This window comes from Lytechinus pictus, chromosome 7 (assembly GCF_037042905.1).
Source record: "Lytechinus pictus isolate F3 Inbred chromosome 7, Lp3.0, whole genome shotgun sequence".
In the NCBI taxonomy this organism is placed as follows: domain Eukaryota; kingdom Metazoa; phylum Echinodermata; class Echinoidea; order Temnopleuroida; family Toxopneustidae; genus Lytechinus; species Lytechinus pictus.
Window position 1 is genome coordinate 7086410 of NC_087251.1, and position 72089 is coordinate 7158498.

Below are 72089 nucleotides of genomic sequence, written 5' to 3' on the forward strand. Positions count from 1 at the left end.
AAATAGTGTGGATAACCACGGCAAAAGGCGTCAATTTGGCACACTGTGACAAAAGCGTGCATCAGCATTGGACATTTTTTAATATACGTTGTAAATTAAGTATAATTTATACAGGAAATCTGCATAATCCATGGACTCAACCGTGGGTTTTCAAAACCACCTTTGTGAATTCGGGCCATTTAGACTGGTCCCAGAACCAAACTATGGCAAATCAACCAACACAAGAAGACTGCATCAATCAGCTAATGTTTTTACAATGACCAGCTTTTAATCATACAATGTATACAATTTACAGGTGTATCAATAGCATTTCTCTTTCTAGCATTCATGTTACTATCACTATGTGATCAATGTAACATGTTCCAGAATATTACACACTAAAATGAAATAACAAATATCAAGACAATAATGAAATGAAAACTAGACACAAATAAATCAAATTATATATGCAAATCTCTTTTGGGTGTGACAAAAAAGATTGGACAGAACGAATAACAGGAACGAATGAATGCAATGAAATTAAAATTGACTGGATATTCAAGTACCCTTACTTTCACATTTACGATTTCAATAATGGTTGTTGTGAGAGACATATTAATAATAGAGTAGCAAGATATATCTTTAGGACAATTACTTTACAAGTTTTCATGGTCAATATATGCTCATGCTTTCATTAAACTAAAATAGTTTTCCATTATATCAATCATTAGGTCAATTACCATAGAAATGAAAACTAAGATCACCTTCATTGAAGATGACTACGATCTGATGTGGAAAATAATTCTGAAAATATTTTGGGGATTATTTTAGATTTTTGCTCCTTCAGTGTTTATTGTGAATTTTTGATGTGAGAAAACGGGAGAAAAGGATTGATGGTATTTTTTTTGTATAGCTCAGATGGACAGAAGTGACTCAATAAAGATAATTTAATGTAGGCCTACATAGCAAAGAATGTTCTTATCATCAAAGCAGAAACCATAGCAAGATTGAAGTAATAAATAAGACAGGTATAAAACAAACTAATAGTTGAATATAATTTTGATTGAATATGCACACATCGCATTAACATTATGCTACATGCACAAATCTACAATAATGATTCTTGATTTTACACTGCTTATGTACGATCATTGTGAATGGAATTCAAGCATATAAAGCAAATGTACACCAATGTACACAGAGAAACTAAATAGTCACTTTCTTGAAGGTTTTTAACAAAATGTAATAAGATTTTTTATTATCATTTCCAAATGATTCACACACTCGACCAGCTTGAACTGATATAATCACAAAACATCAAGTTTCCTTTAATGAAAACAACAAAATTCAGAGCAAAATACAGAGTATAAATCAAAGGCGCAATTCCACTATTAATCTTTAGAAACATCTTAAACATTTTCTCTCCAATTTAAATCATATTAGCAATGTGAAGAGTTTCATTTGATTTTTGTATGTTTTCAGAAACAAAATTTGCTTCTATCATTTCATTTCACATATCTTTGAAAGGAGGAGGGAAATGCAAAACTTGATTCCTTAAAAATATCATTTGCAATACTAATAACTCAGTGCTAACCCTTAATTATAATTTCATTGATTGCAAGTTATTACTATCCTAGTTATTTCATAAAAAATCACACTGAAGTTGCTAAAGAAACCAATATCCACTGTGCAGAATATAACTAAACCAAATTATAGAAACAGCACAAGAAAAGGAAATGATTTGTTAACATGTTTTAATGGCCTTGTATACACTAAACCATTGTTCTTGGAATTTAAAAGCAAAATCAAAAGGCTGTTTGTTTGAGGTTCTTGCCTGGTTGAGCAAGCTAAATTCTGAAATAGTTAAAAAGACATTTTCAGCTTTAGAACTATTCAAGAATGATACGAGCTTAAAAGTTCTGCACCAATACTTGCTATAAAAAAGGAAGAATGATCAAGCATGTGTCAGTCCATTTTCAATGGCATTTTAAAATGACGTTTTGTCAACAATTCTGTGTTATTTTCATAACTGAATGTAAGGGAAAAAAAACTCAATAACGAAAACAATTAATTTGAAGTTTTTACCTGCTCAGTTTTGGCAATCAAAATTTGTCTCTGCTCTGAAAAACAAGTCAGAAAACTCCTTTCAGTTACTCTGGCAATCAGGTCAGTACATGAGTTAAAACATATATATAGATATACATGTATGAACCAAGAACACCATTTAATCATTAACAACAAAATAAATGCTGTTCTTATTCATTGATTTAACTGTTATGGTAGAGCCTGTAGTACAAGCACAAATATAAATGTCTACACAGCAGAGGATCAATTAGATATGTACTGTAGGTAAAAAGTATCATTAAGTGATATGCTTACCATGATAGCATACAGGTCTAAGATGGTATTACACATCCTAGTGAAAGCTTCTAACCATCATTGTGGGTGAGCACCAATATAATGTTCAATTTAAACCTTCACCAGGAAGAATAATACTTATTTACTTGTCAAATGCAGTTGAGCCATTCAACTTTCCATGCCAACACATAGGAATGATGCCATGCATTATATGGAACACATGCTATGGAGCAACATTTTTACACCCATTTCTGACATGAAAAAAGGGGAATATAACCGACATTGACAACTTACAAAATATGAACTTGAATCAACTCGATTGAAAAACACAAACTGATTGTTAAGCATGTAATTTTGGCTAAAAAAAAGTAAAAATTATGATGCTTTCCATACCAAATCAGCTTGGCATATTAATTTTACACTTCCTCCAAAATTCACACAAACTGATAACTATTTCAGTATCGTTAGATTTAAAGAAAACTATCATCTTGATGAAAACATTATTAATTTCCTTACCCTAGATTTCTAACATTCTCGGCAACTTTGGTAACAAGACAGTATTAAAAGATTTAAAGAAAAATTATATTAATTTCCGGCTACTCTCAACTCTTTATTGTGTTATTCAATTCATAGGTCCATTGTGAATAGTGGCAATGGTATACAAGCCTCTTCAGTAAACGTCCTTGTTAAAGATCTATTTTAATTTTGAATGAATTTATTACAAACCAATGTTAAAATGTTTCTTTGTATTTTTTCATATCAACAGTTGTTTTAATTGGTTACATTGCTTATATCCTTTTACCTAACACTACTTAATCATACATAACTTCAACATCAACAACAATCAAAATATAAATATAGATCTATATAATTTCACTATATCATCTCTCCTCCCCTTCCATTTGCCCTGCCTTGAAAGCATGCCTCTCTTCTGTTTCCAAACATACATGTAGCTGCAGTAGCTAGAAAGGGAATACAAACTCTGTAAATCTCTTTAAATTTGCACTAGGAAGGTCACACTGATCAGAATTCCTCTCAAAATCTGCAGGTCGTTATCATATGAGATCTCTTTTAAAGGTAGAGCATCATTCATTTTATAACAAAATAACCTTAGTCTGGATAAGGTGTTTGTAGCACATGTTGTAATTGTAAGTGAGAGACAGAGAAGTGGGGTGGGTTGTAATTTTTGTTTTCTTTAAAAATGAAAGTGTAAAAATATCATCATCTTGTCTGCAAATCAGAAATCTTATTTCAAAGTCATACTGAAACAATTAAGCTTTCAATATACTATTAATATTGACTTTAGAAATTACTTGTAACAAATAAGCTTTCAAAAATAAGTCCACTGGCTGTGATGTTTTCAATGAATGATACTACCTTTAAAATCCACTACACAAATATTTCCGTCACCTGATCTCGAATACTGCTTCTGATAACAGCAACATATGGCAGATATATGGGACAATGCACCTGGTTTCAATATGGATGAGGCCTATATGCAATGCATTCAAAACAGGACAATGTGTACTAGAGTGGCATGGGGTTATTATCTCATACACATAACCAGCATATTACACGTTTGTTAGGCGTGGGTATATCAGTTTACACACACTTGGTCTAAAACCACTTGGTCTAATTACCAGAAAGGTTAACTTCATTCAGGCTACACCCTTTTGGTCTATATTTCATTTTGTCTAATGAGCACTTGGTCTAATTACCAGAAGGCATGAAGACCACTTGAGTTAATAATCACTTGGTCTAAACCATTTTGTCTTAATAGCCCAAAAGAAAAATAATTTAGCACATTGAGACTACATTAAATTAGGCAAACTGGATAGTAGACAAACTATTTCTGAGGCCAAGAGGAAATTAGACAGAATGTTAAATAGATGAACTAGGGTAATTCAATGGAGTTGTCAGCACTGACTAATTTGTCAGAGCTTGACAATTTCAGTGAAATCCTTGATTATGATTGGCTGACAAGCACAGTTTCACTCAGATAATAACAACTTGTAAATGTTCACAAACCTACAGTGCCCTGGTTGTAGAGAAATGAAGATAGACCATATAGAGTCTTACAAACTGGTGTGTTAGACCAAGAGGATAGAGACCAGTGTTGATAGTGTATCTAGGTTTCTACTGCATCAGGGGGCGTCCTACCGGGCTGGGTATCTCTGGTGTAATACACTCGATAGTAGAGTACTTTAGATCTGAAGAGTGAGTAGGAGTTGTCAAACTTAAGCAGATATATACCCCTTCCAGGGTACTTATGACTGCCAGCATACACCTCTTGGTGGCAGTCTCGTCTGTAGATTGGAATGATCTCATCCATAGGGGGCCCCCTATCCTTCGTTCCACGCTCGATATCACTCTTACCTGCAGAATACAGTAAAGATGATCAGGGATATATGGGTCAATCAGACCTCATTTAATTTTACGATTTAAATTCAAGGTTTGTTGAGGTATGTAGTAACTAGTATGGGATCTGTTTTGGCCATGAAAACACTTTTGGTTATAATACAGTGTATTTAGAGATGATATACCCAGAAAAAATATAATGTAATGCAATTTCATTTACAAAGCAAAGATACATAACTTCAAATTACCGGTAAAATCTACAAATGATATTTTGGATAGATGTACGTTTTCAATTGTTTCTTTCATCTATCAAAAGAAATTTTGGATATAATTATAATTGGAAGTTTATTCCATTATAATCCTGCAAAAATCCTCTAAATATTCAAGCTCCTACTGCAGCTTACTGGATAACAGAATTAAAAGATATCCTTACTTACAGGATTCTAAACATTCTGGACTGCAGGGTGATATGGCTTAACAATGAAAATGAAAATTTGCTAGCTCCATGTGGTATATTGCAAGGAAGCAAAGTGGGTTTGATTATAAAAAGAATGTGTCTAGAAGTAAAGCACAAGTAAACACATGATTAAAATCCATTTTCTCTATTTTTTTATATCCCCCATCTTTTCAGAAATAGGAAGGATTTATCTTACCTCCTCCTCCTTCTTCATCTTCAAACTCTTCTTCATCCTCGCTAGAATCACTAACATGGACACTGATTGCGTTACTCTCAGCCTCCGTCCATTCAAAGTAGAGACCAAAGCCGATATCATAGCTATCTGTTGCAAACTCCCAAAAGATATACTTTCCTTCTTGATGTGTAGGTACTCTGACGGTGACAGTCTCACCGTGTCCAACCTTTATTACAGACTCTTTCTCTGATACAAGCTCTTTCTTGAATTCTTTGATGTTTTTACGTGTCCAGCATGATGCCTTGCAGATTACTGGATATTGGTCCTCTGTAAATCAGTAAATATCATAAAAACAACAATTTTAAATGATACTTATACTACATACATGGATTATACTACATATTCGTCTTGATGTAATACTGATGAGAACTTGGTACAATTTCATGAAAATCAACTTTCACTGACAGTTTTAGTGAAATCACTGGGTTTGATCGACTGAGAAGCAGTTGATCCTACCAATAAATGACAGCCGGTCAGTCATTGCACTAAAAAGAGTTTTAAACACACATTCCTTTTTACCAATAAGAGAGTGATTACCTTGTATTTTTTTCAAATTTGTTTTTATACGAGAGACTTTCTATAATGAATTATCGTAATATTTGGCAAGTAAACATTGGCAAAATAGGCTACTCATCTTCAAAACTACTTAATATACTATTACTAGGGCAAAGATTCACAAAACCTTCATCAGCACAAATATACCTACAACACACTGCAATGCATGTAATAAAGTAATGTGGGCTCCAATAAAAACATATAGGTCAATGCTTACAGATATTAATTTCACTTGCTGTTCACACTTAAATAAGTTTCTTAAATTCCAAGTCTAAAAGTTGCCCCTTCAATATGAATTACTTGATATTATATTCAATGTCATGAATGACAAACATATCAGCTTGCAATTTAACTCTCACTGTCATACTAGACTATCCCACCAAACACACTAAATCAAGATTAGTTGATTTATATATCATGAGAAATAAATACTTTAAATGGCTTCCTCACTCATTCAAGCAAATTATCAAATCTCTGGGTTTAACTTTATTTTTATAATTTTTTTGGTTAAATAATTGTGAATTTCAATCTATTGATATTTCAAGTAAGATTGCATGAATGTAGTAATTAGTTCTTACCATCACTGTTGAGGGGAATATTATTAATATCTCCATTGGGAGGGGCAGCATCACCTTGATCACCCAGCTGTAAGTGGCTAAGATCTTGTGCTAGTGTGTTAGGAGATGTCCCATCTTGTGGAGGTGCTCCCTCTGCAAAAACAAAGAAAGAATGAAAAATCTTTCAGTTGTTGTTCTTAACATAAAAATGAATTCGGTGAAAAAAAAGTATGTTGTACTTCAATTCATAGCCTGTTTAATAATACTTTAAGTGATAAGGTACATTTTTCTTATAATAAATTATACAAATAGTAATTTGATATCCCTCAGCATGATTACCATTTCCCTTAAGCTCGTCGCACACTATACAATCCAATACAATTTTTTTTTCAATAAATCGCATTTTGCTTTAAAGTGATCATTTCACTTTGTTCTGATTTAAAAAATTCTCCTTTTGATTCCTGAAAATGGGCTAAACATTAGGCTTATAGTGTAAAAATACCATCCCAAAAGTTTCAAAGTATTATATTTACAGGATCAATTTTAAAACCTTGGAGATGTAAACCAAAGTTTGAAATAATTGGGAGTTGGTTTCAATGACTATGTGTATACAGGGAATCTGTGCACCACAACACATTAATTCTAGATGAACACAGCATGACCTACATACAGTGTGTACAAGGTATACACTGAATGTACAGTGCAGCTAATGGTGTGTGTATAGGAGATACACAACAGAAGGCAGTCAAAATAGCCAACGGACTTTTTGAATTGGAGAAAACTGGTCATAAGCTGAACCCGTCTACTAGACGGTTCTCAAAATCAGGCTAATAAATTGCTACTTGTATCTAAATTAGAGTTTTTCATCCTATATTGTGGTCTGTTTCAGGGTTTTTTAGGACAAATACAGGCACTCATACGCACGTTTCAACTCAGTTTGAGAATTTTTTTAATCAGCTGCTCACAAAGTTAGACGATCCCTTTAAATGTGAAAGTTCCAAGAAGTAAAATTATTTATTTGAAGTTCGGCATAATGTTAGCAATAATAAAATCATTATATTGCTTTGCGGCAAGCCCTGTGGTCGGAGAAAAACCAAAAGTCGCAGCCAATGATGACGCCATTACAAATTGGAATTGAATTTTCTATCATTCCTACAGGGAGGCTCCAACTAGAATGAATTTCGATTTCAGTCGTCCTGCGACTATTCAGAACTTTCTATTCTGATCACTAAGATTTTATTGGTTGGAATGCTCATATCAATTGTTATTTATAATTTCTTTTAAATTCAGATTGCAACGAGTTGTATAGAGTGAGCTGGGCTATGGAAGTAAACCCTGGTTTATACCTGTTTGGTTTTCCATCGTTAATGATGGGGCAGTATGATTGTGTAATTGTTGTTGCTGCTGTTGCTGGTATTGTGCTTGTTGGATCTGTTGCATGTACTGCTGATAATAGTGCTCTTGAAGTTGTTGCAGGAAAACTTGTTGCTGAAACAAACAACAAATGAAACGAAAGTTTATCAAACATAATATCAACTGTTGGTTCATAGCTTAATTTGATATTTTTATGCCATTTGATAAGAGAGTGAATTCATGGAATAAATTCACGAAGGGTTTATTTCAACCATCTTCCCTTTCTTTATACTTCTCTTTGTTTCAGCACAGACATTCAGTACAGAAATCAATTATGATAAAAAATTATATTATCATACCATTATACAAGCACAGACAATTTAAGCCCATTAATAGTGCACTTTAAAAACCTGAGAGGTTTAAACAACATGTATGGTTTATGAAAATTCACTTTTGAGAATTTAGGCCAACATTTCAAATATTGAGTGGACTAAGGACTATAACCGCACTTATACCCTAAACTTGATTCAACTGTTATTTATCTTTTCCAAGATTAAGTTCTGATTAAAATGCTAATAAAGGGAAACAAAAGACAAACAAGAATTTTAATAAGAAACCATTTACCACACAGAATAGATATATATACAGAGGAACAAAAACAATAATACAAGAAGAATGAAATGATAAAAACTCAATTCACTGAAGCCATTGAAGAACATATATTTTATCTGAATTTAATGAAGCATTGATTGATCTATTCAGAGCATGTTTCTGATAAATGTACAGTTGACTAAATTCTACAGCTTAAATGACTTTGTGGACATCTTTTATTGCAACCATAAGCGACCAGTACACTGTTATGGCACATTTCTTCATGTATACAGTGGTTTTAACCATGCCATTGTCCCAGCTTAGTCTAATGCTACCTCTAGTTTGAGGAATTGTCACAATAAATTGAGAAAAACAGACAGCTCCATTCAGTTTACACCTGTACCTAGCATTTTCTTGCAATAACTTGACTTTGCAGACTACTTTGCATCGATATACAGTAGGCACATGAGGTGTTGATTTTTTTACTCTATTTTGCAGCAGATTTCATGAGTTCACAATCACAAAAAATGGCACTTCCTGTATACATAGCCATTGCTATAAATGAAATTAATTAACCCCAAAACTTGAATATACTGGATCAGTGAAATGAAACAAAAATCATGATATGAAATAATGCAACATACACCCCCCCCCCCATAATAGAATGTAAGTTGTCACATCTCAACAGGAGCCAAGGGTGATGGAGGAGGTAGAGTGGCTGAACAACCGCTGGAATTTGGACGAGATTGCATAGCATCACGATTTCAAGTCAGTGACCCCATTTCCAGCCCCACTTTGCCATTCCCCCACCCCCACTTTCATGAAAGAACAAGTGGAATGCCTCTGGCCGTCTCACCTGCATCACGCGATTCAATATAGCAGCAGTGCTGATTTTGAAAACTACTATAACTCGCACAAGATGTTCAGTGATACTTGGTTACTCTTATTTCCACGTTTTATGAACTAGACCAATACACTTATAGAGATATGATGGCAATTCAACAAATACCCCCAACGTGGCCAAAGTTCTTTGACCTTACATGACCTTTGACCTTGATCATGTGACCTGAAACTCGCACAGGATGTTCAGTGATACTTGATTACTATTATGTCCAAGTTTTATGAACTAGACCAACACACTTTCAAATTTATGGCTGTAATTCAACAAATACCCCAATTTGGCCAAAGTTCATTGACCCTAAATGACCTTTGACCTTGATCATGTGACCTGAAACTTGCACAGGATGTTCAGTAATACTTGATTACTATTATGTCCAAGTTTCATGAATCAGATCCATAAACTTTCAAAGTTATGATGGTAATTCAACAGATACCCCCAATTCGGCCAAAGTTCATTGACCCTAAATGACCTTTGACCTTGGTCATGTGATGTGAAACTCATGCAGGATGTTCAGTGATACTTGATTAACCTTATGTATAAGTTTCATGAACTAGGTCCATATATTTTCTAAGTTATGATGACATTTCAAAAACTTAACCTTAGGTTAAGATTTTGATGTTGATTCCCCCAACATGGTCTAAGTTCATTGACCCTAAATGACCTTTGACCTTGGTCATGTGACATGAAACTCAGGCAGGATGTTCAGTAATACTTGATTAACCTTATGGCCAAGTTTCATGAACTAGGTCCATATACTTTCTAAGTTATGCTGTCATTTCAAAAACTTAACCTCAGGTTAAGATTTGGTGTTGACGCCGCCGCCGCCGTCGCCGTCGGAAAAGCGGCGCCTATAGTCTCACTCTGCTATGCAGGTGAGACAAAAAGCTCGAATTTTGATTTACTTTTACTTTTGCTTAAAAAAAACATCATTCCTCATGAAGTGTGAATCTTATGAGTAATATCAATTGTTTCTCAAGAATGGAGGTTTCGATTATTAACTCAGCACTGTTAATATTAGCAAAAAGAAAAAATCCCACTGACAGGGCAGAATGTTTCAAACATCTATATTGAAACAGAATGGCCCCTATGCATATTGACTGAACATGAGACATTTTCATACGTCCACAAAGAACTTTTGTGTACAGTAATAATTAATGATGACATCTATAAAATGCATTTAAGCCAGCAGTCTGCAATAAGCATCAAACAAACCCTGATTTAACATAATCACTCCTCATTTAGCATCAGCCCCCATCCTTTTGGTAATGCAAACAGAGCTTACATAAAGAACCTTTGCATGAATAGTCTATCTCCATGGTAACATGACATTTATTCATAAGGCTTACATACTGTCTGTTTGAACAAATATCTTCTCCAACCATCAACCATTCACCATAGCACACAGCTCACTCCTCCATACTTCAATAAAGATTTCCCCCTGTTATAACTTTAAGAAAAATCTAACAATAGCCAGACATGGTTTCCCAAATATGTTCAGAGTCGTTAACGAATGCATAACAAAGGGTGATATTACTGTAAAGCTTCCTTGAAATAATTATCTTCCATGCCAAGAAACATATTCTTTGTCCATTTTTGCATTTTCCACAAGCATATTCACTAAATACATGATCAACCACAACAGTGAAAATCAGAAAGCCTTGAATGAGAACGTTGTTTATTATTAACACAAACATAGATCTACAGTAACTCTCTGATAAGACTTGAAATAATGGCTGATCAGACAATGTTTATTCCACTTGAGTATCAAAATGAAAATGGTTGGTTGCTGCAACTATATTTTCATCTTTCATTAATTCAAAATAAATCATTTATGATGAAAATATAAATGAACACATGTACTGTAGTAGAAGAGCAAAGGAAATACTGTATATAAATCTATTCTAATACATATTCTGCTGTTTTTCTATTAAAAAAATCCTTTCGTGCCTGAAATAGGATTACATACAAATTTCCTATTTCTACCATCAAATGAAGATTCAATTAATTTCTGCAAGAGTTCATTTTGTTACGTGGAGAAATCATTCCATTAAACCCATATTTTCCACATGACTTCACCTGGTTGTGTAATGGAGCCAAAAGTAATCTCATTCATATATCATAATGTAGAAAATATGATGTCTGCAAATAAATTTTATTTTATTTTTCATGTAAAGCCTAAAAAGTTCTTAAGAATATGACCCAACTTTTATATGAACCAACTAACAGCCAGGGCAGATTTCCCCTTTAAAGCCAAATTAAGACCAATATATATTCTATTGATGATGATCATACCATTTGTCAGAAACACCCAAACATACATACCCAACACGAAACACCCAAACATCATTGTTTTAAATAATGTGAATTATATTTTTCTTCACACTTGTTATTTGTAATGTATTAATGTATCGTGGTGACCCCTTTTTATAAGCATCACTTCTCCGGGGTCTCCGAACCATCTAATTGTTTTGTTTTTCTGATACTTTGTTAATATTTTATCTTGTACTGTTTTTATCCTGTTGATGGTTGAATAAATGAATTGAATTGAAATACAAATCTTTTGCAGTGTACATAAGATGATTCAAAAGATGAAAACAGATTCAGATATATGAGAAGATGAAAGACTAAAACTTACCTGTTGTGGATTATGTGGATGTTGCTCGACAGCTAGTGGGCGAAGCTGGGGTTCCAACTGCTGATATACAGACTCTTTAAATTGTAACCTAAGATATCAAACAAGAGGAGTAAGTTTGGTCATCTGATATCAGATCATAGTGAGGTTAATGTACATACATTAGGTTGATTAGGATGGACATTAAAAAAAAAGATATTTTAGATATACATTTAAAAAAGCAAGAAATGTAATCCTCACCAATAGTGTATAAATTTTGAAATGAGTATGTGCTTGCTCCTAGGTTTCTTCTCTTTTCCAAAGTGTATTTTTTCACTTTTCTAGGGAGTCTGACATGTTGTCAGATCTGACATTCCTTGATTCTGATTGGCTGAGAGGCACTGTTACTATGGTAACTGTCGGGTAAAACTGGGGAGCGTTTCAAGAAAGGACTTGATCTGACAAGTCCTGTTTTATCAGACAGTTACCATAGTAACAGCGCTTCTAAGCCAATCAGAATCAAGGAAAGTTGTCAGCAAGTTTTTAAGAATGTACTAATATGATTCTGAAAAAAAAGGAAAGTTCACTAAATGATACATATTTTAAAGTATGGAAGTAAGAGTTAATTATGAGAATTTATTTGGTAAGGAAAACTCATTCAATGTGTTGCTATGGCAACTTTACAAATTTTGTATTTTTAAAAGAATGTGCAAAAAAGATGTACGTTTGAAGGCTTGCAATTGTACTAATGTGATTGCCCACATTTTCATCTATGCATAGACAGGCACCAAAATAACAGAATACAATTGATCCTAAATGGAGTTATGATGATAAATATGAATATCTGCAAGCAAAAAAGGCACCCAAATTTGGGGAAATCAATTGTGGGGGCAGGTGCAGCCAGAGGGTTTTATTATTATACCTTTATACCACACATCCTGTACGTCTGTACATAAGTAATACCATCAATTACTTTTATCATTAGAATTATTGTTTTTATTATATTAATAATGGTTACCATGGTAACACTCAACATGTACAATAGAGCATTTGTACTGTACATGTCAATGTGTATACACTTTGTGTATTATTAAGCTATAAAAAGAAAAATTGATATTTTTCATCAACATTAAATACATATAAAATTCATCAAATTACCGACCAAAATAACAGAAATTTTCTTCACTTTCTACTGATACCAATTTCTGAGAGTTTAGGAGTTTTTGAAGATTTTTATAATGTATCACTAATTCACTATCACATAATGAAATGCTTCCATTTCCCAGAAGCATGCTTCCAGGCACGCTTGACGGCTAACGCTTTAGCTTGTGCTTTACATGTAGGCCTAACTTCATTTAATCTTTCATTCATATCTCTCTGAAAGGGAATATTCATTTTATAAGTGGGGAGGGGAAGGAACTCATTTGTCTATCTTGTTCAATAAATAAGATCTGATTGATGGTTTTGAGGTTTGGACTAGCTGTTAATGTGGTTGCCTGAGATTGCCTTAAAAAAAACTCTTCTAATACTCCAGTAGAATACTTTGAAAAAAAATATGGCAGAAGAGCTACCCATAACATGCGTGTCTTTTGGTAATATATACAATGACCAGAGGGATAAAAAAAGACAACATGTACATTTACACATGACTGACTAGACTGGAATATGATTTAAAAAAACTTCAATAGTCCAGGATTTTCATGATATTTCAATAAAGTATCCCTGTATTGTTGTTCAATATTGCTATTTAGTCTCAACAGAAATCTGTATAAATAAACAAGTGGAGCGCCTCTGACAGTCTCACCTGCATCACGCGATTCAATATAGCAGCAGTGCTGACTTTGAAAATGAATGTAACATAATTAGTCACAAAAAACACAATTCATATAATGATACAATACTATGTTCATTGACAATAAATGACATTTGACCTTGATCATGCGACCTAAGACTTGTCAGTGATATTTGATTACCCCTATATCCAAATTTTATAAACTACATCTATAAACTTTGAAAGTCATGACAGCAATCTAATAATTACCTCCAAAATGGCCAAAGTTCATTGACCTTAAATGACCTTTGACTTTGGTCACGTGACCTGAAACTCGCATGAGATGTTCAGTGATACATGATTACTCTTATGTCCAAGTTTTATGAGCTAGATCCATACATTTTCAGAGTTATGATGGTAATTCGACAATTCCCCCCAACATAGCCAAAGTAAATTGACCTTTGACTTTGGTCATGTGACCTGAAACTTGACTGCACAGGATGTTCAGTGATACTTGATTACTCATATGTCCAAGATTTATGAACTAGACCAATACACTTACAGAGTTATGATGGCAATTCAACAAATTCCCCAAACATGGCCAAAGTTCATGGACCTTAAATGACCTTTGACCTTGGTCATGTGACCTGAAACTCGCACAGGACGTTCAGTGATACTTGATTACTCTTATGACCAAGTTTTATGAATTAGATCCATAAACTTTCGAAGTTATGATGGTAATTCAACAAAATACCCCCAACTTGGCTAAAGTTCATTGACCTTAAATGACCTTTGACCTTGGTCATGTGACCTGAAATTCAGGCAGGATGTTCAGTAATACTTGATTAACCTTATGTACAAGTTTCATGAACTAGGTCTATATGGTTTCTAAGTTATGCTGTCATTTCAAAAACTTAACCTTTGGTTAAGATTTGATGTTGACGCCGCTGTCTATGCTATGCAGGTGAGACACAAACCTGATTAACTTTTCAATTTCACTTTAAGATGAAGCAGAAATATTGGTGATGATTTTGAATACATGGGTATATCTGATCATCACATTCATGAAATTATTGTTTAGTCCAGTATTGTAATGAGTCAAAAACCTTCTTTTTTTTTTGGGGGGGGGCAGACATGACATGGGCGAAATTTCTAAAATGCTGCACATGAGCGATCGAGCAAAAGTTTTGTCCTTTTTAATACAAAAATCTATTTTTTCATAGGTTTTGACATATATTATTCCAAAAATAATATACACGAATTTCACGAATTTTCCTTTTTTTGGGGGTGGGGGGGCCATGGCCACCAAAGCCCCCATCTGTATGCCAGTGGGCTAGCCTTCTTATTGAAGATTAAAATCAAATTGGCTGATTAATGCTATATAAAACCCTTGTATGGCTGAAGAAAATTCACATTTTGGTGTTGATTTCATGCAAACTGAAACATCAGAATATGAATTATCTAATGGGTATAACACAAAAGTTGCACCAAAACCACAGTTTGGAGAGAGGATACACATGGTTTTCAATAAGTTTACAGACTTAATGTCTACCCATCCTGTTTAAATCATGATCAAAATATACTTAGCACTCAGAGTTCATTGTACTTAAACTTGTCTTTAGTAACTGAGTTAATATTTCCAAAATGTTCATAAATTCATACACAACTTTACAAATTGCTTTGTGAAACATACCACAGGAATAATTGTCATGATAGTATCACACTTACCTTTGTTGCTCTTCCTTAAGCTTTTCTGCTTGCCTTATCTCCTCTTCTCTCCTCTGTCTTTCTTCTTCTAACCTTTGTTGTTCTCTCTCCTCTTCTTCACGCTTTCTCCTCTCTTCCTCCTCTTTCCTATTTGAATTAAATGCAAGCAATTCACAAATAGCATAAATAAGCACTCAGTGGGAATGAGAATTTGATTAAAAGTGGTATAGTAATATATATCATCACATCACACCATAGATTTTAGACAGCCTTCTACATCATAGGAAGTGTATATTCAATGTCTAAATACTTATTTTACGACTTAATTGTTAGTTTTTCTTATTACTCTAATGAATATCTTTTCTTATGTGTACAACCCAAAATTCATCAAGTTCACGAGACCATTTCTAAAAAATTCTGTTGGTTTGATTCGATATCATGTTCCTCCATTTGCATACACATTTAACCTAATTAAAAATCGAATTCACCAAACTAATCATGTATTCCGCAAATCTTATGCATATCCTTGCACAAACACGTTCAATTACTGAAATTAGTGAAATTCAATCCCTCACCAAACAAAGTGGAGTTGTATTTTCTTAGCATGTCCTAGATGTCATCTGAGTGTTATCACACACTCAAGACTCCTGGAAGGGCCCCTATGGCTGAGATTTATGACTGGCGGAATGAAGATTAAATCCAAACCAGGAGATCCAACCACAACAACAACTATTCCAAAAAGAACACACATTATTTACCCCCCACACACACACACGTAAAAAGAACTGCATGATAAAGAAACTGATACCTGTATTTCTCTGTATATTTATTTTTATCGGAATTTAAAATAAATGAATTGAATAACTGATGTTCTGAAATAAATTTGAACAAAATGGACAGATTTATGCACCAACATAGATGAATATTAGAATTGGAAAGAAGAGAATTGTTTCGTTACATCTTGTGGTTTGCATGTGACTGGACAAAGAAACTTGTTTAAAAGATGAATGTACAGTAAAATCTCTCTGTAAAGACATCACAAAGAGAGATAAGACAGACATTCTTTATGAGCAGGTGGTTATTGTGGACTTGTTTCATATAATTGGGAAACTATTATAGGGGAAACCAAATCTTTAGAGATAGGAGGCCCTTCTAAATAGGTGGTCACTAACGTAGATTCAACTGTAACTGAAAAAAATAAGAATCTAAAAAATAAAAGGGATGTTTTCCAATGCAAACACAAGAAGCCAGATAATGATGTGAGAAGACTTCTAATGTGTCCCTGACACTAAGGCTTAACCATAGACCTCTCTCTAAGATTGATTTTTCTGAAATCTGAATAGTTTTCTTTACCTGGCTGGCCTCCTACATAGTTGCAGTACACATAGGGATGAATTTACAACCTGAACTGCTGGACATGATTCAATATTTCAACTGATCATTTAAACTTATCAATAACTTTTAAATACATCGAGTTGGTTTTAATACAAGAAAAATTGGGAGAAATTTGCAATTGCAATTATTAATGGTTCATCATGATGAAATATGTTTTTTTTATAGCATGAAATAATATGCCTGATTATGAGAAATCAGAGGCAAAACGCAATTTATGGACTTCATATATCTAAAGTACTTGCATGTGATGTAAAAAAAAAAGATTAAATCTGTAGATATTTGAGGACTTTTCACCCCAATTTTATGTATGTTTCACACTTTCACTTATCTCATGCTTTCCTTAAAACCAACTTGAGATGAAGGTAAACTTTCCCTTTAAAGAACAATACATCATACAAGACTCAATCAAGACAAACAAGACAATTCAATCTTGGATGAGCACATTTTTCAACTGTTAGAAGGGCAAAGAATTGGGAAAGTACAATGCACATAAAGACAAGTAGCCAGTTCCAATGAGATTTTCATTTTGTAGGACATCATAAAAGGAGTGAGATTGACTGAGCTATGAATGTAAGAATCTACAGATTTCATGTTTTCTTCAACACACACATCCAAGTTCTATCTCTGATGGAATGATGCAAGAAACTTGCAATCAATTGCAAGTTTATTTTTGGTCCCTAAATCAATATGTCTTGCAATTAACTACAAATCCATGATTTTGATTGCTAATCTGCTCCTTGAAACATGGAGTGTAATCTCATTTGCTACAGTCAAAATTGATCTATCAATTGTAGAATTGCAAGTAAATATTTGCAATTGATTGCAAATATTACTTGCAACACCCCCTTAGACTCTCCAACCAAGGATATCTGGGGATAAACTGCAATCCTCAATCCACTCAAGGGGTAAGACACCGTTCTCATTATACTTTCTAAAACTGGTTTACTGGAAACCGGTTCAGGAAACCAGTTTGGAAGATCGCTTTGCTAGTGTTCCCATTTGATCACCCAAAAGTGGTTTTCAAAACCACTTCACGTAAAGCGGTCTTGTTGCTATGGAACACTCTCAGTGGGGTGACATGTTTCACGCAAAATTTGAAACAGCAGCGTAGGCTTTCCACACACAGTGTGTGGAGTAGCGTGCTTGAAAATGTGCATAGATTGCTTCCCGAAGAACGGTTGTGTCCTCACTTACACTAAAACCAGTGTAACGAGGCAAAGCGATCTTCAAAACTACATCGCTAGGTGGTTTTTTGAAACTGGTTTGGAAGATCGCTTCCAAGACCGCTTCAACCGTTCTCATTACACGTTAAACTAGTTTCTAGTAAACTAGTTTTAGGATGGTGGTGAGAATGGTGTCTTATTTTCTTCCAATGGTGAATACAAACATATATCTTTCCTGCCAGCTTGTCACCATCTGTCAATTGCATCAATATTTTATTTTTCAAATATTTACCTTTTTCTCTCTTGCTCTTCTTTCTCTCTCCGATGAGCTTCTATATAAGGCTGTAGCTGTGGGCAACGAGTCTCAAGCAACTCACAGAACTGAAGCATACAATCTTCTTTACTCAAATCTCCTAATGCTTGCCATTCTTTTCTGCAGAGTAAGGGACACAAGGAAATAATATCAATTTAGATTCTTAAAGTCTATTTACCGGTACTTAGAAAGTCAGTTTATTGGGAATTTTTTACAAAATTGGTTTGTACAAACTTGAGTAAAATCTGAAGAAAAAAAAAACATTATACTTTTTAATTCAAGATTACATATTGGCTACTATTCTGTGCAAGTGCATTTTTCAGGTAATTCTCCAAATTAGCTACACCATTGTACATGTAGAACATTTTATCACACAAAGCACTTTCAATAATGCGTTTGTTCATATTTGTGCAAAAAAAAATTGTACAGAATGTTTTATGATACTTCAATCTGGAAGTCTATAACATGAGTTGTGTTGAGAAATTCACTTTTTTTATTTGTTCTCTATCATAGTTTTTTGTGGATTTTTGGGGTGAAAATGTGTTTTTCACCAAATTTACTACAATCCATTCACTTCAAGAATTACTATGTTTTAAACTTTCATTTTTAAAATTTCTTTATCTAATGAAATGAAAGAATTAATCAATTAATCAATTTTTTTTGCACTGATGTTGTGTAGACATGTGAAGTAATTTTTAAGGAGCCATTTTCCATGTCCTTATCTGTAAAAAGAAAATGCTACAAAACTGGTAAAACAGTTTTTGTAATGCTTGCAACTTAAATTTATCACTTATCTGCCTTATCAGCGCTTCAACCATGACATTTCAACATAAAGCCAAAATGAAAATGACTGAAAATAGATCTAGGAATTGAATACCATGCAGGTATGACCTTTTGAAGTAACTCTTTGAAATGCTAAACTCGAGAATCCAAGCTCAATTTTATAGAAGTAGCACAATCCTTATCAAATCCTATTGCCACACATTCACAGCACACTTACTCTATCATGGCTTTTAATGAAGTCTGAATTGATCATAAATCAAATATGGACAGGTATTCAATTCTTTAATGGTCAACAGGGTAATCTAGATATTTATTTCTTATCACAGACAATTTAAAGATCAGTCTTGATGCCTTTCACACATTAAATAAAATCTAAATTAATCAATTGCCATTCTTAATAATCAATTTCTTGACCAGAATGATACCAACTCAATAATGCAATGACTATCATTTTTTTGCCCCGCCCCCTTCCTCTGCATTCCTGCTTTTTAATGTGCAATATTTTGTGTATTAGAGAATATATACTTGATTCATGTCATGGGAGCGGCATGTGTGGGGGCACATGCCTCTGGGCAAGTGCTGAATTTCACTTTTGCGCCCCTTGACCCACTTGCCACTCCCATATTTCTTTACATGTTTGTAAAATTGTAATTGCTTTCTGATGTATTGTATTTGCTCTTTTTATATTGGTCAAATAATAATAATTAAAAAATAAAACAATAAAAATTATGAGATCAGAATACATTATTTTGGGTTCACAATGGAGGTTGCAAATTTTGGGGTTTACTTTCTTCTTAGTACCAAATTAATTTTCACCAACTGATAGCATATTGAATATTTTACCCTTAGATTATGAAAACAAAGTCTGCACTGATATCAGGATGCTTTGAATAGAAAGAGTACAATCCAACAACCAAAACAGAGAAAATAAATCACAGGCAAATGAAAAATATGGTTGATACATTTTTGAGTAGATATTTTTGTTGAGAGCTTGAAAAAAGACTTGAACTGAGCCCCTACAGACCAACATTGAGTTGGATTCAGAAAGATGATAGCAATTGTATCATCAATTGACATTGAGAGAAGATGTAATGACCCTGGCCACAGTTTGAACTTTACAAGGAAATTCTTGACAATGAAAATTAAATTTTATAGAAATTCCACATCAATCTCATGCAAAATCTACTAGTATTCTAAATCAATCAAGAAATAAAAAAGGCCAACATCATCAAATCTTTAAAACGCATATAAATTGCACTTGTGTTAACTGTAAAAAAGTTGATTTCACTGTGATATTTTTATTCCATTCATGTGCTTCAGAATGCCAATATTAACATCAACATTGAATTTTAAATCACAATCTCCCAAAACATTCTTGCACACTGTCAGTGTCAACTGTGCAGATAACAGTCAGTAAATCATTATCACTCTTTTCAACACAAGCACCCAGAATAAATATTTTCAGAGGTCAATATCACCAACAGCCGGTTTTCAAATACAGTGTTAGAGCTGGTGTCAAAACACCAATACCATCATTCCATGGAGCTATTAGTGCCCCATGATCATTCAACCCACATCATCCATTATTCTCATGGACATCTGCTGAAGCCAGGAAGATAATTGGTTTGGTAGGTGGATTATTTTGTTCATTAGGTGCAAAAATACCCTTTGAATCCACCTGATAGATATTTTCTGATTGTCAATTCTACCCAGATCAGGAAATACTAATTATTTTGTCAGTGTGAAACAAACAAGCAGATCATATTTTATATCCCTCAAAGAAAAAAAAAAAATGTTGGATGTAGGTACTTTTAAAACTATCATGTCCATAAATATATATATAAATTTTTACAGGGATTATTCCATCTTGTGAAAGCAAATCATAAGAAACCGAGATGAACAGCAAGATAATTTGAATCTTTAGTATAGGAATTTGAGAGTCCTGTTGCAGGTTCAAAACTACACAAAAGTCGTCATCTAAATACACAAAGTATTCTGAGGCATGATCATATTCTTGTAATTTACAGGTATTTTTGTGATGAGGGGTTTACATGTAGGCTACATCGATTTGGTTTGAACCTGGATCACTACATAATACAAGAACATAATTATCTGAGTTTCCACAATATTCTAGAAATGCGCCTTGATGGTAAAATGAAACACCCAAATCCACCTCACCTTTAACTGAAGAAAATTATTTAAAAATTCACGGACATGTTCAATATTTCACTACAAATTGATAGACAGTATGTAAATTGTAATAATATCAATGATAAAAAAACGTGTCATTTGTAGATATTTCATGCTAAGAAAGATTATATCTGATTTGCTTCATCCTCCATCTAGTTAAAAGCCCACATCTTCTTATTCCTTTTACTCTAGCTCTTAATATTGATTACTAGTTTTATATTACTGGAACATGCCACAGGCATGTAACATTTTCATTAAACTCTAAATTGGATGTATGTATTAATATCCATGCTGACTGATAATCTTATTCTTAAATGGTCTCTTCTTCAGGACCAACTTTGGTCAAAGATTCATCATGAACATACTGTACATGTACTGTATGGTTGAAAATAATAAAATCTAAGTTAAAGTCTTTACTGTTTTATTTTGAATATCCTCTCAACAGATTTGATTCTAAAGTTTAAAAATCACATCACTATAGGCCTATGTACTAAACAAGTGGAGCGCCTCTGGCAGTCTCACCTGCATCGTGCGATTCAAAATAGCAGCAGTGCTTACTTTGAAAACTATTATAAAATAATTATTCACAAAAAACACCATTCATATAATGATACAATACTGCGTTCATTGACAATAATTGACATTTGACCTTGATCATGCGACCTAAGACTTGTCAGTGCTACTCGATTACCCCCCTACATGTATATCCACATTTTATAAACTATATCTATAAACTTTGAAAGTTATGACAGCAATCTAATAATTACCTCCAAAATGGCCAAAGTCAATGACCTTTGACTTTGGTCATGTCACCTGAAACTCAAATGAGATGTTCAGTGATACTTGATTACTCTTATGTCCAAGTTTCATGAATCAGATCCATAACTTTTCAGTTATGATGATAATTCAACAGATACCTGCAACATGGCCAAAGTTCATTGACCTTGGTCATGTGACCTGAAATTCGCACAGGATTTTCAGTGATACTTGATCTCTCTTATGTTTAAGTTTCACGAATCAGATCCATAAACTTTCAAAGTTATGATGGTAATTCAACAGATACCCCAACATAGCCAAAGTTCATTGACCTTGGTCTTGTGACCTGAAACTCGCACAGGATGTTCAGTGATACTTGATTACTTTTCTGTATGTCCGAGTTTCATGAATCAGATCCATAAAATTTTAAAGTTATGATGGTAATTCAACAAATAGCCCCAACTTGGCCAAAGTTCATTGACCCTAAATGACCTTTGACCTTGATCATGTGACCTGAAACTTGTCAGTGCTACTCGATTACCCCTATATCCACATTTTATAAACTATGTTTATAAACTTTGAAAGTTATGACAGCAATCTAATAATTACCTCCAAAATGGCCAAATTCAATGACCTTTGACTTTGGTCATGTCACCTGAAACTCGAATGAGATGTTCAGTGATACGTGATTACTCTTATGTCCAAGTTTCATGAATCAGATCCATAAATTTTCAGTTATGATGATAATTCAACAGATAACTTACAACATGGCCAAAGTTCATTGACCTGAAATTCGCACAGGATTTTCAGTGATACTTGATCTCTCTTATGTCCAAGTTTCATGAATCAGATCCATAAACTTTCAAAGTTATGATGGTAATTCAACAGATACCCGCAACATGGCCAAAGTTCATTGACCTTTCATGAACTAGGTCCATATATTTTCTAAGTTATAATGACATTTTAAAAACTTAACCTTAGGTTAAGATTTTGATGTTGATTCCCCCAGCATAGTCTAAGTTCATTGACCCTAAATGACCTTTGACCTTGATCATGTAACCTAAAACTAAGGTAGGATGTTCAGTAATACGTGATTAACCTTATGGCCAAGTTTCATGAACTAGGTCTATATACTTTCTAAGTTAAATATGTAGTCATTTATTTTATAAAACTTAATCTTCGGTTAAGATTTGGTATTGACGCTGCCATGGTCGGAAAAGCGGCGCCTATAGTCTCACTCTGCTTCGCAGGTGAGACAAAAAATGGGTAGTATGCATACATGAGGGAAGAAATCACATCACACACTTTTTATTTCTTTAGTACTTTATCATAGAGAATACTGTATGACATGATTTTTCACCCTTCCTATAATCATGTAAGACATGGGTTGGCCCCCGGGGGGGGGGGGGGGGGGGGGGCACTCAGTATATAATGCATAGTGGGTATGTGCCGCGGAGGGGACCCCCATTTTTACACTCAAATTTCCGTTCCAAGGCATAGCATTTTTGTCTTATTGAGAAAAAGAACAAAGAAAGCCGCTTCAAAGCATAGCATTTTCTTCTTATCGAGAAAAAAGAAGAAATAAATCCGCTCCAAAGCTTCGCATATTTTTCGTTACGCCGTTCCGATCGCATTGATCTGCTACAATGAGCTGCAATTTTGGTGAAAAGCGGCCGCAGAGCACTGGCCGACCATCGCCTCTGCGCGAGCGCACCCGGCGGAGGCCGCGCTATAGCTGCATCATGCACGCATGCCCGTTCCATAGGGATGCATACGCACTCACACGCTGGCGATCCGTTCAAAGGACTCCCGTTTTCACAAACATTTGTAGTTCCGAAGGGCCGTTCTGAGGACTCTCCTTTTTGCAATAAGCCCGCTCCAAGGCCCCCGTTTTTTGTCTCGCCCGCGGCACACCCCTACCACTTTTTTGGTCGAGTGCCCCCCCCCCCCCCCCCCGGGGGTTGGCCTATAATTGTTCATTCAAAATTACATTAATGAACTTACAATTACATGTATAATTTTCCATCAAGAGTTTCTTCGTTATCTCATCTACAGAATAAAATATATGATGATGAGAATACAAAGTAGGTGTATGACATTGTTTGCTCTCTCTTTTGCATATTACCTATGTGTAAGTGTTGCAGAACTGAACAAGATTTTAAAGAATCTTCAAGTGCTTACTTTTTGCTTTTTATTTTATTGAGGTAAGAGACTGGATTTTGATTGCAAAGCTGCACTAAGTTTGACTCTCATTAATGAGGCTACAAATACATTGATGATGGCTTGTTTTTTCACATATGGTGAAAGTATTTGTCATCATTAAATTTGGCTTTTGTAATAACGAGATATAATGCATCAATACAAGTAGTACATGCTATTTACACACAACACATTACCTCCTATCATTTCCAACAACATCTAGATATCCAGGGGGAGGTAACTTTGAGGCATCTAATTTACCAACAGTGATTTGCTTGGTATATGCAACTAGCTTCAGCTTATCTTTGTATGTGAGATGGATTGCCTTCCCTTCAAATTCTGTGGAAGAAAAAAAGATGAAAAATTGTTAACAATTCAAAGAAAACCAAGAAACACATTTTTCAAAGAATAAAGTCTTTAAATATAAACAAGTGGAACGCCTCTGGTTGTCTCGCCTGCATTACGCGATTCAATATAGCAGCAGTGCTGACTTTGAAAACAGCTTATGAATAATTATTCACAAAAGAAAACGCTCATATGATAATAAAATACTATGTCCATTGACCCAACATAACCTTTGACTATGATCATGTGACCTCAGACGTGTGCAAAACAATCATTCATACTTGATTACCCTTATATCTATGTTTCATGAACTACATGTGTAGATCCATAAACTTTTTAAGTTCTGATGCCAATTCAACAATTACCCCCAACACGGCCAAAGTTCATTGACCTTAAATGACCTTTGATCTTGGTCATGTGACCTGAAACACGCACAGGATATTCAAGGATACATGGTTACTCTTATGTCCAAGTTTCATGAACTAGATCTATAAACTTTTTAGTTTTTAAGTTATGACAATTCCACAAATACCCCAACTTTATCAAAGTTCATTGACCCTAAATGACCTTTGACCTTGGTCATGTGACCTAAAACTCAGGCAGGATCTTCAGTGATACACTATCACCCTTATGTCCAAGTTTCATTAACTAGGTCCAAATACTTTTTAAGTTATGACAACATTTCAAAAACTTAACCTTGGTTAAGATTTTGATATTGACTCCCCCAACATGGTCTAAGTTCATTGACCCTACCGTATCTTTGATCTTGGTCATGTGACCTGATGTTCAGTAATACTTGATTATCCTTATGTCCAAGTTTCATGAACTAGGTCCATATACTTTCCAAGTTAAGAGGACATTTCAAGAACTTAACCTTGGTTAAGATTCCAATTTTGACGCCGCCGCCGTCGCCACTGTCAGAAAAGCGGCGCACATAGTCTCGCTCTGCTATGCAGGCGAGACAAAAATTAAAGTTGAAGTTGTGAGAAGAGCTGAAGTTGTTGAAAAAAATGCTTTGTCAGATTATTTTAAGTAGAACCTTGCTTTGAAGAAGGAGAGTTTGGGAAAAGAGGAGACTTAACATGGATTGAGTGAATTATTCATAAAACTAAATCAAGTAAGAGGCCAGAGAATGTTTATACATGTAGAAAAAAGAAAGAATATGACCATAGGGCTAAAAATTATTGGAAAGCCATACCTACCACTCAAAGACCAATAAACAATCTCTGTGAATTGTCTTAAAAATGTTAACATTTATGTTATTCTCATCAATGATACACAGTAAAAATGCTCTGTACAACCTGGGTTACTATATGAAGAGATCTAGTATCACAATAAACTTTATCATTTAAATTTTGAACAAAAAAATAAATTTCTAATATTTATTCAAACAGAGTTGTTTAGATTTTCAAACATTTATTCTAACCCCTTTTAAACTATTCAAGAATAACTTTAAGTTCATAGAGTAAACTAGATTAAATCTTATACATGTTCAATTTCATTTCTACTCTGTATAATTGCTCAGGCATAAAGATAAAGAGAGAGAGAGAGAGATAGGGATGGAGAGAAGGAAAAAGAAAAAGAGAAAGGTCTTTTCATGGACATTGTCCTAACAATCCTTTCAACAGCTGATGCATGGTATTCAAATTTTGGTTCATTGTGATTTAATGTACACTGAACAATAAGCACTAATCTCAAAATAATTATTAACAGATCATGTATCATTTTATACAATGTATAATGACACTTCACAAAGCGAATATAACAAATGGTTATATTACAAAATCAATAAGTACTAAATGCAGCAAACAGCCTTGAAGACCTTTTACACACATACTATAGTGATAATCAGACATAGTGGTTCAGTGGTTAGAGTGCCTGCCTCATGAATGGGAGGACGTGGGTTCGATCCCCAACCGAGTCATTCCTAAGACTTTTAAAATGGGAACTTTTGCCTTCTTGTATGAGAATGGAGAAGGGTAATAATAACGTATTATGTTTTGCAGGGCCCGATGGAAGAACAGCTTACAACTAAGAGTGGCTACCCTTGGTAGATAAGAGGTATTATTATCATACATGATTAATATTATATGTCTACACAACTACAATTGTGATTGTGGCTTTTTCTATATCATTCTTTTCAAACAAAATTTTACATTATAGGTCAAAGGTATGTGTATGGCTAATGTGTTGTAGAATACTAACATTTTTATCATCAGTCTCTCTCTTTAAAACATCTTTAGATCCTTGTCTACATGTGTTTTTTTTTATTATTTGTTTTTCATTGAAATAAACATTCAGGACATATGACTGGTGTATTGTATTTCCTCATTTGAAACATGCACTATAAACACCTATCTTGTCTTCATGTACATAGAGTAATTTACAGTGTTCATGTAATCAAGAACTGTACTCAAGTACATGTAGGCTTTCTAATGAGGGGTAAAATATACATTTATGTGTCTAGTCCCCATAATCCAACATGGACTTTATGACACACTAAAGACAGTCTAAAAGGTCTACAAAACTACAGAGAGTGACATAACTGTTATAAGGAACTGAACAAAAATCATCTCAGGAATAAAATATAGACCCTAATTGTACATTTTTGTACAATATCAATGCACTGTGACACTCAATGCAATTGTGTTGTCATATTGTCTTCTAGTCTTCTACACCCATATCTATAGTTAAAAGATAATATTTAATGCAACCCTTTAAACAAAATGAATCAAACTTGTGTACCAGCAAATATATCTTGTTTTCTGTATTGTTTTTTTATCTTCTTCTGTTTGGTACTGAAGCCATCAAACTACAAAGACATGACATGCCCTAGAAATAGCATTGCACTGTATAACTAGTAAAATGCAAAAACCATCATCATTCCATTTTTTAGGCAGAAGATCCAGAATGATATCCAATGTTTACTTGTAGCTTCATATGTATGTTTTGCTAACTAGATATTCTACCATAAGTCATGCCATGAAGCTAACTTTGTACCTGGATCTGCTCTTCCTTCTTCAATGTCAACAGTTTAAATTTTGCAGGCTTACCTGCACAGTATATCAAGGCTTTCAAAGATTGAATAATATCATAAATTTATACAAATTGAATGAACTATGCAAATGTTTATGTTCATAATAAATCGTATGAAATATGTACCGGTATACAATGCATTGTTTAATCTAAAGTTTTCTTGCAATAAAGAAAACACACAAATTAGATACAGAAATGGACAGTTGTCAACAATAATACAATTTTACCCAAGGACAGATACACCATTCACTTTGAACTTGAACAAAGCAAACAGCTGTAATCATACACAATTTAGAACATATATACAGTAGCTGATACAATTGGAAAGAACAGATGATGAACCTGCTGAAAATTATATAATAAACAATGCTTCCTCTTTTAATTTCAAATCATCTCCTGATGGTTCCAGCCTCCTAATTACATGCACACTGTAAACAAAGCTCCTCAGAATGAAAAACATACATGGAAATTTGGAATAGAATTCTAGTCCACTTCTAAAGCATCACTGAAATTCTTTAGTCACAGCTACATGTACAGTATAGGTGCATAAGAGACTCACAATTGGTGTCCATCCACATCAAATGTTAATGTCTTCCCCGTGGTAAGCAAATATCACAAAAGCACAGCAGCAAGATGCAGCCATAGAATATCTCTGGACTTGAAAAGCCGGATGATGGAGAGAGCTTAGGGGTCATGTGTAGCAGTAGACAGACGGAAATGTTAATGAAGTGATAGAGAGAACAGGCAATTTCTGTGTGGCTGGATATGCACTCTCGTTTATAGCAGCAAACATAAGGGGATATTCCATTTCATCAAGAGGTAACACTTTGATGAGCTATTCATGAGGGACTTCACCCTGCAGGAAAATTTGCTTGGCATTTGTGAAAATTTAAATGAGCCTTTAGCTTCGTAAATTTCCCTTAGTCAGGGTTGGGTTCAATTACTTTCTTCAATTACAATTACAATTACAAAATGATTTGTTAGATACCCATCCTGTTCAGGATTACCAATAGTGCTTTAATAGAATGTCCAAATTTTTGGTCAGAATATCAAAAGGTTTGGGCATTTTTAGATATCATGGGCTTACTACATTGAGTTTAAAGATCTATTACTCAGTCAAAATCCATGTAAATTTCATCAAATTTCACAGCATAATTTAGGAGTGTATTCATATTGCTATTTGCCTCCCCTTTTTAAGGCTATCAGCTCCTTCAATTCTTCAAAATGGTGCAAAAAGATCACAAAAATCTATCTTAAAAAATTGACAATTCTGTAACAAATTTGCGAAGTACAAAAAATGCTGCACTTTTTTTTAAACCAATGTCATTTTCACTAGGCCTTACCCAACAATCGTCCAATACCCAATATTTTGCCGCATCGTCAAAACATCGGTATCTGCAATCTTTTTTATGAATGGCCAATGCGTAACCGATGCAAAGTGTATCGTGCTGTGGCTGGTTGTGAACAAGTTTTTCCTAGTTTTCTCCCTATTTTCTTCACTAAATATAAAAATTTGTGGACCTTATTTGATGAATAATGATAGCATGGCTATAGTTTTGGTACTTGTTCAATATCCTGTAAACCTCTAGTAACATTACGCAGAAGTTGCGATTGTCTCCAAACTTTTCTGAAGATGCACGTTAAAACTTGAAATCGACTGACTGTAGTACGCCGACCATTACTTGTGTGTCAATTTACAGATGAATGAGATGATTGCAAATTTTTTTCCAGTTGATGAAAGATACAGATAAAAATAATATTTATTTACTGACCCGAAGATATTTTAATATATTCTTATCATTCTTATCTAAGCAATTTACATGTAGATCCCCCCCCTACAATTATTGTCATTTGTACGATTTCCAAATTGGCACTAATGTACATGCCATTTTGGGGCCTCAAGCTTTCACACACTGTCCCAAACATGTCATGGCAACCTTCCATGTACCACCTTACCGGTACGGTACCTCAAACTTGCCGTTCGCATTTTTCCCGTCTTAATAACCAGCCTCACGAAGTAAAAATGATAACAAACAAGTTGAAACAACTGACTAAGAGAAAACAATGTAACAATTTGGCTTTTGTACTTTTTTTAACGTTTAAAAACTTTTACCACGAATTTGGGCTGTTTGGCCTGAGTGGGAAGTTGTCTACAATACATGATATGCATTGATAGTGTAGCTGATAAATGTTTGCATTACCGTATCTGTAATATTAGTTCTGTATATGGGACCGTATCGGTATTTGCAGATACAGGGAGGAAAAATATTGGCACATCGGATCAGCGATGAAATTCCATATATTGGTTAAGGCCTAATTTTCACCAAAATTTGCAAAGCTGTAGAGGATGGTATAGGCCTACTTAAGAGATGTAAACATTAAAAAGTAGGGGTTCATATGCTTGCTTTTTTACTATCAGCACTTTCTTGGAGAACATGAGATTAATACACCAAAATTGCGTCAAATGCTTTGTATCTATGTGAGGAAATATCTCAAACTACTCCTACTGTTTATTCAAACTCGAGGTCATAATCTGTCATACTTTGCAGTAATGCAGAGTAAAGTATTCTGCAAATGGTAGACGTACTCTAAAAAATGGTTCCATGGATTATTTTCAGCTAATCAGCTTCATAAAATAAAACATCTGTTATGCCGTGAGAATGCAGATCAAAGGAAAATCAACTGACAACCTGGCTAATTAATCACCTATTCGTCCATTGTGACGTCAAAGTGCAGAGTAAAATATGCGCAGATTACATGTATGATGCGCACAATCTTAACGGTGGAACGTCCTTAAATGAGACTCTGAGTAATACTTACATGTATTTCACAAAACACCCCCCTGGAAAATTTGTTGCAGGAAAGAAGTTTATTATTCAAGTAGATCCAGTAATAAAGACAATAAAAGTAGGCAAAATTGTTATTGTGCCATGCTGCTATTAAATCTGCAAGACCAACTGTATAATGATGAGCTGGGTAATAAATACATTGTACATATTATTTGCATTTTAATACAGATTTATTATTACCCTGGACATTGGATTCAATCAGTCATTCCCGCACTCTACATATATGCACATTCTTTGCTCCCTAGGGAGTATTCTAGCCAGCCAATGAAGCACACACAATGCTGGACAAGCTACAACTATTTTCACGTCCTACTGGGTAGCGGGTATCCGTTCAACACCTGGGTGGAGAGTGGCAAAGTGTGAACTTATGAGAGCAATTTTAGACTGAAATCGTTGGTTGCTAGCAATGGAGCGCTGTGTGCTCCAGCCATTTAATATTGTGGAATATGTTAGTTGCACAATACAGCTGTTGAATACCGATTTACCCCAAAATCAGAAATTTTAGTTAAAATATCAGAAAGCGGAATTGAAGTTAAAAATTTAGATTTTTTCAGACGATTTTTCAGACGAGCCAAAGTCATTTGCAAATACAAATGTGTACAGATGATCATCAGTTGCGACTCTGTTTAGAACTAGCCCGCGATGACACCATAGCAACTGACATCACACTTCGGTAGGCCTACTCTATATCCATATCAGATAATGGCAGACATGGGCTGCCATGCTTTAATTTAAAAAAAAGTTTTTATAACAATAATATGATTTCAGTTAGACCTAGAACATCTAGCCTTGAAGATGCTGTTGCAAAAACATAGACTTCGAGTTTTATTAGGTTATCTTGTTTTATCTGCCCATCAATGCCCACAATCACAATATTGATTACTATGGCAATTGAACTTCTGGGAACCAGCACAGCAGGTGCAATACACTGGGTGACCACACTACTCTTTAGGTGGCGCTGCACCAGCCCAAGTTTGCTCAATCTCAAGATTTGAGCCCAATCTGCCCTCTTCGCGATTAATCTTGAGATTCAAGAAACTCATCTCCACCAGCGCAAGGAGAGCAATTCTTGCTCGAGCGAGGCATCAATGCATTATGGTGTGACACCATGAATAAGTAATCCCGAGTGCGTCTGCACTTGCAAATTAGCGAGATAATTTGAAAATAGCGTGCTATTTTGCAAATAATCCTAAGTTGACTTGGGATTGCAATCTCGAGATTAATCCAGTGAACTATCACGAGGATTGCGTCTCCATTACAAATAATCTCAAGATTGTTCAGATCGGGATAATTTGCCGGATCAGAAATAGTGCACAAATTTGAAAACTTAAGCTGGTGCAGACAGCCTTTTTGACAAATAGTTTATGCACCTATCAATTGTATGACCCACCCCTCGACCCCCAGGAATGGTGGGTCACTTGTCAAACGTGAGTCAGAATTTATGGTACCATGACGCACATGTGTGTCTTAACAATGACGCACCTTTACTTACAATGACCCTGCCAAGAAAGAAAAAAGTGACGCACCAATTCAAGATTTTGACCAACCATGACTGTCTCCCTGACGCACCTTCGTCAGAGTAAAACGTCAGATTCGGAATAGCTCTGAAGCATGTGAAGTGTGATGTCTTGTGTGTGCAAGTGCTGCGTGGCGCATAATCGAGCTATAATATGAATGCAATACGTGTATTTCGCTATTATCTGACGATGTTTCGTGGTGATAGCGGAGGCCGCCGTGAACTTTTATAAAAGGTAACCCTGTAACTGATCATCGGATCGGCAGCCGATTCATTTTTTTTTTCCATTCCGATGATGTCGGGAAAATGCGTCATTTATATTTCTTCTCAGAAAACAAGGATTCATACGGAAAAGTACATAAAATATATTTTAACTCCTTAGCACCTCAGCAAAAAACATGTCCCAATCATTTAATCTTAGATGTTTGTGACTTCTATTTTCCTTTCCGAGATGTTGAAATACTGCATCAATTATATTTCTTTTGGGAGAACAGGAGTTCATAATGAAAGGTATATAATATATACATTCGCTCGTTAGTGCCTCAAAATTTTTTAAAATATGTCTTGAAAGGTTGCACGCTAATATGAGATGTTATCAACTTCTATTATGTTTTATTTACGCTTCCAACGTTGTCGAGAAAATGCATCTTTAATATTACTCCTGGGAGAATGAGAGTTCATAACGAAAGGTATATGAAATATATTTGAACTCGTTAGCCACTCAAAACAATTTTAAAACATGTTCCGAACGATCGCGCATGTTGGCGAATTCCATTGCATTTTATTCTTTGCGACTTTGTGTTGTCAGGAAGATTCGCGCGACAGACAACAACATTTTGATATATTGCTTTGTTTTTAAATATCGCCGATTCAATTTCGATTTTAGAACTAGAAGCTTAACTGCCGATCCAATTTGATCTTGATCAGATTTTATACAACATTTTAATACCCGTTTGTATCACTGAGGGATCATGACGCACCCAGGTAAAATGCTGACATTGACGCACCCCAATCCTCAAACTGTGACGGACCAAATGTTTCCATGACGGTACCCTGCGTCACTAATTTGTTGGTGAATGACCCTACCATGACACACCATTCCCGGGGGTCAAGGGGTGCATCTTACAATTGATAGGTGCATTATTGGTTTATAGGTTGTGACTCTCCTATACACGGGACCAACATTACAGAAAGTTTAGAAGAAGTCGCGATGGGAGAATTAGAAAGAAATACAATAATTATTTGAGAGATGTTGTTGGGACTAGCCCGAGAACTGAAATCCCCAAACCCTTTTGCAAATTCATCAAGGCCAAAGCACTAGAAGTAGCTTGTATTCCACCACTCAAAGTTCAGGGAAGGATAGTCTCAGAGGCTAGAGAAAGCAACAGAATTCAGGAAATATTTTTGTTCAGTCTTCATCGGTGGAGACCCCTCCATTCTGGATTAAGTAATGTCCCAGACAAAAATGACATCAAAATAACTGTTGAAGGAGTTCAGAAACTATACCCAAGTAAGGCTGCCGGACCACACGAAATACAGGATTCCTCTACGTACAAATTCTGGTCAAATTAGATAAAATTCATCCTTCCGTATTAAAGTTTTTAAATTTGATAGACAAAATTGTAAGTGAGAACGTCTAGTTAAGTTAATACATGAGATACAATTTAAACAATAAACATTAAATTAACAACATTAAATTGAATAATCATCTAACAATTAATAACAATTAAGAAAAATAAATGGCAATTAAATAAACAATCTTTAAAAATTAAATGAATTTGTAAACAAGCAGGACAAACTGCAATGCAAAACCAGGCACTGAATAATGAAAAAAAAAAAGAATGGCTCTCAAATTTTTTTTTGAAATGGCTTCCTAAAAATAAAAAGTAATTTCAACACTGGACCGATGGAAGTCAACTAACTGAAAGTTTTAGAGTTCTCTCTATGAATGCTTCGAACACATAACTCACTTTTCATTTTGAAGGTACTGCCCTGAGCGGGAATTGACAATGCGTGCATTGTACATGTAGTAGGCAGTGCAATTTTTCACCGACATTGATTTACATAAATTTACATAGTCATGCGAATGGAAATAATAGCATTTGCTGAGCAGTAGCATTACATGTATGAGACATACAATCTGTTGCATTGTAAATTCTAAATAAATAACAATTGGATTTACTAACTTTACCTTGGCCTCCCACATTCCATTACAATGATAGCCTCTTGTCGAGGCTGAATTATATATTCATGAGGAACGTCTTCCTAATGAATAGCCTATACAAGAGCTAATGAATATTTAATGGTCCCCTAGTAAATTGACCAATGAAATGTCAAGGCCTATATATTACAGAATGGACTGATTAAAATCAAATTCTACCTTCATGCCGTCCTTCACTGTAAAAAAATGTTTTAGGCTTATACGATGATGGAGGCACAGTGCCCGTGAAATGTTTTCATAACTCTGTGCATGCACACTTGTGCTGCGCTATATACGCTGCAGCTAGCTGTAGATACTGTAGATGTTTTATATGAAGAAAAAAAAATTCCCCTAGTTTTGTAATTTTGTCAGAATAAATGAGATCGAATTATTGAAATTCAATCTAACAGAACAAATTAAAGTTCACTTTCGTCGGTGCTGCTGCTCATGAGTTGATTCGGATTCAGAAATTATTTGGTTTGGACATATTCTTTTTTCTTATATTTTACTTGCTTCAAAGTATGGTCTAAGGATTATTTTCGGTCTCATTTCGAAGTCAAATTTTTGAGCGAGTGAAGAGACTCTGCCTGGACGTGGTCGAGGACTTGATTTTCATTGATTTGGTGGTGTGGCGCAATACATTTGCATGTTAGTTGGTAGCGGCTCGGCAAGTTCGTCTGACTCACCATCCCCGGCGTATTCCCGTAATTCACCTTTATCCACATCGCATTGTTGTTCACTAGAGCTAGAATCTTCATCATAAATCTCTTCTCCTTCAAAAATCATCTATTTCGAAATCCAAATCTAGATAAACTCTTGAGTTTTCTTCCATTTTGTGATCAGGATCAGCCAGGTTCTTCTAAGATCACTCAATCGCCGTCGGCTACTCCTGAGCGTGCGGACGCGCCAGCAAATTAGCTGGCAGTTTCTTACGCTCAGCTACAGCTGCACTGACGGCAACTGAAGAAGAACCTGGCTGTTCCTGATCTTTTTGTCATAAAAAGTTGCTATTTTCCAGCAGATTTTTCGGAAAGGTGGTTAGTTGATGTATTTGATATAAATTTATCTTTATTATTATAATATTACCCTATCTGCACCATATTTCATAAGCATGTGGCAAATTAGTTCAGATTCAGGAAGTTGGGTCCCCGAAAATACACTAAAAAAATGAAGAAATCTGTGATTTTTCCAAGTTTGCAAACTTTATTTTCTCGCTTATTTATGACCGTATCTTCAAAATTACCAATAAAAAACCAAAACAGAATTTTGTTCTGCTACAGCGATATCGGACTTTGCAATTGTTTTAGGAAGTTGTGCACATGAGAGCAAATCGCTAGCCAATCGTGTGTGTTTTTTGCTTTTCAGCAGCCATAAAAATAGTAAATATCAAGAAAATTGATGCGGCAATCAAAAAAGGGAAGCAGGCACGGACGAGAAACATCACTTTTTGATATCCTTTTTAGCCAATTTTTTAAAACAGTAAAAAATGTCATGCGGCGGCCAAAATAGATGCGCGCGAGGACTGCTTTCTTTTATACTAAGCCTTACACGTCCCACATGCACACACTGTTTCTTCAAGGAGAAATATATTGATTATGAATATGGCCTTATTATATATCAGTGGAAAGGTAATGATGTGGGGATAATCATTTGGTCATTCAAAAATAACGAAAATAATACATAAGGTGGAAATCGCCAATTAAAAATCGCTAAAATGTCTCTCCGAAATATGCCTCGCATCGGTCTCTGAATTGACTCAAAATCGATGACGTGCATGAGTGTACGAGAGACATGATTGGCTCTCCCACGTCTGAAGGCAAATCAACTCAACGAATAGCAGCAGACGATATGCACCAACGATGAACTTCACGTGGCTGCGATTGTAAACAAACCATCACAAACACAGGGCTTGCTTGCTCGCCTTGCTGATTGTTTACAATTGCAACGGGTTTTGCATGCAAGTGGAGCTTGATGTGGGAGAGCCAATCACGTCTCTCGTACACTCATGCACGTCATCAAAAATCCCCAATTTCGCGGACGTAATTCAGCGTGTTTGAAGCAATCAGAGAGAGAACTTTAAACTATCAATTAACTGAGTTTCATCGGTCTCCATGATAAATGATTTACACCATCGTGTTCTTCTATTTTCTCCTTTAATTTGATATATAATTCTCAATTTTTAGGATTTGCAATATATTTCTACTTTAATATCAGAAAACTTTTGTTCTTGATGCCATCAGACTGTGGAATACTCTCCCTGCTGGCCTGCCAACAAGGTTAACTGCACTTCACTGTCTTCAGTAGACGTAGCCAAATTCAAGGCTGAGGTCACTCACACTAATACGAGGTTAGTATATATACTAACCTCGTACAAGGGACCGTGTTTGACCCTGGATTTGAAGTAGTCGGCAAACATCGTTTCATTGCTGAAGTAATATTTGCCGAAACTCATTCTCGCTACGCACCGGGGCTCTTTCCGGTAAGTAGCAATACATAAAAAAATTATACATATGATTTTGAAATGATTTCATGATAAAAAGAGCAAATTTCGCTTACCTCGGCCTAGCAAGTGACTTCGTTTGTCTCTTCTACGGAAATACAAGGAAGCCCGTTGGTGGCGCTAATAAATTTCACTACCTTGATTCAGCTCCTCGGTAATTTTATATCTGTGTCTAAATTCTTTGAATGTGCAATTCTTATGATTAATTTACTAATTATGGGCACCAATAAATGAAATACCTTAAAAAATATAATTCAAGATTACTATTGGCGATGATAACACTTTTTTGCCATTAATTTAAAACGATGACTAATAAAATAAAATTGAAAAAAATACACATGCCTGGAATGAAACCAGCAGTACAAGCTTTAACGAACGTCAATAATACGGTATACCAAAGTCTATACATTGAAAAGATTGGACACTTCACAGACTTCGCGTAATGCCTTGCGTGGATTTGCGTGTAAAATAGTGTAGGTGCCTAGTCTTTCCCTTGTCGTGTCTTTGATATGAATATAAATCGCGCGCCCTCTTTAGGAGAAAATTGATATCCACGCCAACCAATTTTTATCTCCGTGAAATCTTCACTAAAGATCAAGAAAATATACATATTTTTTAAAAGAAACTTCAAGAAGTCACGGAAGGATCTAAATGATTCTGTCATAGCAGAATGTGAAATACCAGATTATGCGTGATATTTTATGTGGGCAAAAGCCCAATCTATTTTCAATGTGTCATGACAATATGACTGATATTTCTTCGCACGCGAGACGATATGAACCCATGGGTGGGCTGAGGTGCAGAAATCCAACTACGCTGATTCTTTTTAACCACACATAGAATAGATCTTCCACAGCACTGTACATACTGATACTCCTGCACAATTGTACAAGTAGACGATGAATGATTTTTTTTAATCTGATATTGTCTGATAACCGATATAATTAAAACTGTAGGCCTGCCCACTCCTAGTACCAATGAGGTCCAAACATTAACATGTATGGACCTCATAGGCGACAATGCGTTAAAAACAGGTTAGAAGTCCTGCACCCAAGTATTTTTATGATATTAGTGATTATTACTCGAAAAATGCAAGCTTTGTCCTCATTTGTTTAGCATTTATTTAAAAATTACCCATTAACTATAATCCTACTCATATTCTAAATGTTATAAAATAAAGGGAAACTTACATTTGAGTCCTTTTTCGATCTTTTCTTGGCAGTCAGTCCGGTCCCGTCGAGTGCGATCAAAGCGGTACGAAGCTGATTTTCAGATCACGTGATACGAGTAGTCATCACCTGATCGATCGACTATCCTTTTTTAAAGACCGCAACAATTATAAATTTTATTATAAAATATATATAGAATAAATAATTGCATGATATTATATATATTTCTACAATTAAAAATATTTTGTGATATGAATTTAATATTTGACGTAAAAATCGCTATTTAACAAAATATTTATTAAAAAATAAAAATCAAACAAAATAAAAACGCCTTGGACACAGTGCAAAAAACCTAACAATTTGGCCGCGTTCTTAACAACTATCGTAAGGGGCGCTCTATTTATAAATAAAGTTGCATATGTAGCTGTCTACCGCGACAGGAACAGCCGCAGAATTGAAGCCAGAAGCGTGGGAAATTGCCAGAAAATTCAAGAAAAGAACCGGTGAGTACCGATTTAACAGTACTAATTTATTAAGTAACATTTATTGAATCATTACAAGATTTATTTTTTAGTAAAACAAAGCTTAGTTCTAAGCTAGGGCGGCCCAAATGCGCGTGAGTGGAGTCCCAGTTTATTAGCACGGGTAAGTATTGGGGTGTCGCCTAGAGAGTGGGCCTGCCCTAAGTGAAACTTTAAAAAGTTTAACGTTATATTAATAACATACACAACAAACTGACAAGTGACATGCCAAATTCAAAATAAAAAAATATTCTAATACCCACACTGCAGACAGTGCACCTGACCACTCATTCAATGAACAAGGTTATGATATATATATGCACCCGAGTCCTGACCTGTGTCTGTGAAGGAGTGATTGCTGGTAGTGGTAGTAGTACCGGTACACAAATTAATACAGATGGGACTGAAGACAACCTCTAAATTCAACAAAAAGACGTTAAATGTCAAATTACACCAGTTTACCTTTATAGAAGGTGAGACATAATTTGTACAAATCGTCGAGTGCAAATCCACTCTTCCTCACGATATCAGGAATATTTTCATGATTTAAAGACTGCGAATCGTTGTCAATTAGCGGCGTTTGGCCATCGGGAGAAGTGCGAGTGTCAGACATGTTGGTCACCGCCACGTAGTACGTCAACCCTATTCCCCCCCCCCCCCGGTCCCCGGCCCCTGCCCACCCGTTGATCTCTGCCCCTGTCCGGACCCTACCGCACTTATCTATAAAAAAAAGTATTGAATTTTAAAGTTTACAGTTAGGCATATATAGATCTATGTGCACATCATCATCTAGACCAAAAGCTCCGGTCTCTGTTATGTTGGTTGTTCAGCTGAACTCCGTTGGCTTGTGTACGAGGAGAAATTAAAAAAATTAAAAAATAAAAAAACTCCTCGAAACAGACGGCTGCCAGCTGTCTAATCATCATCATGAATATTCATAAAATGGGTTGATGATGCACAGTGACGGATCCAGGGGGGGGGGGGGGAACTGGCCCGTGCCCCCCCCCCCTTGAAAGGCACAATTTGTGATGTAAAAATGCCGTTAAAGCAGAAATGTGCCCCCCCCCCCTTTAAAACTGAAGACCCTTTTTTTTTCTTTTTGCTTGTTAATTTTTTTCGTGGACGAGATCCCCTTATAATTTTTGGTTAAAACAATTTTTCTTTTCGATTTTTTTTTGCATGTCAAATTTTTCCTCGGGAAAATGTGCCCCCCCCCCCCATTCGAAAAATCCTGGATCCGCCCTTGATGATGCAGGTCCCCACTTTCCTTTTTTCTAATTAAGTCATGTATTCATAATTATTCATTTCCCGGGATTATTTCATATTTTCATACATGCGTGTATTATTAATATGTCTAACTTATGAGTTGCAGCAATCAATATCTGATGCATTAAATCAGTTGTCAATCCAATATTTTTAATGCTTGGAGGAAAAAAATGAATAAACCATGGAACCTACATGAATATTATATATAATTTAATCTTAAAACAACAAGTGGGGATAATAACATCATCAATATGCTCATTGAATATTTATGAAGGTTTAGGAAATTGGCAAAGCCGATCTCCTAATATTTATATAAAAGTTAGGTCCTACCTTAATTCTTGCTCGCCAGAAGATAGAATGGGATCCAGCCGCTCAGAATCTCAGATAAATTGCACAAATCCGTGAATAGAAATATATACACTTCACAATTTCAAATAGATTAGAAAAAAGGGATAGATGTCACAAAATGTCTCGCGAAGTAATGAGCTCATTAAATATGCAGAGAATATAGACTTCGAAGGAGTGGAAGTGACGGTAAGGAATAAGATTGGAAAATGTAGAGAAATAATTAAGTATAAGTTGATCCTCCACAAGATTTGATTCAATCCTCACTAGCAGCTGGATGAGATGGTCAGCATGAGTGGACAGGACGAAGGCAGAGAGTAGAGTGATGATGTGGTAGAGAAGACAAGTTGTTTTTACCAACATCAGAAAAGGTGAGACAAAGAAATAAGCGCCAAAAAGGGTGGCAAAACGCAGTTGAAAAGAACAAAGAAGAGAGAGGTAGACTGTGAGAAAAGCAAACATGGAAGCATCTCTGTAGTGATGTTATATACCTGCAAGTTCATTGCAATAAACAAGGGACAATGAAAGGATGTTTGCTCCAAGTCTAAGAACAAAAGAAAGGTTGTTTCTCAATATAAGAATGTGTTTGCCAAGTAGATTTGGACAGAAAATGAGTTGGCTTGCTCTGTGAATGTACAGTATTGTAGTACATACACATGGCGTGAACAAGTGAGAATATATGAAATTGGAAATAAAAGAAAGAATTTATATACATATACAGAATGTTGAAATATAAATGAAAATATATACAAGGAAAGAATATATAGATGTAGATATATAAAAAGATATAGTCAAGTCACTACAGTAGCTCCCCCCTAGATTTGTACCGAATAGAAATGTAGTAACAAATCGACAAGGGAAAGTAAAAGGGAACTTGGCTATATAAAACAAGAGAATAAAAGGAGTGGAAACACTAGTGAATTTTGAGACATGTTTCAACCGTCTCCGAAAAATTGAATGAACTTGGCAGGAAACCTGACATGGCGACCAGAACGGGTCTTACGAATTTCGGGAGGCATATGCTTGTCATCAGGATCCCCTGCCAAGTCCGTGGAGTTGGATTGTTGATGAACTTGGTCAGGTGGATCTTGATAATGAAATGGAGTGATAGCCTCCTGCTCGATGAAAGCCGGTTTCAGTCTGTCGACACTGACATTTTCATGTTTACCATTATAATCAATGGTAAAATACTTGTCAGTGCGACGGATGACTCGGAAGGGTCCTCTGTATGGAGGCTGCAGTGGCTTTTTAACAGCATCATCTCTTAGAAAGATGTGAGATGAAGAATGCAGTTCAGGATGTACCTGCGTTCGAGTGTGCTGTTCTCGAGTAGGAGTGGGATGTAATTCCCGCATCATTCTCTTTAGTCTGTGGGCATAGTTAGATGGGTCATCGGCAGAATCAATTTGTGAAGGAGCTACAAATTGTGCAGGTAGAGTGACTGTTGTCCCAAACACAAGTTCTGCTGCAGAGCATCCAATGTCCGCCTTGATTGCTGTGCGTATACCCAGCAAGACTAAAGGGAGTGACTCGGTCCAACGGACCTTGTTATGAGCTTTGAGAGAAGCTTTAAGTTGGCGGTGAAAACGCTCCACTAAACCATTTGCGGCAGGATGGTATGCTGTTGTGCGGATGCGTTTAGTGCCAAGGAGGTTGGTGAGTGAAAGGAAAAGTGCTGACTCAAATTGCCTACCTCTGTCTGTTGTGATGGTAGTAGGTGCGCCAAACACTGCTACCCATCTGGCCACAAATGCTCGCGCTACCGTCTTCGCAGTGATGTCTGGGATAGGGATAGCTTCTGGCCATCTGGTGTAGCGATCAACACAAGTAAGAAGGTAATTGTTACCCTCTGATGAAGGAAGCGGGCCTACGAGGTCAATGTGCACATGAGAGAAGCGTGCATCAGGTGAAGTGAAAGTACCAAGTGGTGCTTTGGTGTGCCGATGTACTTTACACTTTTGACATTCGAGGCATGTTTTGGCCCATTTTCTGACATCAGCGTTGATGCTAGGCCAAACAAAGCGCTCTGTAATGAGCTTTTGAGTAGCTCTGATTCCTGGATGAGAAAGTCCATGAAGGGAATCAAAAATAGCTCTTCTATGTTTGACTGGTACCAAAGGCCTGGCAGTACCAGTTGATATATCGCACAAAATGGTAGTGGTAGAACCTGGGAGAGCAATTGACTTGAGTTGAAGTGAGGAGTCTTTCACCTCAGTTTCATCTTCCTGATCTTTTGCGATGGCCGCAAAGTCTATGATTGAGGAAGAATCAACTCTGTCAATATACAGACGAGAGAGGGCGTCTGCTGCTGTGTTCTCCTTACCTGAAATGTGCTGTATATCAGAAGTGAACTGAGAAATGAAATCGAGTTGTCGGATTTCACGTGGCGAATGCCTATCCGGTTTCGATTTGAGTGCATGGGTAAGAGGTTTGTGGTCAGTGTAGATAGTAAATGACCTACCTTCAAGAAGATGGCGAAAGTGCTTGATACCCAGATATGCTGCAAGCAACTCCCTACCAAAAGTGCTGTATTTGGTTTCAGCGGGTTGTAACCTCTTAGAGAAGAAAGCCAGAGGCTGCCAAACTCCATCTACTCGTTGTTGGATAGCTCCCCCAACTCCTACGTCAGAAGCGTCGACTAGTAGGCACAAGGGAACATCAGTGCGAGGGTGCACAAGAACAGTAGAGTTAGCCAATTGATCTTTAGCATGATTGAAAGCAAGAAGCTCTTTCTCTCCAAGATCAATTGGCATGTTCTTTTTTGTTCTGTTTTTCAACAGATCAGTCAGTGGTTGCAGCACCTCTGCACAACGAGGAATGAATCGCCTGTAGAAGTTTATCAATCCCAGGAATTCTCGAAGTTTGGTGAGCGACGTAGGGGCAGGAAAATCACGGATGATTTTCACTTTGTCGCTAAGAGGGCGGATTCCGGTGTTGTCCACCGTATGTCCGAGGAAAGATAGCGATGAAGCACCAAACTGACATTTCGAGGGATTGACAATGATGCCATACTCCTGCAGGCGATCGAATAGCAGACAGAGGTGTGTCTCATGTTCATTCTTAGAGGAACTGGCTACCAGTATAACATCCAGATAAACATAGACAAATGGGAGGCCGCGAATGACGGTGTCCATCAATCGCTGGAATGTTTGTGCTGCATTCCTAAGGCCGAATGGCATTCGAACGAATTCGAATAAGCCGAATGGAGTGGTAACGGCAGTCTTGTGAATGTCGCTAGGCTCGACTGGGATCTGATGATATGCCCTAACGAGATCAATTTTGGAAAAAATTGTCTTACCTGCAAGAGTTGAAGAGAAATCTTGCAAGTGTGGGATAGGGTATCGATCCGGGACCGTGCGAGCGTTGAGCAAGCGATAATCACCACAAGGCCGCCAGTCCCCTGGCGTCTTCTTGGGAACCATGTGCAATGGACTTGACCAGTTGCTCTCAGATTGTCGGATAATGCCAAGTTCAAGCATGTGCTCAAACTCTGCCTGGGCAATTCTCTGACGATCTGGAGCAAGTCGACGAGGGCGCGCTGCCGCGGGCGGGCCTCGAGTTGGGATGTGATGCGTGGTAGTATGTTTCACTTCTGAGTGCTTGTAAACCGGTCGTGTGATATCCGGATACTGACGGAGAATGGAGTGAAATTGCTCCGATGTGTCATGTTGAACATACATCGGGCTAATAGTACCAGTATATGAACCACATCCCTGGACTGTAAGAGTGGTTTTGGTGTCTATCAATCGGCGGTGTTTGATATCCACCAACAGTCCAAATTGGTCAAGAAAATCGGCACCCAAAATCGGCGTAGGTATGTCTGTCACAACAAATATCCAGCGGAAAACACGCCGTAAACCGAGATCAAGTGTGAAAGACTTTTGTCCGAAAGTCTTGATTGGCGATCGATTTACAGCCTGTAGTTGAATATTTGTTGCGTCAACCCTAGCCGGTTTCCCCAATTTTGAATGAGGGAAAATGCTCACCTCAGCACCTGTGTCGACGAGAAAGCGTGTACCAGTGTACTTGTCGTTGACAAAGAAAAGGCGACTGGGTTGGGTGCTGCCAAGGGGGTTAGTCGCCGCTATTCCTTGGCGGGGTCGTTTCCCTGGGCTTGTCTTGCTGAGAAAGAGCAAGGACTAATGCACTTTTGAGCACTGCTCCCATATTTCCAGTGATACCAGCACTGGGCACCTGCATGCTGTTCACTGCGATGCGGGCTGCGCGAAACTGATTGTGGGCGCTTAATCGAGTCCTTCGACTTGCGCTGTCGACTGCGACCTCTCTCGCGGTTATCCAGCATGGAGCAGGTTAATGCTCGAACTTGCATTGTGAGCTGGTCCACCTGTGCAGAGAGCTGGTCGACTTTAGTTTCGTGCGTGGGGAGTGGAGGGGGTTGTGATGGCGCCAACTTAGATTGAATGTTGGATATAGTTGGGCCGGCAACTTCAACAATTTTGTCCGCAAGCGCCGCTAAGTCCACCAAACTCACCCCGTCGCTTGATGCGGCTAGGATGACCTGCACGTTGGTGGGCAAGCGTTGCAAAAATAATTGCCGAAAAATTGAATCCTCCATTGTGCTCGTCCCCATCAATTGCTGCATCCGCCGGAGGAGTTGCGACGGCGACTTGTCTCCGAGCTCCTCTCCCGACAGCAGCCGATTGAGGCGCGTCTGCTCGGAGACGGTCGTTCGCTTGACAAGTGCAGCTTTTAATTTTTGATAGGGGTTGTCACCCGGGATAGCAGTAATGATATCCCTCACCTCCATAGCTACCTCTTGTTGTAGTGAGGCAACTACATAATTGAATTTAGTGATTTCGGCGGTAATACCCTTTGTGTGAAATTGGGCCTCCACCTGAACGAACCAAATTTCTGGGTCATTTGCCCAGAATGGTGGGAGCTTAATGCTCACCGGAGCAATAGAGGGTGAGAGTAAGATTAGATTCAGGAGTAGAGGGAACATTAGGAGTAGTCATGTTGTAGAGTAAAGAAAAAAAAATTGAGAAGTAGAAAGGAAACAAAAATAGTGAAGTGAGAAGCAAGAATAGCGAAGTGAGAGAAATGAATAAAGGGCGATAAAAGAAAATTAAGGATTCAGGATCACGTCGGGGTCACCAGTTTAGGAAATTGGCAAAGCCGATCTCCTAATATTTATATAAAAGTTAGGTCCTACCTTAATTCTTGCTCGCCAGAAGATAGAATGGGATCCAGCCGCTCAGAATCTCAGATAAATTGCACAAATCCGTGAATAGAAATATATACACTTCACAATTTCAAATAGATTAGAAAAAAGGGATAGATGTCACAAAATGTCTCGCGAAGTAATGAGCTCATTAAATATGCAGAGAATATAGACTTCGAAGGAGTGGAAGTGACGGTAAGGAATAAGATTGGAAAATGTAGAGAAATAATTAAGTATAAGTTGATCCTCCACAAGATTTGATTCAATCCTCACTAGCAGCTGGATGAGATGGTCAGCATGAGTGGACAGGACGAAGGCAGAGAGTAGAGTGATGATGTGGTAGAGAAGACAAGTTGTTTTTACCAACATCAGAAAAGGTGAGACAAAGAAATAAGCGCCAAAAAGGGTGGCAAAACGCAGTTGAAAAGAACAAAGAAGAGAGAGGTAGACTGTGAGAAAAGCAAACATGGAAGCATCTCTGTAGTGATGTTATATACCTGCAAGTTCATTGCAATAAACAAGGGACAATGAAAGGATGTTTGCTCCAAGTCTAAGAACAAAAGAAAGGTTGTTTCTCAATATAAGAATGTGTTTGCCAAGTAGATTTGGACAGAAAATGAGTTGGCTTGCTCTGTGAATGTACAGTATTGTAGTACATACACATGGCGTGAACAAGTGAGAATATATGAAATTGGAAATAAAAGAAAGAATTTATATACATATACAGAATGTTGAAATATAAATGAAAATATATACAAGGAAAGAATATATAGATGTAGATATATAAAAAGATATAGTCAAGTCACTACAAAGGCATTCATTAACAGAGAAATGTTTCACCTAAATAAGGCAAATCTTTAAAATGTCATATTCCTTGTCCCATTTTGATAAAATTTGCAGTGTTTTGTTTGTCTGACTTTTCTCTGTCTGTTCTAACCATATTATTTTCAGCTATGGCGAAGTACCCCTTTAATTCATCTTGATTCGTTAATATTTTTCCCTTACCAAATTTGATTTTGTTTGGATGAATTAAAATGGGAGGAACTAAAAATCACTGAATAAAAAAAGTCGATTAATCAAATTAATTTTTGCAATTTATATGGTTACATACATGGAAGGTCGTGATTTATTTCTGTTAAATTCACATTTATTGGAAAGAAGATGTGTTTGCATATCGATCGGAAGGAGACTCACCCGAGGGAGACAGAGGGGCAATAATTGATCTGAATAAACATACACCCAGCGGAACTGCCCCCCCCCCCACTCAGTGTTATTTAGGGTACGCCTATGCTTGTTTCCTCTCTTTGAAAGCACCTCCCTATCTCATGTCTGCCAAAATTTCTGAACCCCCCCCCCTTTCGCAGGCTTTTCCAGCCTTGGAGACCCCCTATATAAATCCGGAACACTGCTCAATGCACACCCCTATCTCAGGTGAACTCTCATTTCAACCCCCTATCACAGCCTCAGGACAGACAACCTCCCCCCCCCCCCTTCATCTCAGGTAAGCTGTCGTCACAATAGAGGTTCCCTGATGTCATGATGGAGGACAAAACAATAGCAAAACCATGAAAACAATTAATTTTCATAGTATGATGCACAGTGGGGGGGGGGGGGGGCTGACCATGCAAATAAATCACAATCATATGGTCATTTTTACGTTTTTGTACACGGTTTTGTAAAAAAGTGGGGGGCGTCAGCCCCCCCCCCCCCCGCTTCCACGGCCCCTGAATATGGCTGCTTGTGGGAACCCTCTATACATTAGGAAAGATTTTAAATTTCTCAGGAGTCCAAAGTGAGAGAGAGAGAGAAAAAAAAAACTTTTTAAAGATCAAGTCCACCCCAGAAAAATGTTGATTTGAATAAATGGAAAAAAATCAAACTAGCATAATACTGAAAATGTCATAAAAATCGGATGTAAAATAAGAAAGTAATGACATTTTAAAGTTTCACTTATTTTTCACAAAACAGTGATATTCACAACTCGGTGACATGCAAATATGACAGTCGATGATGTCCTTCACTCACTATTTCGGTTTGTTTTTATTGTTTGAATTAAACAATATTTCATTTATTACAGATTTGATAATAAACACCAACTTGACTGATCGAAACATATAATATTTAACAATGTTAATGCCACATTTTCAGGGAGGAATTAATCATTGTTTTACTTAACACTGAGGAGAAAATTCGAATATTTCATATTTCATATAATAAAATACAAAAGAAATAGTGAGTGGATGACGTCATCAGTCTCCTTATTTGCATACCGACCAAAATGTGCATATTACTATTTTGTGAAATTAGGTGAAATTTAAAAATGTCACGACTTTTTCTTATTTTACATCCGATTTTGATGAAATTTTCAGTAATATGTTTGTTGGATTTTTTCTCTTTTTATTCAAATCAACTTTTTGTTGGGGTATAGACTTGTCCTTTAAAGAAATCTCCGGGTGAAAAGTCAAATACACCCCCTTTTTTTACAATTCGCGGGCCGGACTTGTCCCGCGAAAAAGTACCCCTTTACCAAACATTTTGGGAACATGTATGCGGTCCCTCCGACCCCGTAGTGGGGGGGGGGGGGGGCGGGGGAACCGGCTCCTGAATCATAAACTAATTTGATAGCGAGAACTTTGTAGGTGCAGATGTAACAGATCTGTGCAACGGATCCGCCAAACGCTGAATCCCCGACTCCATCAACTGCAGTATTTGTTTTATTTCCAATTTCACATATAGTCATGTGTTTATAAAGATGATTGTCAAACAGTCATAGTGATGTAGGCAAATGGGCCCATTAATTATTGGAGGTACTACAATTAAGTGACTAGAGAAAAGAAAGCACGGACGAAAGTACCCCATTTAACGTTCGTGACGTTTCTTTAAAGTCTTTTTTTTTTTAGAGAGAGAGAGGGGGGGGGGGCGGCTGATGGACAAATATCTCATGTCGCGTTTTATTATTTTGTCCTTCACTATTATAATTATCTGTTAACATCTATGTAATAATCTCTTATCCGTAAACATCACATCCCCGGCACTTTCACTCCCCTCCCAATATTTATTTGTTCCTTCTTCTTTTTTTGCCACGTGGGGGTGTTCGAACCCCTTCGAACGGGGGTGAAAAGTTACTTAATTCTCAGAAACGGACTAGAAAAACTATCGATTAAAAAAGAAAGAATGAAAAAAATGAAAAAATGAAATAAAATAACTTTCACAAGAATTCTGCTAATTTATTTGGAATGGCATGCAGACCCGGGGGGGGGGGCACTTACATTGACGAGTGGATACCATGCGCGACCAAGAAAACACGTAAAAATGATGTCCTTTTCAAGATATGGCACGTTACGTACGTAACGTGATAAGGGTGTCAAAAACACAAAAATAATGTCTTTTTCAAGATATGGCACGTTACGTACGTAACGTGATAAGGGTGTCAAAAACACAAAAATAATGAAAAAAGGGTATCTATTTCGCTAGGAAAGCTACGTGTTCAGGGTCACATTTGCGGGGATGATAAAACAAAATTAAAATGTTGTATAAAGGATGTCCTTTTTGCCCTAACACTACGTGTTTAGAGTCCCGATTTGCGCGAGGTGAGGAAGATGGGACCTTACTAAACCAAATGGTGTGTAAATTAGGTAAAACCATAGGTCCATGGTAAAACCGACGACCGACGGACCCGTGACACAACAATAAAATATACTTGTTTAGGGGTTCATTTCAGGGAATACTTGCCAAGAGTGTAGTTTTGTTTCCAATACTTGTTAAGGGTAGGGTTTCAGACGCCAATACTTGTTAAGGGGTGCATTTTCAGAACATGGAAAATGCGTGTTTAGCTAGGTGCTTTTCGAGACCCCGTGGTCGCGCATGGTATCCACTCGGGTATCCACTCGCAGATGATGCAGTAACGTGTACTTGACTGCCGTGGAATGGTGGTACTGGGAATGATTGCTCACACAATATTTCCTCATTAAAACTAATACAAGCTTTGCACGACGGCACTGGGAAGGGCAGGGGTGCCTATTCACCTTTGTTTCTGTTTTCCCAAGAAGTGAAAACAAAGAAATCAGGAAAAATAGGAAGGTGGAGAGAAAGAAGGGAAAAAAGTATTAAAAAGAGATAAATTGATTGTATAACTTTATTACGTCTCGCCCCCATTTTTCAGATGATCCCGGTTGCATCCTGAATTGCCTTCGTTCAAGTTTGTGCCCTTGCATTAAAATAATGTGTTTAGAAAATCTAGTATAATTTTACAAGCTGGATTTAATTTTCAAAGATGGAAAGGGAATACGAATAGCAGTAGAAACAACATTCGTTATTAAGAGGGCGACAGAATGTGATGATCGGCTGTATCTTGTTGTCTGATGATTAGTGTGAATTTATTATTACATTATATGATGACTGAATAAATTGATCCTCGACTGCCAGATTCTGGCAAACGTTTGTCAGGGAAAGACTTGGACGGAAGGGGGAGCTTTGGGCATCTTGTGTTTTCCTACGTCTATCTAGAATTCTTCTCCAGAGCACTTCTGATTTTCCCAAAATGTACATTTGTGACATTTGTACAAACAGACTTGCTTTTGGTTTGAAATAAATTCATTGTATTTTTTTTTCAGACTAATAGCTTAATTTTATCCACCGAGAAAGCATCATTGTTTTATATACACAAGAATGATCATAATAATATGCAAGCATGGAGGTGTGGTTCTTCTTGACAGGATATTATTAAAACCTATGTATTGTTTTGAAAATTTTCACTTACTGTACATAGATAACTTCAGTTAATATTTAATTAAAAAAAATGTTCTTAAAAGTGATTAAAATATGCTCAGTACTTGCCCAGTGGAAAAAAAATCTTGAAACAGCCAGAAACTGGACATTAAGACTCACAATACATTAAACACTAAACAAGCTGTTCTTTTTTCCCTGTACATTTAATTTTTTTTTATAAAGACAAACTTTAAAACAAACAATTGCATAGATACCTTTACAAAAATTACAATATAGCATGGTTCAATTAAGTATAAAATCTACAGTAAATTACATAATTTGTGAGGCACATTATACGTATAATGTTAATATGAAAATTAAGTGACAAATAATACCAACAAAATTTCTGAAAAGAAAAGGAATACTCCAGATGAAATTCATAGTTTTTGTAATCCTCCTGGTAGGTACTGTACAAAGGCAAACTTATTATGTGACATATATTTCAAACATTCCATATGCAGCCCACTCATTTGCAACAATGCTTTACTCAAAATACTCCCAACACTAATTTTTTTCTAAATTTTCATCCCAATTCAAAGAGATTTTCACTCTTTGCTTGTTTAATTTGACTCTCTTTATTTAAAACTTGATTTCCAGATCTAATACAGGTGAGCTGAAAGTTTCAGGGGCTGCGGAAGTGGGGCTTAGCCCCCCCCCCCCACTTTTTTCCAAAACCATGTACAAAAACGTAAAAATGACCATATGATTGTGTGATTTTTTGCATGGTCAGCCCCCTACTTTGAAAACCGTTCCGCGGCCCCTGATTTTAAGCACTAAAATTTTGGAGAAATCATTTGCATAGCAATTAATCAAAGCTTTTTATATTTCATCAAATGCAAATAATTGCAGCTCTCTTATAAAAGGCACTAGAATCATAAATTCCTCATACATTTACAGACAGTTGTTAAACTTTTGTTACCTAACAAACAGTGCACATTAATAAAACATGTATGACACTTTGTTCAATCACAGTTGTTAAGGCTTGTGTAATACTGAATTAGTGAAAATGTGTAGATATTTTAGTATATAAACCTTTGTTGCAATGCTGCTTTGTTGTGTTCATTAAAACTTAATCTATGGCAAGCAACAGTTTCCAAGACACAAAAACCCATGTTTCAATGTGTGGGAACATTAGTCTTGATTCATACCTTTCAGAAACTGTAGAGTTTAATAATGATAACTAATAAGGATTGTCCCATTAATTATTAGAAAACTGGAATTTGTTCAATAATCTTTTTGTTTCTTGGAAAATTAATTGTGGTATTGACCATTAATGGTGTAAAGACTAAAGAGTGGCATAAAAATTATTGCATTGTGGGTAAGGAATCTTCAGGAGTGTGAGTGATCACAAATAAAAAGATCTGAAAAAAGCTGAAGTGTTGAAAAAGTCTGAAATAGAAAGAGCTCCCATACTTTTTGTACAGAGGAAAGCCAAAAATAAGCTGAAATTAAGCTGAAAATCAAAACTAAAAAATTTGAAATCAGATAAAAATCTGAACTCTCACACCCCTGAATCTTAGACAGGTTGAATAACTCATGTCTGGAGCTGATGCTATTCAATATCAGTGGTCATGGTATATTCCCTTTAAACACTGTCACCAAAAACTACATTATGTCATGATACACAAATCAAGCTCATGATAGCATAATTCATATGAACATAGGAAGATCAACAAGCAGGGTTGGGCTCAATTACTGTCTTCAATAACAATTATGTAATTGAAGAATTGTTCAATTACAATAACTTTTCCATTAAATTACGTTTTTTTCAATTACAATTACCAATTAGTTTTGTCAATTACAATTTCAATTACTTTCTATAAAAGTCATGAATGAAATCAATTTGTATTCTGGATCTGGATACATGTACAGTACTAGCACCACCTATATGTAAATTGCAGAGAAACTGACAAGATGAAGGTTTATGTTTAACAAACTAAATAAAGAGCATGGATTCTGGCTATTACACTCTTTGATACTGAAGCAGTTGACATGAAAAAGGTCATGAAATTAAATCAATGAAGTAAGTTTATTGTTTAGTAATTGAATGTAATTAAAAGTAATTGACGGTAACTGAAGTCAATTACATTTTTTCAATTACAATTACTTTCTCTTTCAAAATTTCAAATACAATTACAATTACTTGAAAAAATGAAATTAATTACATAATTGATCAATTACCATGTAATTGAGCCCAACCCTGTCAACAAGTGCTTAATTTTTTCTATGTGAGTCTGTGAAAATATATTAACATCGATCAAGAAGTAATTTTTCAAATAGACTTTTATCCAACAGGTTTTTTTTCCTTAATAATACATTTATAAACTTGGATAAGGCAGAATGAGCTGACAACACATCATAAATTCCCAATTCTTTCAAAAAAGAAGTCAGTGTGGTTTCAGTTTCATAAATGATCTGAGTTCAAATTTGAAAAAAAATAAACAAAAGAAAGAGTACTACTTAATAAAATATTGATACATGTAATACTGATAAAGAGGAAATTCCTAAAAATAGATTGAAAAATAGAGTAGAATCTTTCACACTTTTTCATCCACTCACATTTTCCCCATAATTATTTAAAATAATTAGATGATGAAGGTACATGTAATTGTCTTTATTTGGGGCAAACTCCTTGTACATTTGTTTATATTTGTTCAATCATCATGCACTGTCACACTTAATCAAAGCCTGATTTCCATTCAAACCAGACAAACACTTGTTGTTACCTACTTTATACATATATAAAACGAGTCTTGCCTCACATGGACTAAAGATTGGTGTAAAAATAAGCATCAAACATCTTGGTGACTTTCATTTCACATTCGTATTCAAAATTGTTTTCATTTTAAAATATCTTTTATCAATTTGTGCGGTAATAGTCATCTTAATCCTTGAATAAATTTACATGTGTTACATAGAGCTGGCCACGGTTCATTTTAATATTGTAGTTCACTATCAACCTGTTATCTCTTAACTTGGGCACTTTTGAGAGTTTTGAGCTCCTTTTCAATCTCGATTCTACGAAGTTCTTTCTGGTACTTTGAGAGTGTGAGACTGTCTGCCTTCATCCCAGAAATGCTCTTGCGTTCCAGGTACATGCCTTTCAGTTCTCTGTGAGGTAATGATATACTCCGATTCCAGTATGGGTCCTCTACGCCCAGCATGTCTCTAATATTCCTTGCAATGAACTACAGAGGGGGTAATAGAAGAAGAGAGAGACAAAGATAGAGAAAGTGAGAGAGAGGAAGAGATGAGGGGGATTTGAATCATTAATGATATTTAAAGATGAGCTTCCCAAGAAAATGTTGAAATAATTATTTAAAAAAAGAATAATTTACAATGGAAGAATCTTAAAAACATTTTTATTAGTGAAATAATTTTATAAATAGCATACATCTGGTAATAATTTTTTTGAAACTGATATAAAATTGTGAAAAGATGAGATTATTCACAAAATCTAAAAACTTACCGTATGCATTCTGTAATCATATCATCTTTTTGGCAATTTCTTTATTAAATTGTTGGTTGTACAATGTATGGTAAATAACTTTCCTCAGATCACCCTTCATTACTTGCAACGTCAATGTATACTGAATAGATCTGATCCCTGAAACTTACCTTTATATGATCAAAGTCAGTAATGCCAAGCCTTGGTAAAGTTGAGGCATCAACGATAATAAGCTTTCTACCAGTGATCAGATTAGTTGTGAAGCAGGCCTGTGATAATGAGGTGAACATAATCATAAAGATTCATGTCAGAGATCTTACTCATATTTGTGTCCATTGCATAGGTACAATGACAGGTAAATCATAATTCATCCATACTCCAAAAGTCTCCTAAGACCATGATTCATGATATTCTAGATAGATTCTACGTAGTCATAGTAGAATCTCCTAGTATCTATTTTATTGTGTTAATCCATAATAATTCATGTACAGTACTTGTTTAGTTATTTTTAATTGGTATGTAATTGATTACTTGATAATAATCAAGACGTCTTTTTATGTTTTCATGATTTTCACACACAAGTCACACAAATCATCAATACATACTTTTCTTTAAATGGTTGATTAATATAAAAAACACAAGACCAGACCAAGTGAATATTAATTATTTAATAACATTCCACGTTTTTTTATTGTTGAAATTCACTATTGCCAGGTCCTATTTCAAGATAAAGAATAACCATGAGACCTAGTATTGTTGTAGCAGCCACCCCCTACGGCTACACCTTCTCCACCAAGATAGGGTGATCATCTTAGGGACCTTGGGTGTGTTTCACAAACATTTAAGTATGACTTAAAGTCGCTCTTAAATACCGAGTTGCTCATGGTATGAAAGGCTTGACCACATTGGTCAGATTGTGTCATGAGGACAAGCATGATGGGGTGTCCAAACTTTGCAGACATTTAAAAAATATTCATTATGCTAAAATTAGTTTTAAAAATATTTACATTTTAATCAAAATCCAATTAAAAAAATAGAATTGACGGCAAGATTGTAAACTATAAAATTATTGACGAAATGTGAAGTAGGTCAAGGGGTTTTGCCGGTATCGCGATCTCAAAATTATTTTCCGATAGACGAGTGCGCTGGAAATCAGTTCTGAAAAAGTGTGACATAACTTCGTGGACCAAAGTTTTTGTGGAGATTTAAACAAAACTCAGGCTCAATAGGTGAGATATTTATATCAGATTGACGGCAAAATGCTTTAGAATCAGTCAGTACCACATTAAACTCACATTTTTTATATCTGCTTGCAAAATGATGATATAGTGATGCTTGTTGAGAATGTCAGATTTCTTCAGAACGGGCACTAACGGTGACAAATTTGCTGATCTTTTGTCAACGTTTTCATGATTACTGAACTCATCCCAAAGAAACTTACACCAAAGGGTAATTCTAGGACGCTTTTCACGTTGATGTCAGATTTTAAGGATATTGGCTAGTTTTTTAGATAATGACCGTCCGCGAAATTTGGACTCGCTGCCACACTACTGCGTATCTATCAATAAGATCGCGCAATGCATGTCATGTACATGTCGGCATTTAAGTGTGACTTGAGTCATACTGAAATCTTTGTGAAACACCCCCCTGGAAGACCCCAAAAGAACATAGATCTACCCAGAAGCTGTGTGTCCAGATGATCGATTTTAAACAGCCATTTGAAAAAGTTAACAAAGTTTCATCAATTTTAGTGCAAAGTGACTTGGGCAATATTAATTATAGAGAAAAAAACTGAAAAAAGTTACCACTAGAATCTAGATATTGAATTAGAATAATATTTTTTGTGCAATCTGTAGCACCCTTTTGGTGCTACATAATTTGTAATAGTAGTGAAAAGGATAAAACCCTTGTAATACCTACCCCCCCCCCCTTGTATGGATATTGAACATCCATAACTAGATGGTCAGAACAGAGAGTTTTATGACCTCTGTACAGACTGGGAGAGAGAGCGAAAGAGAGAGCCAGTGGTCAGTTCTGGGGAGTATGAGTCAGGGTCTGGTGGTCATTATTCTCAGAAATAATGACGTGAATGATATAGAAGTATTTTGAGGAAAAGTTGATGGACTCTTCCATCTTTGCTATCCTAAAGGGGAGAGCACTTATTGTTTACTGGTTTTTGTTTGTTAAAAGAGATGATTAAGGATCAACAAGTATTACAAGTTATAAATATACACACCCCTTCCCAAAAATAATGGTATTGTCGAAAATACCTTCATATAGAACTTCTGGAGGCATCCTCTTTACAACTTTTGAGATGGAGAGGAAGCATCCCCCATAAAGTTACTCTAATACTTGTAACTTTTCTTTTTCCTGATTCTCAGGTAAGATCCGAAGTCATCCTTCCATATTTCAGTTTATAAGATAATTTAAGAACTGATCTTATAGATTTATTTTTTAGTGTTAAGTTACTTTTCCAAAATTCTTTTTTTTACAAATTTTTTGTGTTATCAACCTTCGATGATTGAATAATATTTAAAGTTTAGTTTTAGTTACATATCTGATGATAGATATTATTCTATAATCTACTTCTTATTGAATGTTTCAATTTCTTATAATTGTTACTAACCAGTTTTGGTTATTGTTCATGGTGAAGCACTTGTTGTTTATGATTGTCTAGCAGCGTGCGAGTTTTATAGTTGAGCAGTTTGAACTTTGCGAATTATAAAATTTAAACAAGTCGCGAATCCAAAACAGCTGAACAGTATTATTCTGGTCAAGCGGATAGGCCGAGTTCCCTATCTTGCCGCGTTAATACTGTGCGGACTCTAATGTATCTAATTAAAGATTTTCCTGAATATCATTGTGCTAAATCATTCTATTTTATTATTAATTTGATGTATTATTATAAAATGATTTACTAATCCTAGTAATAAAAGTATTGAGATAAAGTTTGATATTTGATATTCGAAATAATTAATCACATTTTGATTAAACTCATACACAACATTTGAGATGGAGAGGAAACATCCCCCATAAATTTACTCCCATGTAACTTCTCCTATTCCTGATTCTCAGGTCACTGGTCATCTGACCATGAATGGCATCCACATTTTATTTATTTCTGCACTGAGACCATCAATGTCTTAAATTATGTTAGTCTTGTTAACAGTAGTTGTTCAACAACTATTTGAAAGAAATGTCCAGTTACATGTAATTTAGTTTTATTAAGTATCATTTGAACTATATGTTCATACTCTTTCAAACAAGTATGTAACCAGAAGTTACATCATCATTCTTATTGTTGTAAATATCATGTATATTATATTCATTTATTAGATTAGAATTAAAGGAATATATATCCTTTATATAATGAGTATGTTAGTTTATCTTATTGGGTTTTATAATTTACATTAGTTTGATGGTGTTTGATTCTGTGATGTGTGATTATTACATAATAAAATAATTACAAGTATTTATTTAATTTCTACCTCTGTAGACGGACAGGGTGGGGATTCTTTGTTTCAAATCCTTCCGCTACACTGTTGTTGTTATTGTCAAGTAAAAGATCCTCCCCCACCCAAAACGGTCCCGTGCTACAAATCCAAAGACAAAAAAGATTTCAAAATTAAATTAAAAGTGTCCGGACACTGGATCCCCCCCCCCCTAGCCTCCTACCTAGAGAGTAAAAATCATTTACTAACGTATGCTTACTCTCCACGGAGCCAGGGATTCTATTTAGTATTGCATTCATCTACACATACCGCAAAAAACCCTCAAACTTTCGCCCCCGAGACTTCTACTTTCCTTCTAAAAGATCTAGCCCTAAATCATGTAAATGGGATACAACTTCATTTCCGACATTTCTACGCTATCGATTTCATTTTTAAACAAGAATTCATTAAAAAAATGAGAAAAATATTATGAAAAGACGGGGAAGACTTGCCCGAATACTTACACCGCTACCTTGTTTCGCATTGTTGATCGCTAACATTACGGACACCGCGTCCGTATAACGTTAGCGATCAACAATGAGAAACAAGTATTACCGACCGACCTTGTATTACCGAACACGCGCATCGTAGCGTCAGAAAATAATTTCATACGCTCAAAACTTTGCAACATTCTTCCATTTGAAGGGAACTTGAATAGAAAGATGATGAAAAATGGTCAAAAGCACATTTTCAAAGTATTAATATTCTAAAAATAATAAAATATGGTAAAAATAGCTCATCAGTAATTTTGTTGTTTTCTCAACATTTCCCATAAAAAAACACACGTTCGGTAATACGATACCTTTTTCAAGTGACCAAAATATTACATGCGAAGAGGGGTCCGATTGGATGCTAATATCGTAAAAAGGAAAAACGATTTCGGCAAAAGTTTTACATATTTATATTTTGTAGGTAGGATGGGGGGTTGGGTGTCCAGACACGTAACAGAAATGAAGCCTTGTTTTTATCTCAGGAATAAACCAAAAATATAGGTTGAATAGTTTTTTTTTTCACCATCAATATTTGTTCTTTATAATATTTTCTTATATTCTGTGCTAAAAAGAATTAAAGACATTGCTTGTAAACTTTTCAAAATTGAGAGTAAAAGTCATGTGTCCGGACACCCAACCCATCCGGACACACAACCACTGGGTATATTAATGGTAATTGTGTTTTAGACTAAAGACAAAGTACCGTACCGGTATGGTGAAAGTTTGGTGAATTTTATGAGAATAATCAATAATGTGTTTGATAAGATTGAATTCATGAAAAGTTATCAAACGATAATACGATTTATAATACGATCCACACTACCATAAATGATTTTTACTCTCTAACTGGAATAGGACTAGTCTAGGAGAAGCCTCCTGGGGCCTGTTGCATGAAAGGGTCTTTCGTAGAACCATTCTACGTAAGAACGAGATATCGCTCAACTGTTTCACAAAGCCGATTTGGGCGATACGAAGAATGGTCCTTGGAAAGACACCTCCAGACATGTCCTACGTAGGCATGATCTTCTTTGCACACCGCCCGCCACCGTCGGCATTGAGAGAAAATGCGTTTACGGCAAGCCACACTGACATATCACCTTTAAACATTTTTTGGGGGTTGCACACTGATGCATTTTATCTGGGATGGCGCCAAGTTATTTTTTATATGGGGGATTGTTGTCATCAATTTCAGGTCGTCTTTTTGCACGGCAAGACGACCAAAAACATGTCATTTTGACTTCTCCGGGCATTATGTCCGGGGGTAATGCAGGCTAGGCCCAAATATTTTTTTTAATATGTTTTCTTTTATTCTCCGTCCTATCCCCACACCATTTCCATTAATTTTTATTTGAAATATCGAAATGGGCTGCACTCTCTCTCTGACCCCTCATGCTTTCTCATAGATAATTAAACAACATGAAAACAAATTTCTTTAAAAGAAATGATGTAAGGTAAAAAACGTGTTTATAACCTTCAGCTAAAACAAAACACGATACAAAACTAAAATGTTAAACATGGTAAATCATTCATTTATTTTTATTTCATTTTCATTATAGGCCTAATTATTTTTTGCTGAGATTAATTTTAATCAATGAAAATTAATTGTCAGATTTGGGCTAACTAATTGAGATGTAAAACAGTGAAACAAAACAAAAAAGAGTCTGCATTAATTAACAAAATAGCTAATTGAATTTAAGATACAGATTTGGCCTATAGCTTACGAATCCGTCACAATTATTACAAATGAACATAATTCATAAGCTAGTTCATTAAAGAAAAGATTATGGAAAGTCCATACGGAGAGGCGCATTTTAAATCGTAGTGTAGGCCCCTTTCGGCCCCTATGTAATGTTATAAAGCAATAATGTAGTCTCTACTCCTCAACTTTGAAATGTTGAACATATATATTTTTTATATTCTTAAACTATATTCTTATATAAGCTTCCATAAATTAAGTGATCAACTTTAAAGATGACCAACGTTTATGATCATTGTAATATTTAGCATTATTTCTGTAAATAGTATTTTTTCCATTGCGGATTGCACACCTTTTTCTATGTTTTAATTGTTATTTCAAAGCACTACTTTATCCACTTGGACACGTTTGCAGCAATTTTCATATTTTCCTTGTCTTCGGTTACTCATCATGCAACTGAGGTATGTTTATACTCTAAATACTCACATTTGTATTTCTTGCGTTATATCTGACAAATAAAATAAATAAATTAGATTTTTCACAGGCAGCCTCTCATATTTTCCATTTTAGTCTCATACAATCAGACACTGTTGATTTTGTTTACTCCATTCAAACCCTATTTTTACCTCAACAGATGACATATTAACGCATAAGTTGCAAAATCATCATTAGGCCTATATATATACCGTATAGGCCTATGTATAAAAAATCAGTATATTGAACTAATAAAAAGTCGAAATTACTTAGTTAAATCAATTTTTAAGTCGGACAAGGGTCTCTTTCGTTGAAATATCAATGAAAGGTGTCTCTAAAACAAGTAAAAGGACACCGTGTTCTAATAAGGGAAATAATGAAAATTTAGATTTTATCCAGTTATGTTTGTGAATCTTGAAAGTTTTTTCTCTTTTTACCTCATAAAGTACGCTCCATACATCAATTCTACAATCAGTAATAAATAAAACATTATTTGATCCCCTTTTATTGAAATAGGGCCTAGGCCTATATGATTTTATGAAAAGTCGTCATTCCGAAATAAAAGGTTCAGGTGACGATAAAGACTAAATATTTTCCCGATACTATCGATATCAAACGATGTCGCGGACTTGAAAGACAAAATTGCCTTCGTGAAACGGAAAGCGCTGATTTGTCGCCAATCTTCCTATCTCGGAAGAATGGTCCTAGGACGTTCCTACGTATCGCTCATCTCGTCATGCAACAGGCCCCCGGCTACTTCAACTTCGGTCTTCGTCTCAAACGGTCACTACCCTTCACCGCTGCCTAAACTCTCCCGTACCATCGCACGCGCGCCACGCACAGCCCAGTGACATCTCGGACTCAGTTCCCAACCAAAGTTAGGATCATTGATTACACCTTGTACCCCTTGTATTAAAAAAAATATATATATTAATTCGACTTACTTTATATTGTGGGAACCCAAGTTCAGCAATCCAATCTGCTACTTGGTCACATGTCCAGTACAAACAAATCGGATCGCCAGGCCCCGCCATAGTGTTCGGTGTACCTGTGCTCTCTGTTGCTATGCAATTGCAAGGGGAATTCCGGAAGTGGATCGAGAGCGGGGGGGGGGGGGGGGGGGGCAGTGATTGGAATTCCGCCCACCGAATGAGCCGTACTTTATATGGGCACTTTTAAAGTGTAATAAAAACGGGACTTTCTAAACACCTTTTTGATTCATTAACAGGATAAAATTAAAAAAAAATGAAATTCCGACCTAAAAAGTTTTTAAAATGAAGAGCAAGATAACGTATCTCAGTAAACATTGCGAGAGAGAATACCCAGACAAATATTTTTTAATTCACCTTTTGTAATCATGAAACAGATGGTTATCTGCAATATAGCTGGAACAAATAAATGATAACTTGAAACCGATTTTGAGTCCCAAGTTCTTGCGCAGATCAACGAGTTCAACTGGCACTTGAGGATGGGCCTGTAGGGCTGTATAGGCCTAACAGTGGGTGGGTCATGCAGTGGTGGATCCAGGATATCGCTCATGGGGGCATTTTACAGAGTTTGGGAGAGTGGTGATTTTTTATAATAAGCTTATTCGATATAAAGGGAGTTGTATATTCGACAAGGTTCTATACGATAAAGAGGTTTATAAATTGCATCACATTTTGGAAAATAATGGTAAATTAAAATGTGATAGACATTTTAATTTGAATATAGAAGCAAATAATATTGAAAAGATCAAGCATATTCATGCCTATTTACCCGTTAGTTGGAAGAACAATATCGAAATAAATGAAAAACATAACTCTGGAATCGATTTCAATTTGGGTAAGAAAATCAAAAGAAATATACGAACAGCTGTTGTAAATTTAAATCAAACCCTCTATTTTCGACAGAATTAGAATACGGATTATGATCTTTTCAATAAGGAAATAGAAAGCATATATTTTAAGACTAATATATTGCACACTGAATAGTCGATTAAGGTAGTTTCAGTATAATCTCTTGCATAATATTATATACATACCACCACTGGCGTAAATCCGGGGGGGGGATGGGGGGATATATCCCCCCACTTTTCGAGGAGGGGGGGGGATGGCCTGTACAAACACCCCCCCCCCCACTTTTTACGAAAGAAATTAAAAAAAAATCACAAGAGATAGTTTTATTGGTGAAAATTCTTCCTGAAATACCGCTTAACAAATAAAACAATATTATTGAATCATAAAATGCAAATAAAGAGCCAGTTCACCATTTCCAAACGAAATACTTATGTCCTTATTATAACATTGAAGAGAAACTCCCGTTTCTTCCAATACATCAATGTTGGGGTCTTTGGGAAGGGATTAAGATGGAATGTCAATTCTTTTTTAATGTAATCTCTAATAAAACCATTAAACCATCATGGGGTAAAAAAGGTAATAATATTGGAGGGGTATTTGTCATATGGACATACAGTGGCGTAACTACGGGGGGGGGGTGGGCACGTGTGCCCCCCCCCCAATCGGCTGACCAAAAAAAAAACGGGGAAAAGGAGAAAAGAGGGAGAAAGGAAGAGAAGCGTATAGTGGGAAAGAAGAAAATATTATTCATTATAATGTTATATTATGATTATGTTATGTTACATTACATAAGAAACATTTTTATCATAACTTCATGAAACATAATTTGCCCAGGGCCTACGTCTTCATTGCTCCTGGTGCTTGCATTGTCTGTTATCGAGATATATAATCCTTTTGTACTGAAACATCCCGTTTTCAAGTCAATATAAACCAAATCTATTTCCTAGCACTTGAGTTATCATAGTTTTATGTAGTGACATATGCTTCTTTTTCATGACTCAAAAAGTGATTGCCCCATGTTAAGGTCTTCGTATATATGAAACATTTCCTGTCCGTGATTACGTTCGCATTAGTGGATTGGTGTGTCTGCTCTTCATGAATTCCTAAAATCATGCAGTCCTTAAAATGTCCCTTCTTCTGATCTGAATATCAAAAATTTTCAGCTCGCGCTTCGCGCTCGCATCATTTGGATATTGACAAACGTATGGTCCTAGTTAATTCCTACAAAGAAACCTTAGAATGCCCCACTTTAGGTCTGAATTATCTAAATTTTCAGCTCGCGCTTCGCGCTCGCAATATTTGATTAGTGAGATGCGTATGATAATCATGATTGCAATGACTACAAAAAGTGTTTCATGTGTTCATATGTAATTCTTATAAACCAGCAAGCGCTTGGCACTCGCATTAGATGACTATGGTGAGATATGCATACTCTTAATGGATTCCTAAAATATATTCCTCAAAATTTCGCTGTTTGGGGTCAAAATATACAAAAACTTCAGCTCGCGCTTCGCGCTCGTATTGTTTAGCGAGACAGGTACCTATCATGATTACACAAATTTGATTATAATGTCTCTTTTTAGGTGTGAATATATATAAAAAAAATTCAGTTCGCGCTTCGCGCTCGCATTATTTGATCAGTGAGATGCATATCCGTTTAATGACATTGTCCAGAAAATGTCTCTATTAGGTCAGTATAACTGGCAACTGAGCGCGCTCACTCAGTGATTCAAACATTTTGCTGGTGCCCCCCCCCCCATGCCGTGACCCACGGTACGCCACTGTGGACATATCAATGACAATTCCTTGCATATCTTAATACATGATTGCAAAAAAAAGCCAAAATATTTCAGTCATCCCCCCACCCATCAACACGGATTTACGCCAGTGCATACCACCTTTTCCGTTTTGGTCTTGTTTCGACCAATATCATTGATGCTCATTTTGTGAAAAGGAAGAAGAAACGTATATGAACATTTATTTTGTACATGTGAATTTTCTAAATCACTTTGGAATCTGTACGTGTGCGAGAAGTTTAAATTTTGAAATAAATAAATCTAGTTGGCAAGAAATTCTTCTCGGGAAGCAGGAGAGAAGTAAAGGTAAATATCAATTAATTAATCATGTTTTGATTATAGTTAAATATCTTATTTACAAAAACCGAGAATTAAAAAAGCATCCTTCATTGAATGAAATAAAAGATAGTATTAGGGGGATCAAAGAGAAGAAAAGAAATTGGCAACAAAGAGAGGGACTCTTACAATCCATTTCAATCTCTAATTGGAACCCAGAGCCAGCTCTCCACCGGATAGGGGATGGGGGTGTTTTAGGGAGGGGGGGGGGTATAGGGTCCAGGGCTGAGTTTGTTGTTGTGATAGAAACTATCTGAGTGAAGAGGCCGAGGTGATAGGTTCTTTAAAAAATGCTGATGGCTTCAATTCGTTTAGGTTTTATTAATGATTTATTTTTGTGTATTTGGAAAATCTCATTCATATGTTAATATTTGGCACTCGAAAAAAAATGAATATGTTGAATTTATTGTATAGAAGGTTCATTCTTAATGCATGTTATTATCATCATTGTTATTCATAATTATGTATTGGAAGATGTATATTGTGTTTTATTATAACACTGAAGGAAAAAAATATTGTTAAATTCATGAGTTGTCAAGGTATTCATCAATTTGTAAAGACATCAAACTTGTATTTTATTTTGTATATGAATTGAAGTTGTCAATAAAAACTACTTCATATAAAAAGAAATTGTCTATTTCCCCTTTATTTTCCCATATTCTGTATCCCCTTTACCCTTTTATTTCTTTCTTTTTCTTTCTTTCTTTCTTTATGTTGGTACATAGATATTGCCAATAACATTTGTTTTTTTACCTTCCGTCTTCTTGAGTTTGCATTCTATTGTTTAATTTTTTTATTAAAGTATAATAGGCCTAAAAGGGGATTGGGCAGGTCTTAAAATGCCGTGTAGACTGTTTTACATGTTGTGGATTCAAAATCTTAATTATAATTCATTGTGTTATGGGGAGTGCGGGTGACTCTATCCTCGTGCTGAAGGAACACGCAGAACATTTTTATTTTCTAATCTTTTGCATTTTGTTTGCCAATATAGGCCTATACGCAGTGTTGAATCATGTCAAGGGACCCTGATAGAAATAAAGTTATCAATCATGCTTATGTTGGCTATCTTATCTTCAGTTCGTTAGTCGATTCTCCTGTATCATATTATTTTGATAAAGGGCTTAGATCTAGTACTTTTTTTTCCCTCCAAGATTCGTCATTGCACAATAAACCAAACCAAAATGTATAGCGCCAGCTTGCATAACTTGCTCACCTGCAGACTTCATGTGTGATCGTCGAATTGGACCGGGTACCGGCGGTATAAAACAGCTAGCTGATTAGTAACGCCAGTACCAAAACGGCTCCGAAAGGAGAGCTGCCGTTTGGTTCCACATTTGTCAACATTTTCTAAGGTAGTTAGTATTATTATTTACTTTGATAAATGTTTCAAAATCTGTATCTTAGTGTAACTCCAACAAAAAGTTGATTTGAATAAAAAGAGAAAAATCCAACAAGCATAACACTGAAAATTTCATCAAAATCGGATGTAAAATAAGAAAGTTATGACAGTTTCGCTTAATTTCACAAAACAGTTATAATTTATGCACACCCCGGTCGGTATGCAAATGAGGGAACTGATGACATCACTCACTCACTATTTCTTTTGTATTGTATTATATGAAATATTTTAATTTCCTCCTCATTGTCATGTGAAACAAAATTTTATTTCTCCCTGAAAATGTTGAATTACCATTGCTTAACCTTTTATGGTTTAGTCAAGTTGGTCCTAATTGTCAAATCTGCAAAATTGAAATAAAAAACAAAATAAATAGTGAGTGAGGGACATCATCGATTCTTTTGTTTGCATGTGACTAAATTGTGTATGTAACTATTTTGTGAAAAATAAGCAAAACTTTAAAATGTCATAACTTTCTTAGTTTACATCCGATTTTGATGAAATTTTCAGCACAATGCTTGTCTGATTTTTTCTTTTGATTCAAATAAAAAAAATTCTGAGGTGGACTTGACCTTTTATGGAAATTCAATATTTTTTTTATCATATAACTGATGAATTCTATAATTCTGTGGATAAAATGTTTTAGAAATATGAGGTATTCAGTCTCATACAAGAAGGATTTTTTTTTGCACGTGTCCATGGTCTTGTCAGACGGAATAGTGTGCAAAAATATGGGTGATTTTAATGTCCAGTGCGAGGATATCCCTTATGACCTGAGGAATGGAGGGTACCGGATACACATGTCATTATTATTATTATCATTTTTATTATGATTATCATAATCATTATTAATATCATTATCATCATCAGACGCGTATCCAAAATCAGAGTTGGGGCCAAAAAAAACCCCAAAATTTCCCGGTCATCATAATGGTATGAACAGGCGTAATGGCGTAATGAGGCAAAAATCTTGAGGGGGCCAGATATGGCGTATCGGGCAGAATTTAATTTTTTTGACATTTTTATTGCATTTTTTTGGGGGGTATGTTCGTCACTGTGAACAGGATTTTTTTTAATGATAGTGTGCGAAGCTCTATGCGGCAGTAGCGAGGAGATTTAAAAAAAAACAAATTCTAATTATATACGTAATAGATTTTTCGATTATATTCAGCAAATAATATATTTCATTGTCCATTAATTTCATTAAATTGCCTCCTACATTTTTTTTATATTTCCCCTTGGGTGTGGAACCAAGTCCCCCTCCCCCTGTGATTGAATGTAAAGCTTAAAAAAGGAAGGGTCCATACAGGGGGATGTTATAGAACCCTTTGACGGTTTTACATGAAGACCCCCTTCTGAGTGGGGTCTGGAGCAGAGCCCCCAGTAGCTTTGGAGATTTAGCCAAAGTCAACATTAAGATACTTTTTAATGATAACTCTTGCCAGCATAAAGTTTTACCTAGGTAGGTACATAATTATGACGTATAACAGGAGGATTTTAAGGCCTTTGGTTAAGGTCTTTCCGTCCTGATTGCGACCGTTAGTGTATAAATTTTAGCGAGCTTACAATAATGTTGCAAGCAGTCCATCTTCCTTCCCGCTCTTTATTTTCAATCCTCGGCAGCCCGGTCGTGTTATCAATTTTTTTTTTTCTTGTCCCTTTTCTTCGTTTTCAAATTTAGCATTTGGGTAATTCCATTCTACCGTCATTTCCCGCTTTTGTTTGCCGTTTTGTCATCTTTTAATTTATTTCCCTTTCTTACTAATCATGCTAATGTACTAGTAGGCCTATTTCGCAATGAGTTGTTCTTTCTCACATGTTCTTCTTTCGTTCCTTTTCCCGTTTTCCATTTTTGAATGTTTTTTCTTAGTTTTCTTTTCTTTTTTCCCCTTTCCTTTTTCTCTTTCATTTTTCCCTTTCCTTCCCTTTCTTTCTCCCTCCCTTTTCTTTTTTCCCCGTTTTTTTAATTTTCCCGGTGAAATCCGCCAGGGGGTGGGGGCAGCCTGCCCCCCTGCCCCCGCCCGTTACGCCACTGGGCTTGGCTCCAGGCACAGCTGTCCTCCATTGTTTAATCACTTGTTAGAATAATTCGTAAATTCCCGTTATGATTCTCAAATCGGTAACTGTGTCTGTTTTGTGGATTTGGTTGATTTGAAGGAGCCAATTGGTTGAAAATGACGACTAGAATATCACAAGTGTGTGTGTGTGTATTTGAGTTTTGTCAGACGTGTATCAATCGGGGGAGCGATTCATGAAAGGACTTGTCGGACGTTTTATCCGACAAGTCCTGTTTTATCCGACAGTTACCATATAGTAACAGTGCCTCACAGCCAAAGATGTCAGAAAGATGGAAAGATGTCAGATGTGACAACTTGTCGGACAAAAATCTTGATGAAACGCTCCCCATATATGATTATTTACGTCTGGGACCGACCTTTTACGTCACCATCCGAAAGATGAGGCACAATAGATTAAAAATAAATTCTACAAAAACAGTATGTATGTGAATTGGTACAAAACGTATATGATTCGAATTAAAGCACGATGAATTAAATCTAAAAATCCACGATATCCGTATCGAACAGGTAAAGTATCTTGGTATTACCATTGATTCTGAGTTAAAATGGAATGATCATGTTTTAAACCTTTGCAAAAAGGTCAGTAAGATGATTAGTTTTCTTGGTAGATTCAGTTCTTTTTTGAATGAGTCAACTCTGAATCCTTTATAGAAGGCTGTAATTATGCCACACTTTGATTATGCCGACATTATCTGGTCATCAGCAACTAAAACTTGTTTGGGCATGTTGCAAAAACTGCAAAACAGTGCAGGTATGATTATTTTAAAAACAAAATTGTCAGAGCACAGGCCAGTGCTAGAGATTCATGATATTCTGGAATACTCTTCAACAACGTCAAACTTTCCATACTCATTGTTTATTATATAATATAAAATATGTCATCATGATACGTCTCCTGCCCACTTAAAAGAAGAAGAAGATTTTTAAGACATTGAGGTACCCCACAAGAAAAGGAAATCAAGTTATAATGTCTAAACCAAAGACTGAAAATTGTAAGCGCACTTTCATATATCGTTATGGTAAATTATATACAACAATCTACCTCTTAACATAAAAAAATGAAACAACTTTTCAACCTATAAAAGAGAAATCCTATAGAAAAAAAATCAGAACTGTGTAATGACGATTTCATGGGTGGGGGGGGGGGGCCGGGGGGGGGGGTATCTGGGCTTGCACTGCAAGTTCATGCACCCTAACTTTTGTATCTCTTTATATTAATTTGAAGTCATAGAAATTGTAATGTTAATTCATATCATTTATTTCCAGGGACCTCGGGGAAGAACGGATGGGCTATATTAATAGCCCATCTGAAACGAGTCATCCCTACGATATGTATAAGTTTTATATGTTGTATTATACTCATTATTTATGTTATGACTCTGTTGTAATAAATTGATCTTACAATTTATATTTTGTTTATATTTATATATTTTTATCGTGAATAAACCAAACCAAACCCGACTTGACCAGGGCTCGAACCTCCCCTCTGCATCAATAACTTCCCCACAGCTTGGATTACAGGCGCACGCCACAACACCCAGGGGTGTTTATTTATTTATTTATTTATTGATATATTCATATTCCACAATCATCAAAGTACATTTATAATAAATCATTTTAACACTGAAAAAAATGCATAACACACAGGATTGAAACGTAGCAATGAAATGAAAAAAGTGGAGGGCCTACTAAAAAGCAAAGCTTGTAAAATGTAGACCCCCTATCAAAATTTTATACATTTTTTTACAGCGGATCTGAAGAAATCACCTACACAAATCGGCTATGACGATCACACCACCCAACAAAATCCGGAACAAATCGGCGGGTAAGGAGCACTAGTCTGCTATGCAGACTCTGAATGGCTCGTGAAGTGGGATCTGCCAGCCTGAAAGGGCGAGCGAAGCTCTAGTAGACCTATGGGGTGTTGCAAGAAACTTGCGATTGAACGCAAATCGAACGCAACTCCCAAAATTGAGCGTAAGTCCTCCGATTAAACGCAAATCTGCAATTGAACGCAAGTTACGTTCAATCCTGTTGCAAGAAGAAGTTGCGTTTGATCAATTGAACGTAGATCAAGCGCAAGCTTTGCAATTGATTGCAAATCGAACGTAACTTATGTAAGATTTTGGAGGATGCGCAAAATTTGCGTTCGATTTACGTTCAATTGATTGTCCATAGGCTTGTGTACTAAAAATTCTGCAAAATTTTTTTTTTTTGTATTTTGTTTTGAAAACTTGTGTAAATTATGCCATTTTCAATTTTCCATGGGTTTTTTTCAAGAAAAACTTGAAATAATGTTATTTTCAATCTTTATAGGCCTCTTCAGCAATTATGCCATTATTTTCACACAATTTCAGTACATTCTCTCCTAATATCATTTTAAAGTGTGTCAATAACCAAAAATATTCTGCTCTTGTTATCAGAGGTCATGGAATATTCAAATTGTGATTTCTGAAATAATTTGTATGAAGAAATGTTGAAGAAATAATAACTCTCCATAGGCACAAAAGCCACTCTTTATTAAAAACACTTCATGCACTGGCAAATGCTTATCAATATTTCTGAGCGTTTGCAGTAAATACACCTCAGAATATGTTTTGCAAGAGCACTAAATTGCTTAAATGCTTTCATTCATACATATCATAATGAATAACATGCCCAATTAAGTTATTTTAGTTTGATTTTCAAATAAAACATACATTTCAGGAGATTGCTACACTTCAAAATCTGAAGCTCTCTTGTTTCTCTCTCTTTAATCATGAGATTGCATCGTAGATATATATCACACTTGCATACAGGGATGAGGTCGAGGCTGATTCTTCCGAGTCATGAGGCAGCTTGAGAGAACTTCCCATAGATTCTGTACAGTGACTCGGACCAAGGCCAGCAAAATGTTGCCTCGAGGTCAGCATTGACTACATCCCTGCTTGGACTTGAAAAGATCCATTGATCTGTGCACAAAAAAGAACACTGCTCAAGACATTCATTATTGATGGACCTTTTATTTTCATTTTTCAATGTTTCTTGCTCTCGAGGAATTACTTCTGAGATTCAGTTATATGAAATAAAAATTTCATATCATCTTCATCAAGTGTTTCACCACAGAATGTCTTGTTTGAAATTGATGTGTCTCATGCAGAAGACCACAGTCCTTAAGGTTGGCATGAAGAATCCATAGAAGTCCAGTCAGGAAAGCCACAATCGTCTCTGCTTGAAGGAACAAATCTGGTTTCCAGAAGCAGTCTAATTTGAGATAAATTTGGAGAGCTCCATGGAGTGAAGTTTTTAAACAAGCAACGCCCTCATTCTGAAGTCCACTCTTATAATGATGTTACTACAGACAGGAGCATCTCTGAATTCAGTTCTGATAATCAACCTGTTCATAAACAAATAATAATATGGGAAATAATGCAAGCCCATAACTATACATAGCTTGGGTTAGTTCAAATTTTGTCCTTTCAGTGCAAGAACGCCCTTAGCAAAACATTTTTGTGCACCCATCGGTGCAGAAATGCCCCTATGTCTGCTGGTAAGGACCTTGTTTGCATTCAAATGATGATATGATAGAGGGATAGTGGCTTACTCCTGAGACCATAGTAATTGGCAATTTGCCATGATGTAATCTAAAAAAGTGTGAACTGATTGTTTTTCCCCAAATAAAAGAATCATGGAAATTAAAATATGCAATAAATTAAATCAATGAAAGCAAAATACACACTTTCATACAGTACATCTTGGATGAGCACAACCACCCCCTCCCCTCCCCCCATCAATGGGATGTCTTCATTGCTGAGAAGTCCAGTCAAGATAGAGATTTGTGTTAGCCTTTTTCATTTTGCATTATCCTTGGGTCAATGTGTACATATTTCACCCCCATCCGCATTACGATCATGGTGAATTATTAATAATAATACAGTTTACATGTAACCTACCATTCAAGAGTTGATAAAATGAATCAATCAGCTGGTTGCAAGAACACACATTGTAGCAGACACAGTTATGGTGGTTCTGAGGTTCCAGACTTCTTTGTCATAACTGTAGTAAGCAATTAAAAGCAAAAAGCAAAGAGATAAAACATACTCATGAAATTAATATACAAGCTCAGTTGCCAGTGTGTTAATCATTATAGTAGTCCAAGGGTGTTTTGATTAAAGTCACTTCTGGCCTGGGGAGGGGCACTATGGTTCCTCAGCCATGGGCGGCGCAATTAAAAAATTATGAAATCATACCTTTTGCTTTAATTTACTAAAAAAGCTCGTAATAGAATGCCAAACTTTGGTGTACATATTCCTTTCTAGAGCAATCCTAACAACTTTACTTTAAAAAATCTGGTATCAAAATAAATTCCTTTCAATTCATGGTTTTTTTTTAAATATTTTTTCTTAACTTCTTAAATTTTTTTTTATTGTTATTTTCAAGACAAAGTTCATCAGTGACATTAAATTACTATTGTCAATAAAAATTTTTTACCCAGTTATGAATATTGACTTTTTACATGTAATCATGTTTTTGTCTGACATGTACTTAAACAAACATAATGTTGCAAAATTTCCTGACCCTGTACCTGGGAATGGCAAATTAAGTATCAAAAGTTGTGTGAGACTTGAAAGTAAAACGTCAGTCAGCGGTGCGGGAATAAAATTTTGAGTGGCAGATTTATTCTGAAAAATGTCAAGGGGGACCATATGCCATATGCCCCCCCCCCCCCGAGTATTGTGCTTGATGTAAAAGGATGTAAAAAAAAAATCATGATTATGCATTCAATATTAATAATGATGCACCATCTGAGACACCCTTTAACTGAAAGCACCTGGAAAAGCATCGTAATCATCCATTTAACAATTTAAAGTGAAAAAAAAATCTGTCATCTATATAGCACCTCATGTGCTTGCATAAAAATCAAGAGTCAGCTACATAGTAGCCCAGGGGGGGGGGGGGGTACTCACGAGATAAGGCATATGGGGATATGCCGCAGGAATGGGTCGCCTTTTTTGAAGAAATCCCTAAACATGGCGTATGGTTTTATGCTGGAAAATCCCTAAGCATGGCCCAATTATTAGATAATGTCCTTAAATATGGGTCCATATTCTACTCCAATGTCTTAGGTGCAAATACAA

The 72089-nt window shown here is 35.8% G+C and overlaps 3 protein-coding genes and 1 long non-coding RNA gene across 5 annotated transcripts in view; all 4 read right to left on the reverse strand.

Annotated features, from left to right (window-relative positions):
- Positions 1-246: 246 nt before the first annotated feature.
- Positions 247-28394, reverse strand: LOC129265064 (Golgi resident protein GCP60-like). 2 transcript variants are annotated; one of them, XM_054903046.2, is made up of 9 exons: positions 28173-28394; positions 24430-24571; positions 18284-18424; positions 15455-15580; positions 11980-12067; positions 7846-7987; positions 6521-6652; positions 5349-5654; positions 247-4713 (listed from the first exon to the last, which is right to left on the reverse strand). In XM_054903046.2, the coding sequence occupies exons 3-9, from the start codon at positions 18379-18381 to the stop codon at positions 4466-4468; spliced, it is 1140 nt and encodes a 379-aa protein (XP_054759021.2). In that variant the 5' UTR covers positions 18382-18424; positions 24430-24571; positions 28173-28394; the 3' UTR covers positions 247-4465. The 2 variants fall into 2 exon arrangements, with proteins under 2 accessions (XP_054759021.2, XP_063957875.1); XM_064101805.1 differs by having other exon boundaries at positions 28076-28385.
- Positions 28395-44063: 15669 nt separating this feature from the next.
- On the reverse strand, positions 44064-44747 carry LOC135154605 (uncharacterized). The gene has a single exon (XM_064101348.1). The coding sequence runs from the start codon at positions 44745-44747 to the stop codon at positions 44064-44066; it is 684 nt and encodes a 227-aa protein (XP_063957418.1).
- Positions 44748-50073: 5326 nt separating this feature from the next.
- Positions 50074-60632, reverse strand: LOC129283555 (sterile alpha motif domain-containing protein 15-like). Its single transcript, XM_054919320.2, has 3 exons — positions 60473-60632; positions 53547-53645; positions 50074-53116 (listed from the first exon to the last, which is right to left on the reverse strand). Exons 1-3 carry the CDS (start codon positions 60560-60562, stop codon positions 52892-52894), a joined length of 414 nt encoding a protein of 137 aa, XP_054775295.2. The 5' UTR covers positions 60563-60632; the 3' UTR covers positions 50074-52891.
- Positions 60633-69958: 9326 nt separating this feature from the next.
- Positions 69959-72089, reverse strand: part of LOC135154692 (uncharacterized) — a 4171-nt gene continuing 2040 nt past the window's right edge. Inside the window, exons 2-3 of the long non-coding RNA XR_010294054.1 lie at positions 70905-71007; positions 69959-70348 (exon numbers count right to left, since the gene is read on the reverse strand). This is a non-coding gene — a long non-coding RNA (uncharacterized LOC135154692). The remainder of the gene's footprint in view (positions 70349-70904; positions 71008-72089) is intronic.

Coding starts and splice junctions, on each gene's coding strand:
- LOC129283555 (XM_054919320.2), bottom strand. CDS start 60,562: ATGGCGGGGCCTGGCGATCCGATTTGTTTGTACTGGACATGTGACCAA. Junction 53,646..60,472: donor TTGGGTTCCCACAATATAAA/GTAAGTCGAATT, acceptor TCATTATCACAG/GCCTGCTTCACAACTAATCT. Junction 53,117..53,546: donor CTGACTTTGATCATATAAAG/GTAAGTTTCAGG, acceptor CCCCCTCTGTAG/TTCATTGCAAGGAATATTAG.
- LOC129265064 (XM_054903046.2), bottom strand. CDS start 18,381: ATGCTTCAGTTCTGTGAGTTGCTTGAGACTCGTTGCCCACAGCTACAG. Junction 6,653..7,845: donor AACGATGGAAAACCAAACAG/GTATAAACCAGG, acceptor TTGTTTTTGCAG/AGGGAGCACCTCCACAAGAT. Junction 5,655..6,520: donor TATTCCCCTCAACAGTGATG/GTAAGAACTAAT, acceptor ACTGATTTACAG/AGGACCAATATCCAGTAATC.
- LOC135154605 (XM_064101348.1), bottom strand. CDS start 44,747: ATGGAGGTGAGGGATATCATTACTGCTATCCCGGGTGACAACCCCTAT.